This window comes from Apium graveolens, chromosome 11 (assembly GCF_009905375.1).
Source record: "Apium graveolens cultivar Ventura chromosome 11, ASM990537v1, whole genome shotgun sequence".
NCBI classification, from domain to species: Eukaryota; Viridiplantae; Streptophyta; class Magnoliopsida; order Apiales; family Apiaceae; genus Apium; species Apium graveolens.
This window is the reverse complement of record NC_133657.1, coordinates 93490467-93562555: the sequence shown is the minus strand read 5'-3', so window position 1 is coordinate 93562555 and position 72089 is coordinate 93490467. Positions and strand designations below refer to the sequence as shown.

Here is a 72089-nt window from a genome sequence, read left to right as displayed (position 1 = left end):
CGATGTTGTGTACAAGGCCTGATGTTGCTTATTCAATTAGTGTGACGAGCAGATATCAGTCCAATCCAGGTGAAGACCACTGGAAAGCAGTGAAAAACATCCTTAAGTACTTGCGAAGGACTCAGGACATTTTTCTTATTTTTGGCGGTGAATCTGAGTTAAAAATAGAGGGTTATACTGACTCTAGTTTTCAATCAGAGAGTGATAGCAAATTCATGTCAGGGTACGTGTTTACTCTAAACGGTGGTGCGATAAGTTGGAAGAGTTCCAAACAGTCGACAACGGCTGACTCCACAGCGGAAGCAGAATATATAGCTGCAAGTGAGGCTGCAAAAGAAGCTGTTTGGATGAGGAAATTTGTTTCTAAGTTAGGAGTTGTTCCTAGCGTCGAAGAGCCTATTGTGTTGTATTGTGATAACAACGCAGCAATAGCACAAGCCAAGGAACCTAGGTCTCATAAAAATTCCAAACATGTCCTGCGGCGCTTTCATCTGATTAGGGAGATTGTTGAAAGAGGAAATGTCAACGTCGAGAGAGTTGACACACATAACAACGTAGAAGACCCACTCACAAAGCCACTTTCTCAGAGTCACTTTGATCGTCATAAAGACAAGATGGGTATTAGATACCAGAGTGATTGGCTTTAGTACAAGTGGGAGATTGAAAGGAATATGTCCTAAGTCCAATCATGTATTAGGATTTAGGAATAACTTTTATGTAATCTATTTTGATTTCATTGATATTAATAAAGACTTGTTTTATTTTTATTACGGGCTTTATCTATTTAAGTGTTTAAATAAGATATACCATAGTTTAGAGTAAAGCTTTTTATGGATTATGATGAGATCATAATAGTGAGACCTAAAAAGATGATAACTCTAAACTTAAATAGTTCCTGGTCATAGGATTACTAACTGGTAATTAATAATCCGCAAAGATCGGTACATACTATGCTTGCTTCATTATGAAGGATGTCTGTTCTCATAGACATTTGTGTGGTGACACTATAGCTAGTATGTAGGTGCTTATTATAGAATAAGTTCACTGAACATGACTCGCACAGCTGAACAACTGATGGAGTTCACTCACGTGTCAGTAGTTGTTCGCTTAGTGATAGTTGTACAAGTATCCTTAGACTTGAGGTCATCATAGTCATCTTGTGTACACTGAACTATGCTTTGGTTTAGTTCTTAGTCTCCAGGGACAATTATTAGGGCTCTTCTGGGTATAGGAATTTGTACACAAAGATAGTGTATGATCAATAAAGGATCTACCCCTTCCAGTGAAGGAAGCGAATGTTCAAGGCTGATCCACTTATGCTAGTTCAGGAATCTCTGGCCAGAGTAAATGAAATTAGAAAGGAGTTTCTAATTTGCATAGAACTACGCATAGTAAATGGTAAGCAAGTGATTGAATTAGATAGGCTTGACACGAGATCCATGCCTTGTATTTAATCGGGACATTGTAGGGTAGAAGGAGTTAATTGTACGGTAACTATTCACTGACAGGTTCTTGGTATTCTAAGCAGTGAATTCATATTATCCGGATAGTCGCGATATGTTGAGAAGCATCACTCACGATGTGGAATAAATGTGATTAATTAATTAATCATATTTAATAAATTAGAGAATTTATATAAATAATGATAAAATAGTTTTATTATTATTTATTTCTACTACCGGCTTAATATTGAACCTACAGGGTCACACCATAAAAAGAGAATGATTTAATGGTGGAGGAATTAATTAATAATGGCTAAATAATTATTTATTTGTGAAATAAATAATTAATTGGCAAATTTAATAATTGATTAAATGAGATTTAATTGATTATAAATTAATTAAGAAAAATTCTTAATATTATTAATTAAGGATTTAATTTTTGGAAATTAAATCAAGAGAGAGAATTATTTCTAAAGTGTTTAGAAAAAGGATTAATAATTAAAAGGTGTTTTAATTATTAATGAGAATAATAAATGGGATAATAATAATAATATTTATGGGAAAATTTCAGCTGAAAATTTTGCCTATAAATACACTATTATAGACCCTATTTTATTCTAACCCCAGAAACCCAAAAGTTTTAGAAAACCAAATTCTCTCCACCTCCTCCTCCTCCTAAAAGTCGTTTTCTTGGTGGATACCGGTGGAGTGCTTCACACTTGAGGAGCAACTGCTAAGGATCTCTGATCGTTGTCTCCGAATTAATTTTAAAAGGTTAGATTCGATCCCTCGAATTTTTATTCACGATTTATATGCTTTTATTTGGATTTTGTATGTGTAAAAGTGTTTTGCCATGCCCCCGCTGCGTTAAAAATCCAACACAAAGTGGTTCTCACTGGTGTGAGAAAATGAAATATGTACCTAGCTGATTTCAACTCATCTAATGTAGAATCTGTTACTTGTCTTCTCAGTAAAGCAAGTCAGGATGAAAGTTGGCTATGGCACAAGAAGCTATCCCATTTAAACTTCAAGACCATGAATGAGCTAGTAAAGAAAGAATTGGTTAGAGGCATTCCTCTAGTAGAGTTTTCTAAGGAAGGATTGTATGATGCCTGCCAAAAAGGGAAGCAGATTAAAGCATCATTCAGTTTGAAACTTGATTCAACAATTGAAGAACCTTCGCAACTGCTACACATAGATTTGTTTGGACCAGTCAATGTGTTGTCCATTTCAAGGAAAAGATTTTGCCTAGTAATTGTAGATGATTTCTCAAAGTTCTCTTGGACATATTTCCTAAAGTCTAAAGATGAGGCTAGTGAAATCATCATCAATCACATAAGGCAAGTCAATAATCATCCTGATTTCAAGGTTAGAAGAATCAGGAGTGACAATAGAACTGAGTTCAAGAACTCTATCATGAGAGCATTTTGTAAGGAAAATGGGATTCTACATGAGTTTTCAGTAGCAAGAACTCCACAACAGAATGGAGTAGTGGAAAGGAAGAACATATCACTTATTGAAGTTGCAAGGACAATGCTTGAAGAATCTAAACTGCCAACATATTTCTGGGCTGAAGCTGTTAATACTGCATGCTACACTCAGAATATTTCTCTGGTTAATCAAGCAAGATGCATGACTCCATATCAATTGTTCAAGAACAAGAAGCCAACTCTAAATTTTCTTCATATCTTTGGCTGCAAATGCTATATTCTGAGAAATCAAACTGATCAAAATGGGAAGTTTGATGCTAAAGCAGATGAAGGAATTTTTGTTGGATATGCTGTTGGTAAAGTATATAGAGTCTACAATCTAAGAACCAACATTGTTGTGGAATCAATACATGTTGTGTTTGATGATAAAAAGATTGAAGGACTTCAAGATGGAGATTACCATGAGAGCCTCAAATTCGACAATGTGGAGATGGTTAGTGATGACAGTGATGATGAAAGTGATCAAGAAACAGTATCTAAGGATAATACAGAAAAATCTACTACCAATGAAGCACAACCAGCTTCATCCGTCGGTAGGCAATCTGCTTTATCCGTCGGGAGACAACCAGCTTCATCCATCGGTACTCAAAATTCACCATCCGTCGGGTTATCAAGAGAAGCTGAAATCAAGATAGATCACCTATAGAAAGTTCCCCTTTTCCAAATCAAAGATCCATAAACTCAGGGGGAGTTTCTAACAATCAAAACTCAATCACACATCAAGACAACAATGAGACCTCTTCATCTAGAGCTAATCTACCTCAACAAAGAAAATGGACAAAAGATCACCCCTTTAAGCTCATAATTGGTGATGTATCTTCTAGAGTTCAAACAAGGAGAGCAACTCAAGAAGAATGTCTGTACAGCAGCTTTCTTTCCAAGGAAGAACCAAAGAAGGTAGAAGAAGCTTTGTTGGATCCTGATTGGATTTTAGCTATGTAGGAGGAGCTAAACCAATTTGAAAGGAATAATGTATGGAAGCTGGTGCCCAAGCCTAAAGGAAAGAATTCAATAGATACCAAATGGGTATTCAGAAACAAGATGGATGAAAATGGCATAGTAGTCAGGAACAAAGCTAGATTGGTTGCTAAGGGCTATTGTCAACAAGAAGGAATAGATTTTGATGAAATAATTGCTCCCGTTGCAAGACTTGAAGCCATCAGAATCTTCTTAGCCTATGCAGCTCATGCCAATTTCAAGGTCTATCAAACGGATGTCAAAAGTGCCTTTCTGAATGGAGATTTGGAGGAGGAAGTCTATGTCAGTCAACCTCCTGGTTTTAAAGATCCAAATTTTCCAGAACATGTCTATTATCTTTTGAAAGCACTTTATGGACTGAAGCAAGCACCTAGAGCCTGGTATGACACTTTATCAAAGTTCCTTTTGGAAAATCACTTCACAAGAGAACTGTAGATGAAACTTTATTTTTCAGAAATGTTAATGGCTCTAGTATACTTGTTCAAATTTATGTAGATGATATTATTTTTGGCTCTACAGATGAGAAACTTTGCAAAAAGTTTGCCAAATTGATGCAAAGTAAGTATGAAATGAGTATGATGGGAGAACTGACTTACTTTCTTGGTTTACAAGTTAAGCAAGTTAGTGATGGAATATTCATTAGTCAAACTATACATATTTTTGATCTTTTAAAGAAGTTTGATCTAGTGGATTGCACATCTGCAAAAACTCCCATGGCCACTGCAACTAAGCTTGAATTAAACACTACTGAAAAGTCTGTGGATATTTCAAGTTATAGGGGCATGGTTGGCTCACTTCTATACTTAACAGCTAGTAGGCCAGATATAATGTTTGCTACATGTTTATGTGCTAGATTCCAGGCTGATCCTAGAGAATCACAATTAATAGCTATTAAGAGAATTTTCAGATATCTCAAGGGAACACCAAAACTTGGTATTTGGTACCCTAGAGATTCTGGTTTTGATCTAACTGGTTATTCAGATGCAGATTATGCATGTTATAGAATTGATAGAAAAAGTACAACAGGAACCTGTCAATTTCTAGGAAACAAGCTTGTGTCCTGGTTCAGTAAAAAGCAAAATTCAGTTTCTACTTCTACAGCTGAAGCTGAATATATTGCTGCTGGCAGTTGCTGTGCACAGATATTATGGATGAAAAATCAATTGCTAGACTATGGTTTGCAAGTTAAAAGGATTCCTATTTTCTATGATAATACAAGTGCAATTTCCATCACTGAAAATCCAGTACAACATTCAAGGACAAAGCATATAGACATCAAGTACCACTTCATAAGGGAACATGTAATGAATGGTACTGTGAAACTACATTTTGTTCTAAGTGAGAAGCAGCTTGCAGATATCTTTACCAAGCCACTGGATGAATCCACCTTTTCAAGGTTGGTAAGTGAGTTAGGTATGCTTAATTATTCTTAAATCTATAAGAGTTAATTTGCAAGTTGAAATGCAGCCAGAAATTTAATTGATTTTTCAGTCTTGGATGAAATTTTGGCTAAGTCGAAATTTACATCTCGAAGGATGATCTTTATCCATCGAGTTTGATCATCCGTCGGTATATAATTTGCTAATAAAAATCAATTATTTTTCTGGAATATTTTATGACTCGACGGATAACAGTTTATCCTCATCCGTCGAATTGTCTTAATCTTAGCCTTTAATTTCCTGAACATTATCCATCGAGTATACTTACAGTTTGTAAGCATAACACGACGGATAATGGGTGGAATTTTTACAATTTATTTTTAAACGGCTATTTTGGGCAATTTCTATTGGTTACTTTATTTTACTTTATTATTTTTAATAGTTATTTTTTAGATAGTATAAAAGCTTATTTCATTTCAATCGCTTTTCTTTTATCATTCTCAATTCAACTGCTCTAATTTCATTCTCTCTCAAAGCACTTACTCTCTTTCTCTTCAAGCTCTTATTATCTAAAAATGGCACCTGTTGTAAAGATTATATCTCAAACTGGGTTCATTTATGAGAAGAACAATTTCACTGCACTAGTGACAAGGGTATTCAACAATCTGGTGACTATCACAAGATGATGGACTTTGTGAAGAATTGCAAGCTCAACTATGCCATGTTGGAATCACCCACAATCTTCTGTGAAGTTGTTGAAGAGATGTGCACCACTGCTACCTACAACTCAACAAATAAGACAATCACACTCACCATGAAAGTTAAAGAGTTCAGTATCAATAGTGATGTTATAAAAGCATATTTCAAGATTCTTGATAACACTGTGACCTCACCACACACTGACACTGATATAATCAATATGCTTAATTCCATGAACTATGCTCTTTCTACTTCTAAGTTAAGTGACATTAGGAGAATGGGTCTTAGGAAAGAATGGAGTTTTATGTGTGATGTTGTGACAAAGGTCTTTTCAGGTAAAGTCAGTAATTTTGATTCAGTCAATATCTCAATGCTTAACATGCTCTACATGCTAGTTACAGATAAATTCTATAATTTCAGTGACCTTGTCTTCTTTGAGTTAGGTTTTAAATTAGGAGAGTTAAATAAAAGAGGTAAAAATGTGTATTATGCTAGATTCTTTATGATGTTAGCTAACCACCTCTGTGAAGAGATTGTGCTTGAGAACCCAAACAACAAATTATATTGTTGGGTTCAAGAGAGAATGCTCATTGCAGATTTGAACAGGGCCAATCATCACAAGGATGTGTCATTATTCTATTTTCCTGTAATGCAAGCACCTCAGGTAAGTGAGGTAAGTTCATCTATCCCTACCACTATTCCAACCTCACTAACTTCTTTGAGTTCTAGTGTGGCTATGGAAACTGTGTCAATGGCCAAACAGTTGCCTACCCAAGCTATCAAAACTGCAAAAAATTTCAAACCCAAATCAAAGAAAGCCCCCTCTGGTATCTCCCAAAAGATGCCAGTTGAAAAATCCACTAAAACCAAAGAGGGGAGTGTGAAGGAGGGCAAGATAGGTGAGGGAAGGGGTGAACATAAAAGAAACCCCAAGAATAAGGTTAGAGAGTTGAGTGGATCCCAGCCTAGCCATACTGCAGTTTTCCAACAAACTGCAGTGCTTAAAAAGGATAAAAGCTCATTTCTAACTGCATCCTCCCAAAATGATGTAGTTATTGAACAAAGCTCTCAACCAAGAGCACAGGCCAAGAGGGTTAGTGACACAAGCTCACCCTAAACTTATGTCATAAAGAAGAAATCTAAAACCCTTGGGGATGCACAGGGTACACACACTGTGCAAACTGGTGTTAAAGACACAGTCACTGCACCTTCACAAATTCATTTTGATGTGGCTCCAATAAATGTGGAGTCACAACCAAAATCTCTAGTCATAGAAGCACCTCAAACAACAAACTCACCAATAAATTCTCTGGATGTGGATATGATAAACACATCAATTCCTGATTCCCCTTCTTTAACTCTGTTGGGGAAGCCAAAATCTAGTGCAAGTGAGCATCATCTTTTAGATGATTTGTTGGCTCACTTTCCAATTCTTTCAGGAACTGTTGTATCATCTGTGCCCAAAATATCTTCAATCAGCACAGAGTCAACAATAGTTTCTTTTCCCAGTTCATTCATTTCTACTCTCTCGATGGATATTGCTCATCTGTCGAGTAGTGATTATATCCCGACGGATAAGCTTAACAGCAGTTATCCGTCGGATAGCAAAACCACTCACTCGATGGATATCACTCATCCGTTGAGTATCTCTGCACAGCTTCAAACTTCATTTATTTCAAGTGCGGAAGATTTAGTGGTTGTACAGTCACTCTTAGGATTGAGAGAGAAGAGTGTTTTGAGTGAGAGTCTGGGTTGCTCCCAGGAAAAAGGAGAGGAAATGAGTGAAACTATGCAATCCATTTCTTCAGGATTGATAAAAGAGAGTGAGTGGAGTCCCACCTTAGATGGTGAAGGTGAGGGTGTGAGGGTGGGGAGCCAGGGTGAGACCCTGATGCAACAAAAGAGAGAAAATGAGAGAAATGTAGGTAATGGAGCTATAAGGATGGATGTCATTGCTAGTGAGGTAATGAATGTCCAGGATGCAGACAGAGAGGGACTATCTCAGCATCCTAAAGCTGTTATTATTCCACCTCCCTTGATGCTGAGGCATTTACTCACCCTGTTCCAGCCTATCAACTTCTAGCTGAACAGGGCAATGACAATGCAGAAAGGATGCTGAATTTGGTGCATACCACACAGTCTATGATGAGAGCTAAGAATGCAATCACAGCTTTGCCTTTGACAGCTGGTGATGTGGACTATGAGACTGGTGGTTCAGCTGATTTCTTTGGTGATGGGAGTGGGGATAGTGAAGATGAGGCAATGGATATAGGGGAGAAGTAGGCTCAAGTTCAAGATCAGGTATGCCTTCATGGGCATTTTCAAAGCACTGTGATCAGCACTACTTCAAGACAACCCTGATCCAGCTAATCAATCAGACAAACACTGCTCTTCAAACCACTACTAATGCCAGCACCAAGAAGCTCTTTCAGGAACATCTAGCCTCCCTGCAACTTCAACAAATCCAAGGCTTCCAATATGTTAGGGATGTAAACACCATGAAGGGTGATATTGAGGAGATGAAGAAGGTCATTTCAGACAAGATAGATTCTAAACTTCCAGAAGCTACAATGCTAGACATCAAGAGGCAATTAAGGAAAAATTATGATCTTGTAACCAAGATTGATGCCTTGAACACAAAAGTATCACCCATGGAAGCATCTTTAACAGCCATTCATCTTCATCAAGCCCAACAGACAAATCTACTTCAAAAACTGGTGGCTGCTCAAACCCCCTACTCACCTCAACTTGATGATAACAAAAAAGGGGGAGAAAGGACCAAGTGAGGGGGAGAGACCAAGTGAGGGGGAGAGGCTTCAAATTCAGATCAGCAAACTAATTGTGCCTTCAATTACTATCTCAAAGCCATCAGTTACAGACAGTATAGATTTGATCAATGCAGCAGCAGCCAACATAAGAGCAGCTGATAAGGAGAAGTTGAGTTTAGTCAACTGGGAGAAGATTGATGAGGAAATACAAAAGAAGTTTGAACTTGTCAAGGAGCCAGTTAAGTCATCCATCCATCACTCTCAATTCAAGCAAATTAGTGTGAATGAGATGAGCATGAACTATCTGGAAAGGGGACAGTCATCCTGCATTAAATCTCCAAAGGCTGAAACAATTCTGAAACCAAGGGTAAACTACTCAAAATCATCATTGAAGAACCCTTTGGATACTGTGTATGAGACACCTAATCCTGATGAAAAGAAGCTTCTGTCAAGATCAATTGCTTTCTACAAAGATCCAGCTGATTCAGCCTTTAAAAGGAGAATTGCTAAAATTTTCAGGAATGGGAAAGAAATTTGTGTGGTGGCTGGACATCCTCAATTTGCCCAAGCAAAGAGAGAATAAAAGGCTAGATTGAAGCAGGAAAATAAGCAAGCTGCTCTAGATGCTAAAAAGACTAAACAAAAGAAAGAGCAAATTGCTATCTTGGCCAAGCTACATGCTGTAAATTCATCACAACAAATTCCTTCTCAGCCATCTGAAGTTATTGAATCAAAGAAGCAAGTTGAACAACAGAAGAAATCTCCAAGAATCAAGGAATTGGCTAAAAGAACTAAAAAGAAACTGGACATTGTTGATAAGGAATTGGAGAATCAGTTTCCCAAGGAATCCACTCAAACTACAACTCAAGCATCAAAACCCTCTGTGGTATTTGAAGATATCAAAGTGGTGGATCCTTATAGGAACATCCATGGTGAACCTATAGTGCCTAAGGATGAACCAGTAGAATGGGAGAACATTCCAATTCCTGACTTCTATTTGCCAATCCTTAACAAGCCAAAGAGAACAAAGTCAAGAGCAGTCAAGAAAGTGAAGTTGTCTCCTCTCAAATCCAAATCAGTAATCAAAGCTCAATCTAAAGTCAATAGGGGAGATTACATGTACTTGTGTGACATCAAAGAATTTTCTGATCTAAACCTCTATCTAGATGAACTAGATGAAGTGAGAGGAATTGATGCACACAGAAACCTACTTGAAAGGTTAGTGTTCAAGTACAAAGGATGAAAGGAGATTCAGTGGCCACTTCATAGGATCCTTCAAGAAAGCCAAGTTGTACTGATTAAAGTTTATTCATCCATCAAGAAGAACTTTGGGTTCAATATTACTGCAAGAAGATTGGTACTGAAGAAGATTGAAGAGCTAAGGAGTGTTAGAGCTAAAGATGCACTCCCAAAGACTCTAATCATCCCTTACACAGGGAGAAGAGTGCATCTAAGGCCCTACTGGCTGATGGAGTTCATGGATGACAAATGAGTGAGAAGATTTTTCAGATTAGAAGACCAATTGAGCATCTCTAGCAATGAGACTCTTTTGGAAATGCAAGGAAAGCTAAATCTCTCAGAATCTGATGAACTGAAATTCCACAGGTAGCTCCAAAATCAGATTGAGGAAAATAACAGAAAGCTTGGAAAGAGATCCAGACCTTCAAGGAACTAGATAAATCTTCCCAGGATAGAGGAGCAACTTGAAAATGACTGTGAGCAAAACTTTGTACATTTTGTTAATTGAAGCACCTTTCAGTATTATCTACTGTCTTTTAAAAGTTGTATTTTTAGGGTGTTTTATTATCATCAAGTATCTCTTAATTTATGGCTACAATTCCAGTAGACATAAATTGGGGGAGATTGTTGTGTATATGTTGTGTACTTGATGATTTCATGAACAAAATACCTTGGTAGATTTTACTTAGTGAAATTATGTAGCACTCGACGGATAAGGTTTATAGTCCCGACGGATGACTCAATATAGTCCCGACGGATGATGACTTATTATCCATCGAGTGAGTAGCTTATGTAACAATAAGTTTGTAGTACATTTCTGCATACACCTTTATATAGATTCTGTAGTAGCATATAAGTCATGTTGACTTTAACTAGATATACAGAATAGGTTGATTAATTGTACATAGATGATGTCTTGTAATTCTGCATAAATGAAATGAAGTCAAGTGCCAAACAACTATCGACGGATGATTAACAAAGCCATCGATGGATGATCAATATAGCAGTCGACGGATGATCAACAAAGCCATCAACGGATGATCATAAACTTGACGGATGATCATGTACTCAACGGATAAAGAATTCAAATATCTGTTGACAGTGACAACAGAGTCACATGCGTCGAGTGTATGCAAATAGAATGTGGTAGCCTATTCAACTGGGTTTTCGAGAACAAAGGAGCATTTCCATTTCCATGCTATTATGAAGATATTCAAAGATACTGGAATAGAGTAATGAAGTAGTATTGTAATAGATTAGATAGTTTTTATTTTATTATCCTGTCTCATTACTTTGTAATCTTGGTGATATATAAACTAAGAAGTAGCAACTAAGGAATAATCTAAGATACAAGCAGAGAAACATTTATAAGCAGAATTCTCGGCATTTCTCTGTATTCTTAGTTGTTCAATATTTGTAGGCAGCTGTGAGCATTTTGCACACAGAGTTCTCTGGATATATATTATATATCTCTGATGGAATCATTCAAATCCACCAGAAAGTTTTTAAAGACTCTTGTTTTTAATTACTTGTGTTTTGATTCATTTAAGTAACTATTCCGCATTGTTGTAATCAATTAACACTTATATATATATATATATTCGAGTTAGAACATTTTTATTTCAATAAAAAGTTTCAAGAATTCCATTCAACCCCCCTTCTGTAATTCTTGTTATATTGTTAAGGGACTAACAAAAACCATCTCTTTTTTCCAGCTAGGTATTGCATCAAACATCTTGTGTGCGTTAACAGTGCTGGTGAAATCTGCATCCTTGATGTTGATGTTATTCGCCACTCCCCAAACCTCTAATCCTAACCCATTTGCAACACCCGAAACCTCCAATCTAAACCCGTTCGCTATACCCACAACTTCCATGCCAGCTTTCAGAACTTCCTCTTCATCTCCATTTAATACCGAATTTCGGTAATTCCCTATCCAACACTCCCTTTTATCAACAGCAACAACAAAAAACTCAGTCCACTTCATTGTTTCCGCAATAACAACAAACTTCAGCATTTGGATTCTCCAATATATTTAACACCACGCCGCAACAAAAACAGCAGCAGCAGCCTCAGGCGTCTCTCTCAAGCTCTAGGAAGAAGAGCCAAATAGGCTCATTTTTTTATCAAGAAAGAAGAATATACAAAGAGTTCTCCTCTCAAATCAATCTCTCGGAACAAATCTCCAAGAGAAAAATAAAGGAAAATGTTAGGTAATGAATACAACACAGACTGGGGGTGAATATATTTTGGATATTTTTAAGGCTTGTCGAATGTTTGTTACTTGGTTAACAAAGCAGATTAGAAATACAGTAATATTATGTTAACTGAAATAAAATAGTGCACACAATATTACAAAACTCAATTAATTTTATATTAAAATCAAGCTAGTGTTTTACTACAAATCCTGGGTTCTTTGTAAGTAAAGAACTCAGCTTCTTCATTGAGAGAGTTACAAGAAAAACTAGATCTGTTTGATACTTTTTAAAAGCAAAGGAACAGTGTTTACTTTATAGATTAGTAAACATAGGTTTACACAGCATGCAATAACATGTATTAAACCCTACTTTAAGTTATCTCTAAACCTTTTTCATTTCTGGCTTAGTGTATATTTGCAAATCGTGGATGTCTGTGACTTTCCTTTGTCAGGTAATCTTGGCCTTTGATCTTATACTCTTCAAGCTACTTTTGTAGACTTTTCAATCTAAGTGATTAGATCGTTTGATGATTGATAATCTTGAATATTTAACTTTTCTGCATTTTGTACTTGAGAGGTTCATATCGAGATCTCCAATTTGTTGTATTGAGAACTGACATCTCGATAAGTTTAATTGCTTATCAATATCTCTTAGTTCTCTATAAGTGTCTTTGACTTGTCAAGGTCTCTGAGTTCTCTATAAGTGAATTTGGCTTGTCGAGGTCTCCAAATTTCGACATGTAGGAATGACTTGTCGATATCTCAGAGATCTCTATATACATTTTGACTTGTAGATATCTCTGAGATCTCTAATGATAATTTGACTTGTCGATATCTCCAATCTTCATGTCTTCATTTTGACGTGTCGATATCTCTGAGTTCTCTAATGCATAAATGACTTGTCGATATCTCATATATATCTATAAACATTTTGACTTGTAGATATCTTTGAGATCTCTGATGATAATTTGACTTATCGATATCTCCAATCTTCATGTCTTCATTTGGCTTGTCGATATCTCTGAGACTTCTCTATAAGCTATTTTGGACATCTCGATAAGTCATTCTGGAGTTCTCGAATGACTTCTCTATATGACTTGATTTGGGACTTGTAGATATCTTGACTTAGAACATATTTCCTAAAACAGATTTATTCAACTCCAAGCTTCTTCACAATCTCTCTGAGACATGATCTTCTTGATCTTCTTCCAGAGTTTATTCTTAGGCTTCAGACTGTTTACAGAAAAATACTCCAGTCTAATCCTTAACATTTTTACAGACTCAAGTAATACTATACAAAATATAAATTTAGATTATCATATAACTAATTCTTAGGGTTGTCAATATGACTTAGTCTTGTTATAGTACATGCATGTCTTGCACAAAAATCTCCCCCAATTTATGAGAAGATTGTTTATCATAAATTCATGTCTGGTAACAAGACTAACCCCAAGTTACAATGCACAATAAAAGATTACATAAAATTGACAGAACACAAATACATATTTTATACATTGACTGATTCATGAGTTTGATAAGTAAATTCATTACATGAAATTTGCATAGCCTGATTCTTTTCTAATAAGGTCCTTGAGATTTACTAGCACTTGTAGTTCTTCAAAGATTTCAGTCCCTCTTAGAGCTTCCACAAGCTTGAGCCAATCATCCAATGATTAACCATTCAAATAACAAACTCTGAATCTTGAGAATCTTCCAACCTTAATGTTCAGAAAGTGTCCATCCTTAGAAATTCTGCTTATCCCCTTTTCCTTGAGCTTATTTGATCTTTCAAACATGGAAATTTCTGCTGCATACTTCCTATCCTTTTCTTCCTTTTCAGCCTTTGCTTTTTCTCTTCTTTCATCTCTCACTCCTAACCATATACACAACACAACCCTCTATGCCATTGTACTAGTGTCCTTCCCCTTCATCAAGCTAATCAGCCTTTTGATCTCTGTGGTTGAGAATGTGTCCATTAAATCCCTGCCAAGTAGAGTGTAGGTACCATCTTCAAAATAAATTTTGACTCCCCTCAATGATACAACCAAAACTTTGACGATTTCTTCAGCTAATTGTTAAAAGTATTCATCATCTGTTATGTACCAGTTTAGAGGTAGAAAATCATTTTAATTAAAACAGTTCCAGATAGCCCTCTCAGTAACTTGCAGTTTTTTTTGGTTTTCTTCCAAAATTTGTAGTGAATCTTGATTGTGGCTTGAATGAAGGTAGGGTTGAGATTTTCTTTAGAATGGTTTGGTTGGAGGTGATTGGTGTTTTAAGTACAGTGTTTGCAGTTGGCTTGTACAAAAACTTGGGCTTAGTGGTTAAAGATAGTTAAATATTTGAGCTTGTAGATTTAATGGCTTGAGCATGTTGGATTTGAATTGACTGGACATTTTTCTTTGTTCCTGAACCATCCTCTTTATTCTTCCTTCTTCTTTCATCACCCTTATTCTCGTCATTTCCCTTCTTCATAGAATCTATTTTCTTGTCATCTTCTTTTCTACCAGTTGCCTTAGAGGATTGACTTGAATTTGAGCCAGAAGATTTTTGATCATCTTTCTCCTGCTTATCATCATCCAAGTCATCCTTATTGAATTGTGTTTTAGGCAATCTGGCTTCAAGATCTCTCAGATATCTCCCCAATATTTTAATCATCTCTTCATCTTCAAAAGTCTTGTTCTTTTAGTCTTCAACTCAGTTTCAAAGGTCATTATGAGCTTCTTGTGTGCCATGACATAATGTCTAGGAACAAGAAAGTTCTTGAGTTGTTTGGTGGATGGACAGATGTATGTCACTCCCTTACTTGGCTGGAGATATGCTTTTGAAAAAGTAGCTTCTTGTGCTTTCTAAAGTTCTTTAAGCAAGAGAGTGTCTTTATATTTACTCTGTTGACTTTTTCAGTGAATATAACCAATTCAGATGCCCTTCTTGATGTGAGAGAATTAAGGGACACCTGCATACATCTATCCACACCTGAGTCATTGATGTTGATCACAATTCTCTTTTCCTGAAAGTTACCCTTAGTTATCAAAATCACCCTTATGAAATTTATAATCTTGTTCAAAGCCTTTTTGTAGGTGATGAAGTTGTTGTTAAGAGAATCCCTGAAAGCCTTAAGTAAATCATCAAATTCCTTGCTCAAACTAGGTCCCTCAGCTGCTTTTATAAGCCTCTCCATTCCAACATCAACTTCTTTGGCTTTGCCTTTTTGAATAGCTTGAACAGATGTTTGGGCAGATGATGATGATGATCTTAATAACCTAGCCTCTATCTCCTCTTAGGCTTGTTAGCAGGCAAGATGAGAGGTGTAGGGATTTCAGGCCTAACAGTTTCTGGAAGTGAAGGCAAAGGAATGTTGAGTGCACCCATGATGGCTCCCAAAGACATTGAATTTTGCATTTGTGGGTGCTTATGAGAGTCCACCAGGGTTTGAATATCAGCCTATTGACTTTGGACCATAGCTTTGAGTTGTGATACTTGAGTTGTTAATGACTGAGTGGCTGACTGCAAGGTGGAGACTTGAGATTGGAGAACTTGAATTTGTAAGTTGGTTGATGTTGACAGTGGTTATTGAGAGCTTGAAGATAGAGAAGTTCCAAATATGCTTGCACAGCTTTCTTGATTCCTTCCATCAAAAGAGCAGATGGCTCATATCTAGTTTGATGGAGTTGATTCAGTTTGACCCTGATGTCATTAGTATTGGTGATTTGCTGCTGGACAACTTCATGAAGAACTATAAATGACTCCCTGAGATTCTTGATGCTCTTGTCTACAGATGATAAATTAAACTTGACCATTTGATCAGTAAATCTAGAGAATTTTTGCTTAATTTCCACCTGAGAAGGAATAATTTCCACCTGAGAAGGAATGATCTCATCTAGCTTGTCTTTGACCAGTTTCCTTATTCTGTCTTGATGATCAGTCAATTGCAGTTTTAAAGCTTTACCAAAGAGGTGAAAAACTTTAAGTTAAGCTTTGTAGACCTCAGTGACTGCATCATAGATTTCTTGTGGAGTTAGAGATTTAAAATTACTCCCAAGAATGGTCAAGTACTCATCACTGAACCTTGCTAACACTGCATCCATCTTTAAACTATAGTCTTTGTCCAGCTAGGCATCACAATTGCCATCTTGTTCAACATCATTCACAATTTTGGCCTGCTGGTCTGGAACTTCTGTCTGATAAGAAATCATGATAGCTTGGTAATCTTGGTTAGACATGCTTGAGGTGATAAGCTGCTATGAAATTTGAGCAAGTCTAGACAATTGATCAACTAAGAGATCATTGATAGTTTTTGGTTGAGCTTCTGCCTCTTGTAGCCATTGTGAGATCAAATGAGGTTATGGTCGAGAAGAGTTAGAAGTGGATGGTTGGTCATTTGGATTTGAGGTGGAGGGTAGAGACTCAATAGAACTACCTGTGACAGATGTCACAGGTTGAACTGTGGTTATGACAATTTGTTGTTCTCCACTTGTGGTGGGAACCTCCATTGGAATTAGAGGGGAGTTGACTAGGTTACTGTCATATACTCTAGCCTCAAACCATTGTACTTATTTCAAAGCACTGTCATATGATTGTGATGTACTTGCCTCCCCCATACCAGGATCATTGGCATTTGAACTCCTAGCTTCAATTATGAGTGCAATGTCAGCTAGGGTTTTGAGGGGGGTTGTTTCTGCAAGAGGAAGCTCTAATTAAATTAGAGAGGATTTAGATAGCTCCCCCTCAGGAGTACTACTCTCAAACCTTACAACCTGTGAAGGTTGATTTGCACATGAAGGTGCATTTGAAACTACCACGGGGTCTCCAGTAAAAACTGATGGAACCCCTATGTTTGTGTTGGTGTCATCAAGGTCTACCCCAGCATGTAGCCTCTCACAAACAAAATTTAGGTCCTGGGTGGTGATCACAGTTTCATGAACCACACATGTTGGAAACACTTGAGAATTAGATTCAAGTGTTTGATTGAATGAAGAAGAAATTCGAGAGATTAGATTTTGAATTTCAAAATTGAGTGTTGGCAGCTTCTCCTGAATAGATGAGGGAGCTTCAAAAGATGTGCTCTCTTTGTGTGTGCCATCCTTATTTCTTCTTTCATACACTTGAATTTGTTTAAGTGTTGGTACGGACTCCTTACATGGTGCAAGAGGGAGAGTACTCTTTTCAATAGAGACACCCTGTTGAGAGAATGCCTCTAGAGTGTGTTTTAATCCCTCTTTTTCAACCACATCCTTTTGGGAGGATGCATAGGTGGCTTGAGTGATCAACTCAGTTTGTTTTGCCTTCTTTGGTGTAACGCCTGGGAAATTAAGCTTGTATTATATCATATTAATGATAAATTATGTGTTTAATATGCTATTTATGTGTAATTAGCTATAAACCCTAATTGTTACGTGTTATGTGTATTCCGTATTGTTCGGGTATTTTTAGGGTATTTTACAGATATTTTATTTTGTATTTAAAGCTTTCGTATCAAAAGTTAATTGACCCGAACTATGTATTAATAGCTATTATTTCAAATAAAATAAATGGCTTTATTTTTCATAGAACGACTTGTACCATCGCATTATTCTGAACATCTAGATATTTTATAAATTTTCTCGTTTCGCAAAAAATGACTTTTCCAGGCCCCATTGGGTGTCAAAAATCACATTTTTATTTTTATAAAATTATATAACTTTTATTTATACCATTTCTTCGTATTTCTGAATTATTCATAATTTTTGGGAAATTTTGGCATATATATTGTATATATAAAATGTTTAAAAATTAAAAATTAATACCCAAAAATTACAAAAATTGGGGCCAATTAATTTTATTAGATGTATAATTAGGGCCTTAATTTTATTAAGAGGTATTATTTTTACTAGTATAAATAGCTAATTATTTATTAATTAATTATTATTTAATCATAAAAAATTCAGATATAATCACAAAATCCAGAAAAGGGGATTAGGATTCTTTGAAGTTCTTGTGAATCAAAACCAATTTGAACGTGATTCTGTACACCAAATTGATCATGTAAGTAGTCGATTTGAAGCTTTTTGAATGCTCTTTTCAGTTCTGTTATCGATTATAGTTGTGGATTGATTGATTTTAATTTCATAAATTCGGGTTTTAATTTCGAATTCGGGTTTTGTTATTTGTTGATTGATTGATGCTTATGTGATTACGAACGATTAGATCATCGTTTTGGAGTTGTTTTATGTAAGTTTCGTGATTGTTGGGTTAAATTTTGAGCTCGCCGGAGGGGGACGGTGTTCGTTGGTGTTCATCGGAGCCGCCGCGTTTATCGCGGTTTCGGCCACATTTTTGACAAGGGTTGGAGGAGGAATGTCCTGGGAACGATGAGGAGTGAAGCCACGGGGTTAATCGACCTGGAAATCACGTTCTCGCCGGCTTTTTCTCGCCGGAACGATCACCGGCGGCGGAGCAGCGGTGACGTTCTTCGCGACACGGCGTCGACCCGGTTCCAACCCGGAAATCGACCTGGGTTTGATCCATAAAAACCCTAATTCATTTCCTGATTTCTGTTTTTTATTTTTATAAAATTTAGTTTTATTTTTATAAAAATAGAAATTAGTTTTGTTAATTAGAAAATCAAATAAAATAATTTGATTAAAATCTGAAATATTTTGTAAATAATTTTCTAAAATCAATAATTCGAATATTTATTTATTTATTTATTTATCTATTTATTTAAATATTTAATTATTTATTTATTTATTTATTAGTTAAATTTTTTATTTAAATAGATTAGTTATTCGATAATTAATCGGTATAATCCAATAACTCATAATAAATCGAGTTGATTTCTAAATTTAGAATTTCAGAATATAACTATATATTTATTTATTCGATTACTCATTTCCAAACTTACTTATTATTTATTTGAATTGATTAGTTATTTATAATTAATCCATTTACTTGAATAATTTGTAATAATTTGTAATTAATTCCAATAATTAGGGAATAATTATTGTAAAATATGATAACTCCTAAATAATTATTTAAAAATATAATTAAGGTTTAATTATTTATGAATAATTAATTATAATTAATTATGAATAATTAATTATAATTAATTAATAATTGATTTAATCTTGTTTATTGCGTAGTAATTGAACCGTTTATCCGATTTGAGTGAAACGAAAGCCCTTTGACTCAGAAAAATGATCTGTTTTCATTAAAAAATAGTATTAAATCCTAATTTCTTTAGGAAACTAGTTGACTTTTGATATTTATTTAATTATAAGCCTTATTGAATATAGAGATGAGTCCCATAAATCCTGAAAAATAGGAAATGAGTCAGATAATGTTCAGTTAAGCGAATAGCGAGTCGATTTTGATTCTAAAAATTATATTAAACCTAAAATGACTATGTGATTTATGTGCTTATGTGAATTATGTGGTTAATCGAGTCTTATCTGTTAATAATTAATATACGGGTTAATGATAAGCGTATGGGTAGACGATCAGGACTATATGAAGTCGGCTTGAAATGCGATTGAAATGCGAGATGACTAAATAAGCTTATTTCTTTGATAAAAGCAAAGCCAGCAAGACGAGTCGAGCCGGTAATAGAGGACGGTGAAGTACTTGGAGTAGATCGCGTGAAAGGAAAGTTTTTCCCCTATTCCAATTTCAGAATAGTGAAACTACTTAAAATTGTTATCGCACTTGCACACTTTTGATTCCTGTTCACAAACACTAATACACAATTGTTATTTCTTAGTTCATATTTCATTTCGATTCCTGATTTCTCTTAGTGCGTTGAATCCTCTATTCATATTCCAATAACTATACACATATATTGATATATTCTGGTGTTGAAATATATCAAAGCATACCGATTGTTCCGGTTGCTCCTCTATGGACTGGATAGTGACAATTGGGATTAAATATACACTTGATCCTAAGGACCGGGACTTAACCGTATCCTTGAGTTGGGCCATAGAGCCTAGGTACCCGAATGGATCTATATAATGAGATATAGATCTGTATTGTATCATGGCTGATCAGCGGGATATATGTGCGAACTTGTGTCCAGTTTAGTTCATTTGTATTTTCCAATAATGGCCTTCATTCTTTTCTTGCGAGGTTATGTCTTTGCAGATGTAATCAAGTTACCGGTTCTTTTAACTTACTATAGCATTGTTGATATATTTCGAACTTGTTGAGAAACTTATGGCTCACCCCTTTTCTTGTTGGTATTCACCTTATTGTTTTCAGTTAAGAAGGAATATGAAACCTATCAGGACTCGAGTGGTAAAGAAGCGAGTCAAGCCACGGGACCCTCTCATCCCAAAGGTGTTGATCCCAATCCAGGAAGAAAGCTTTGAGTTGCCTGAGCAGGTGTAGTATAGATACTTAATGAGTGTGTTTGAGTAAATGAGAAAAGTAGTTTAAAACTTGTTAGACAATGGTTTGTAATAAAGAGAGTTATGAGACTTTAAATTTGGTTTGTAATAAAGTTAGATAGTGGTTCTTGTTTTTATACTTCAACCTAAAAAGATCATGGTTAGTATTAAAGGGGTTAAGATACATCTCTGCTCAATTATTATACAGGTTGTACATGTGTGGAGATTAGCTAGTAACCCCCAGACTTATACCCGGGGTCTAGAGGGCATTACATTTGGTTTCTTGACCAAGGTTGACTCTGGTTCTGTTTGATCCTCACCACTCTCATTTATTATAGTAATAGGTGCATGCTTTCTCTTCTTTTTACTCAATTCTCCCTTTTGAGAGGATGAAGTGGTTGATTTCCTAGCTTCCACTAGTAAAGAAGAAAGGGTCTCAGTTTGGGAAGGCTCATGTTGGTGTTCCTGTGTTTGTTCTTCCACAAGTACATAAGCCATTACTGAACTACTTATTACTGTAGACCTCATGCCAAGCATTGGGTAAGGGTAAGTACTGAATCTCTCCATCATAAATGGAGTGATTTTAAGACTTACAGGTACCTTGTTCTTTGTAATGAATGAACCAAATAGAACTTTGGACACTTGTTTACAGTTGCCTATTTTAGTTCAATTTATACCATTAAGCATATGAATGTCATGCACTTTATGATTTAAAGCAGACATTATAAATCTAGGAAGAAAAATTTCCTTACCTCTTGAAGTCAAAGACATTGTTAGCCTGGTGCTTAGCTCCTCCATTATCAGATTTCCTACATTGAGCTGTCTGTTGTGAGCCATAGAAAACACCACCTTCTGAATAACACTTGAAATGCCGTCATATCCTGTCTTCCTACAGGTGAATGCCCTCATAATGGAATCAAACAAGAAAGTGTCATCATCATTGGATGCCTGACTGGATGATCATTAACTATTTCTATAATGGTTTGGGTGCTACTTCTAGACCCATGCCTGATGCAGAATTAGGAGGAAAATTGTGGGCTAAAGGCTATGATGAAGCTTATAAATTGATTGAATTGATGGATGTAAATGAATACCAGAATCCTACTCAGAGACTATCTCAAGGCAAGGTAGCAGGAATTCTGGAGTTCGATACATCGACTGTTATAGCTGCTCAACTTAAGGCCTTGATGATGAAGTTGGATTCTTTGGCTAATTATGGAGTTAATCAGATTACTAGTGTCTGTGAGCTTTGTGCTAGTGCCCATGAGACGGAGCAGTGTGCTATTTTTAGTGAATCAACTCAGTTCGTGAGCAACTTTCAAAGGTCGCAGCAACCTATGCCAACCACCTATCATCCTAACAAACGCAATCATCCTAACTTTAGCTGGAACAACACTCAGAATGCGGTTCAGCAGCCTTATCAGCAGTATCCAGTAAAGCAGTACAACCCTCCTGGTTTTCAGCAACCGTAATATGCACCAAGACAACAACTCCAGCTGCAACAGTCTAATGAAAAATCTGAATTTGTGGAGTTGAGGCTCATGTGCAAGAGCCAAGCGGTTTCTATTAAGACCTTGGAAAATCAAATTGGGCAAATTGCCAATGCCTTGCTAAATCATCAATCTGGTACGCTCCCTAGTGACACTGAAGTGCCAAGAAAGAGAGAAGCTAAGGAGCAGGTAAAGGCAATTACATTGAGGTCTGGGAATGTTGTGAATCCCGAACACTCTCAAGTTTCGGATGAAGATGTTGTAGCTGAAGAAGAAGTGCAGAAGGAAGCTGAAGTGAAAACAAGGAAGACTATTGTTGAACACACTCCTCCTGAGGGTTATACAGGGGAGAAGCAGATCTATTCTCCGCCTCTCTTTCCTAAGAGGATGTAGAAGAAAATGATGGATAAACCATTTGAAAAGTTTCTGGAGGTGTTCAAGAAACTTCATATCAACATACCTTTCGCAGAAGCTCTTGAATAGATGCCTAGTTATGTGAAGTTTATGAAAGGTATACTTTTTCGGAAAGTGAAGCTTGATGACTTAGAGACCGTTGCTCTCACGAGGGAATGCATTGATGTGCTGCAACAGAAGTTGCCTCCGAAGCTTAAAGATCCTGAAAGTTTCATTATTCCTTGCACCAATGGAAAAGTGTCATTTGACAAATGCTTATGTGACTTGGGAGCCAACATCAATCTGATGCCTTTGTCAATCTTCAAGAAGTTGGACTTACCTTATCCAAATCCTATATATATGACTTTGCAGTTGGCCGATCGTTCTATTACATATCCATGGGGCATTGTGGATGATGTCTTGGTCAAGGTGGATAAACTCATCTTTCCTGCTGAATTTGTAATTCTTGATTTCGAGGAGGATAAGAAGATTCCCATAATCTTGGGAAGATCTTTCTTGGCTACTGGCCGAACCTTGATAGATGTGCAGAAGGGTGAGCTCACCATGCGAGTGCTGGATCAGGATGTAACTTTTAATGTGTTCAATGCTATGAAATTCCCTACGGAAAATGAGAAGTGCTTAAAGGCGGAGTTGGTCAATTCTGTGGTTACTTCAGAACTTGATCAATTGCTAAGGTCTGATGCCTTAGAAATGGCCTTATTGGGGAATTCAGATAGTGAAGATGACGAAGGTGATGAGTAATTGCAATATCTAAATGCTTCTCCCTGGAAGCGGAAGATGGATATGCCTTTTGAATCTCTTGAAATGGAGAAGCTGAACAAATCTCCAAAGCGCCTCAAGCCATCTATTGAGGAAGCTTCTACACTTGAGCTTAAACCATTACCTGAACACTTAAGGTATGCTTTTTTAGGTGATGCATCTATTTTGCCTGTGATTATTGCATCTGACCTTTCAGGTAGTGATGAGGAAAAACTCTTAAGAATTCTGAGAGAGTTCAAATCAGCAATTGGATGGACGATAACAAATATTAAGGGAATCAGCCATTCTTATTGCATGCATAAAATTCTGCTAGAGGAAGGTAGCAAGCCTACTGTTGAGAAACAAAGAAGGTTTAATCAAATGTGGTGCGTGAGTTCTACGCGAATGCTAAGGCGGGGAAGAACGGTTTCACAGTGGTTAGGGGGATGATGGTGGAGTATAGTGCTGAGGCTATTCGTAGGGCGATTGAGCAGCCTGAGAGGAGGCTTGATTAGGAGAACTGGAACAAGAAGACTCCGGAGGAGTTTAACTTGGATTTGATTATTGCTACCATGTGTGTGCCTGAGACTCATTGGAAGTTCAAGAAGGGCACACACGAGTATGCCACGTTCCCTGCGTCGTGCATGAACAGGTTTGCACGTGCATGGAATTCTTTTATTTGTGCTAACATCATGTCATCTTCTCACGTGCATGAGATTACTGTGGAGCATGCGCGTTTGTTGTGGGGCATTCTGCAGGGAGACTATGTGGATCTTGGGATGGTGATTCATCAGGGTATTCTGACATTCTTGCGAGGGAGTACTACGGGTTCGATACCCTATACGTCTGTTATGACAAAGTTGGGTGTGGAGGTTGGCGTTCATTGGCCCGCACATGAGCAGCTACAGCTCCCTAGTGCCCCGATTGATAGTTCTACGCTGTTGAATATGACGGAGTGGTATGATCGGAAGCCCGATCCTAAGGGGCTTGGATATTCTTATGACCATCTGCCAGGTGGAAGGCCAGCTCCTTAGGCATATGCTGGTGGTACGGTACAGGAGAGTAAGGCAGCATGGAGCGTAGAGTTGGGAGAGACTGGTCCTTTGGGATCGCAGTAACAATAATAAGAGGAAGCACAGGGCAGTGCTGGTTTGAGTACGACACAATATAGGCGTTTAGCTAGGAGGATGGATGCGATACATGACATCCATAGCAGGTTTGCACATGACCTCACCCAGGCGTTGGGGACTACATTCAGAGCCACATGAGTTGACATCCAGTGGCCAGTATTCGGTGAGGACTCTATGTATCCACTTCCAGACACTCCTGACACTCCACCCCTTAAGGATGATGACCCTGATTTTGATTAGGTATGCCTGATTTCTTGCTATTACCTTCACTGAGGACAATGCATATTTTAAGTTTAGGGGTAGTAGTTAAGGATTATGTGTTTTGTGTGAGTCACATATAGTTTGCATATTCATGTTAGTTTAGTTCATATAGTTGCATATTTGCCATGTAGTAGTTTTTTTGTTTTTATTTTTTGTAGTTTCATGATAGTTTGTTCATATAGTTTCATGCATTTGCATAATAACATGATCCCTTAGATGATTTTGACGATTGATTTGTGATACTGATGCTAGTGTAGTGATGTCGTATTTAGTGAAGTTAAGTCTTGTCGAGCTGATTTGCATGGTAGAGACAATTGTATTTCACTAAGTTTTATAGGTTGTTTGAGGGCTAGATCATGGTCATAGTTTATTTGTTTGTCAAAGTTCAATCGCTTGTTTATATTTAGAATTTAAGATATTATCTTAATGATAAAATAACATGGATATTTAAAAATTGGAGAAAATTAGATTTCATTGCTAGTTCGTGTGGCTAGGTGTCAAATGGCTAGTAGCCAGCTCATTTTATATGAGTAGTCTAGGGTTGAACGAGATGGAACAAAACACACTCGTTCAGAAATTTGTGGAAAAGAAAAAAAAAGAAAAAAAAGAAAAAAATATGTGTTTATGCATAATGATCACGAGTGGACTCTTTAATACTCGACTTACTAAGTTCTTAAGGGACTTTGTGCCTAGTGACCTAAGGCTTTTTATAGTCTGGGATCCATTAACCTAACGCTCACTACATAAGTATTATCGTATAAGTCTTTTGTGGACCTCACTCATTGCACGGTCAAATAAGCATATTTGTGTTGTTTTTATGTTGTGAATAAAAGCATGAATCTATGTAAAACTCCGATATAAGAATTGAAGTGTTATAAGTTATTTTGATTTTAGCTTTTATTCTATTTATAACCTTACGATTACTTTGATGAGTAGTGACTCATGATTATTGATCTAGTTGTGATAGTTTACTGTAAGTATTTTCACACACGCGCGTTTCCGGCCTGTAAGTTGATTTGTGGGGCTTGATTGATCTTTATGCGAATAATTGCATTTGTTGAGATGTTGATTGTTGATTGATTTAGTTATTCTATGGGGATCGTTGCATTTATATAGTTGCATTCATGCATTTTTATTTCTTGTTCTTTGAGTCTGTTCATGCTTAAGGACAAACATTGATTCAAGTTTGGGGGTATGTTGAGTGGCATTTATGACACTTTATAACGCTCCGTAAATCTTTGAATTCATGATTTGCACTCAAGTTGTTAGTGTTTTTAACGTGTTTTGTAGTATTTTTGCATTTCAGGCATTTATCAAGAATACATGTGAATTAACATTGTTTTGATGCTAATATGGTGTTAGGATGATGTCCAGATTAAAGGCTCGTGAAAAGACCAACTCAAACCAATAAGAAAAGAAGAAGTCAGAAATTTGTCCAGAGAGACGGTGTGCCCGCGCTGTAGTAGTATGTGGCCGCACCTAAAGAGCAGAATGTCAGTGCGGTCGCGCTGGTGAAGCGCGCGGCCGCGCTAGGTCAGGAAAATTAAATCATGTTTTTTTCTGGAATTTAGATCCGTTGGACTTCTACTCTACATGGGCTGCTATATAAACATAACTTATGTTCGTTTTTCATAACAAGACATACCAGAGCTTAAGGAGAAGGCGTAAGAAGACCGTAGAGCACAATTCAACCAAGGCGAAGAAGATCTAGTTTATTCTTGTGATTCTTTATTTTAAGTTATAACTTTGGAAGCTAGTTTTCTTATTCGTGAACCTATACTCTTGTTTCGTACTTGGTTTATTATTTATTCAGTATAAAGACTACATTTATTATACCATGCTTTCATCCAACCCACGTTGATGATGAGTCCGATTATGGGCTAATCGTTATCGTGGGGTTCTAACAGATTTATTTATGGATTTTTTCAGTTAATTCCTTTCGATGCCTTAGTGTGTGGTGATTGTATGATATCCTAGTATTGGTTTTGCTTATTCGTCTTATGAGCGTCGCGAACTTATAAGATAGTGTGTTAATCTTTAATGAAGCGAAAGTGAATTTAAGGATTTAGAACTTGTCATGCTAGCATAGGTTTATGTATGTGTTATACATGATTCGTAGGTAATTTTAACCATCTTACTTGCCCTATGTAATCACGATAGATAACTTGTGCATTAAACCGTTATGTTGTCAAATTTTATAGACATATAAGGTATCAATATAATTGGTTTATATTCATCTTCTATCTCTTCTGTGGATGTCTGGTAGTAGGGTATTCGTACAACGAAAGTTGGCGTTTATCAATTTCGTATTATCTGATTAGTGTCATCACCAATACATACTAATGTTAAGAACGAAAAAGCTACTGAATGAAGTATTTGATGAAGTTAGAATCCCATGTTTGTATCATATAGTATTCAACTCTTTTTATTCTCTTAGTTAATGTTCTTTAGTATAATCTCTTAGTTAATCTTAGTTTAACAACCTCAATTTGTTATTTGTCTTAACATTGAATAATTACCATACCATTGTTGCATAAATACATTGATTGAAATTAACCTAAAGCAGTCCATGTGGGAACGAACTAGAATTAATTCTATAATACTTTTAGGGCGAAAACAGGAGCTAATATTCATGCAAGTATACGTGTTCGCAAGTAGTATAAGATATAAATCAGATTCGTTCCCACAGAGACTGGTTTAGGTTAAGTTCAATTTATGCACCTATGCAACAATGTATGGTTATCGCTCAATGCTAAGACAAATAACAAATTGGGTTTTTATTAAACTAAGAGATTATACTAAATAATATTATCTAAGAGAATTGAGGTTGAATTACTATATATGACAAACATGGGATTCTAACTTCATTAAATACTTCATTCAATAGCCTTATTATTCTTAACCTTATCATGTAATGGTGATGACACTAATCAGATAACACGAAACTAGTAAACGCTAACTTTCGTTGTACGAATACCCTACTACCAAGCATCCACAAAAGAGATAGAAGTTGAATAGACACCAATTATGCTTAGTCCTTATATGTATATAAGAATTGAAAATATAAAGGTTTAATGCGCAAGTTATCTATCGTGATTACATAGGGCAAGTAAGATGGTTAAAATTACCTACGAATCATGCATAACAAATACATGAACCTATGCTAGCATGGCAAGTTCTAAATCTCTAAATTCACTGTCGCTTCAATAGAGATTAACACATTATCTTATATGTTAGCTACGCATATAAGACGAATAAGTACAACCAATACTAGGATATCAATCAATCACCACATACCAAGATATCGAAACAAATTAATTATTGAAATCCATAAGTAAATCCGCTAGAATCCCATGATAACGATTAGCCCATAAATGAACTCATCGTCATCATGGGTTCCAATGAAAACATGGTATAAAACAAGGTCTTAATAAACTGAATAATAGTCAAAGTACGAATAAAAAAGTCTAGGTTCAACAAGAATGAAAACGAGCATCCAAAGTTACAACTATTTTCAAAGAATCACAAGTAGAAAACAAGATCTTCTTTTTCAGAGTTGTTTTGTGCTTCTAGGTCTTCTCCTTGATCTCCCAATCTTCCCGGATGATGAAAACCCTATTTTTTAAGTATATATAAGGCCCTAGTGGACCTGTACCCTTAAAATTATCAAATTCCACTCAAAAAAGGTTTTTTCAGCGAAATTAATGAAATCAGCCGCACATCAGCATGCGGTCACGTGCGGGTCTAACGCGGCCGCGTGTCGGCATGCGATCGCGTACACTTCTGTCGTGGCCGCGTGGGCGGCTTCTGGAAAATTCTGATGAATCTTATTTTGGCCATAACTTGAGTTCTACTAGTCAGAATTAGGCGATTCAACTGACCACGCGAAGCTAACGAGATTCTCTACAACTTGACAATGGTCTTGGATTCCTAATCTAATCACGTTTCATCATATTTCCTTTAAAAGCTCCTTTCTTCATTTAACTGATACCTGAAATACAATAACACAAAAACATATCAAAATACCAACAACTTGAGTCCAAAGCACCAATTTAAGCTTGTAATAAAGCGTTCCAAGTGAATATAAAATCCACTTATCACACCCCCAAACTTGAATCGATGCTTGTCCTCAGGAATAAACAGACTCAAAACTACAAAACAAACCTAATACATGAATGCAACTACGTGAATGCAACTAAATGATAATGCAATCGATACCCTCAGAATAACCATAACCAAATGAATAAGCCTATGCCTCTAAGAATGTAATGACTTAAATCAAAATTTAAATAAATCCCATAAACCAACTCACAAACCAGAAACGTGCATATGTGAAATGCTTAACAGATATCTCTCGATACTAGATCAATAACCATAACTTATCTATCATCGAAATAATCAAAAGTTTATAAACATAATAGATAATAAACGCATTATGACTCACAACACCTCCTTTCTACTAGAGTTATACAAGGATTCACACTATTATTGAACATATAACAAAGATGCTTATTTGACCGTGCAATGAATGAGGCCCCAAAAGACTTATACAATAATATCCATGTAGCGAGCGTTAGGTTAGCGGATCCCAGACTATAAAAAGCCTTTGGTCACTAGGCACAAAGTCCCCTTAGAACTTAATAACTCGAGTATTAAAGAGCTCACTCTTGATCAGTTATGCATAAACACATACTTTTTTTCTTTTCTTATTTTCTTATTTTTTCCTTTTTTCAACAGTTTTTGAATGAGTGTGTTTCGCTCCATCTCATTCAACCCTAGAATACTCATAAAACTTTGAGCCGGCTACTAGCCATTTGACGCCTAGCCTTACAACAACTAGCAATAAAATCCAAGCTTTTCTCCAGTTTAAAAATCAGTGTTTTTACGTCATTACGAGAATAGCAAAAATTCTAAATATAACCAAGTGATTAAATCTCAACAAATAAACAAGTATGATCATGATCTAGTTCAAAAGCAAACCTATAAGACTTTGTGAATTTATTTTTTGGCATGCAAACTTATTCATTAAGACTTAAACATCCCTCTATTCGTTATCACCACAGTCAAATCAACATCAACTTATCAAATAGCATAGTTCATCTTAAAGGATCATGCTAAATATGCATGCAAATGCAACTATATGAAATCACATAAAAAACAAACAAATATGTCCTATATGAACAATCATGCAACACTACGAATGAAATACAACTATATGCAACATGAATCTGTATGAACCATATGGACACACACAAACTAATCCTTACATTATCACCCCCAAACTTAAAATTTTCAATGTCCTCATTGAAGGTAACAATAAGGATTTCAGGCATACCTAGTCGTCAGAAAGATCACCCTCTTCGGGTGGAGGATCAGGTGGCCAATCAAACTCGACACCAGTGGCTCGGAAAATAGTGCCCAAAGCCTGTGTCAAATCTGCAGCAAAACGACGGTGAATGTCGTGCATGGCCTCCATACGCCTAATTACTCGTCTGTACTGCTCATCACCAACACCGGTCCTATCAACTACCTGCTGCAGATGAGAAGAACCCTCTATAGGCACTATAGGATTCGTTTGGTTACCCTTTACATCATCAAAAATATATCCCAAACCCTTATCATGGGGTGCACCTAAGAATGCATAACTCAAGTGATCTGGTAGTGGGTGAAGCTCAAGTGTGGGAGCTTCTTGAATAAATGGTTCAAAACGCTTCTAAGAAATTTTCAGCTCTGCTAACCCAAGAGAATCGAATGGCATATCCAACTTCCTCATCCATGGAGGTGCATTCAAATCATGCAATTGCCCTGCTCCTTTATCTTCAATAACCGATTCCCCTATTAAGGGTCTCTCTAAGGTATCTGACTTTGGCAATTGCTCAAGGTCTGAATTTACTACAGAGTCGACTCACTCTACTTTAAAGCACTCCTCTTTAGCTGTGGGTAACTTTATTTCCTTGAACACATTAAAAGTGACCTTTTGATCGTAAACCATTTTTGAAAACTCACATTTTTGCACATCGATCATAGTTCGGCCTGTAGCCAAGAATGGTCTTCCCAAGATAATGGGAATCTTCTTATCTTCCTTGAAATCAAGAATTACAAAGTTAGCAGGAAAGATGAGTTTATCCACCTTGACCAAGACATCCTCCACTATACCTCGTGGATAAGCGATGGAACGGTCAGCTAGTTACAATGACATATATATTGGTTTCAGATTAGGAAGACCAAGATTCTTGAAGATAGACAAGGGCGTCAGATTGATGCTAGCTCCCAAATCACATAAATATTTGTCGAACGACAAGTTTCCGATAGTGCAAGGAATAGTGAAGCTTTCAGGATCTTTAAGCTTCGGAGGCAACTTCTGTTGCAGTACAACGCTGTATTTCTCCGTTAGAGCAATGGTCTTTAAGTCATCGAACTTCACTTTCCGAGAGAGAATACCTTTCATAAACCTCACATAGCTAGGCATCTGTTCAAGAGCTTCAGCGAAAGGTATGTTGATATGAAGTTTCTTGAACACCTCCAAAAACTTCTCAAACTGCTTATCCAGCTTTTTCTTCTGCAGCTTCTTAGGAAAAGGAGGTGGAGGATAGATCTGTTTCTCCCCTGTATTACCCTCAGGAGGAGTGTAATCCATAGTAGTCTTCCTTGGTTCCACCTCTGCTTCCTTCTGCACTTCTTCTTCAGCCACAACTGTATTTTCTGAAACTTGAGATTTTTCAGGCTCTTCGTCTTGCTGAATTTGGGGACTTGCGACCTTTCCAGACCTCAAGGTGATGGTGTTCACCTGCTCTTCAACTTCCCTCTTGCCTGGATTTGTTTCTGTATCATTAGAAAGCGTTCCTGGTGGTCGATTCAATAAGGCATTAGCAATTTGCCCTATTTGGTTCTCCAGAGTCTTGATAGAAACAGCCTGGCTTTGGCATATAAGAGCCTGGTTTTTGAACATAAGTCGCAACTCCTCCAATTCAGATTTTTTATTCGAAGATAGACATGCACCATGTGTTTGTTGTTTTGGTGTAATTTGTTGCTGAAAACCAGGAGGGTTGAATAGCTTATTTCCAAACTGCTGGAACGGCTGTTGCATCGCATTCTGATTGTTGCTCCAGCTGAAGTTAGGATGATTCCAGTGGTCAAGATGATAAGTGTCTGGAACTGGTTGCTACGATATCTGAAAGTTGCTCACAAACTGAGCTGATTTACTAGATATAGTGCATTGCTCCATCGCATGCGAACCTGCACATAGTTCACAAACACTGGTTATCTGATTAACACCCAAGTTAGCCAGAGAATCGATCTTCATAGACAACTCCTTTAGTTGAGCAGTGATAGCCATAGCTGTATCCATCTCAAGAACTCCTGCTACCTTGCTCTGTGGCAATCTCTGGGCTGGATACTGATATTCATTAGCAGCCATCAGTTAAATTAGATCATAAGTTTTCTCATAGCTCTTTGCCCATAAGGCTCCACCTGATGCTGCATCGAGCATGGGTCTAGACTGTGCTCCTAAACCATTATAAAAATAGTTGATGATCATCCAATCAGGCATTCCATGATGAGGACACCTCATAAGCATCTCCTTGTAGTGCTCCCAAGCTTCACATAGAGATTCTTCCGATTGCTGCGCAAATTGAGTAATAGCGTTTCTGATTGCAGCTGTCTTTGCCATAGGGAAGAATTTAGTGAGAAATTTTTGAGTGTAACCAGCTCTTAGCCTTGTCTCTCAGAGAGAATTAATATATATGACAAACATGGGATCCTAACTTCATTAAATACTTTATTTAATAGCCTTTTTATTCTTAATTTTAGCATGTAATGGTGATGACACTAATCAAATAACACGAAACTAGTAAACGCCAACTTTCGTTGTACGAATACCCTACTACCAGACATCCATAAAAGAGATAGAAGCTGAATAGACACCAATTATGTTGAGACCCTATATGTCTATAGAATTTGACAACATAAAGGTTTAATGTGCAAGTTATCTATCGTGATTACATAGGGCAAGTAAGATGGTTAAAATTACCTACGAATCATGCATAACAAATACATGAACCTATGCTAGCATGACAAGTTCTAAATCTCTATATTCACTTTCGCTTCAATAGAGATTAACACGCTATCTTATATGTTAGCTACGCACATAAGATGAATAAGTACAACCAATACTAGGATATCAATCAATCACCACATACCAAGATATTGAAACAATTTAACTAAAGAAATCCATAAGTAAATCCGTTAAAACCCAACGATAACGATTAGTTCATTATCGAACTCATCGTCACCATGGGTTCCAATGAAAGCATGATAATAAATAATATAAGAGTACTAGGTTTCAAAGACAAATCGAAAACAAGCATCCAAGTATCAACTATATTAAAGAAAACAAAAGTCTTCTTCTCCGTAGCCTTCTTGTGCTCTTTAGGTCTCCTTATTGCTCTCTCAGGTCTTCTTGTTGTCAAAAATGTCTTTTTATTGATATATATAGGCTTCTGGTTGTTCTGGGCTTCCAGAATCTCAAAATCAGACTGGAATCAGGATTCTGTGAAAATGACCTGGCACGGCCGCGCGCTATCCCAGCGCGGGCGCGCTCTGTTACAGACCTTTTGGCGCGGCTGCCCCGCATTCCAGTGTGTACTAACTCCGTTAAGACGTGCTTTATTCGATCTCCTTTAATATGTCCTTCTTTTAGATACTTAACGTAGTCTAAATTATCTTCAAAAAAAACTATAAGCCTGTATGTGATATTTGATAATTCGCACGATTATCAAATATGTTGGATTATGGATCGTAGGTAGACACAGTTCTCTATTTACTTCATAAATTATTTATAGGATAGATAAGAGTGCCGATTGCACATGTGGAAGTTAATGTCCAAGAGTATATCCATCTCTTTTATGGGACAAAATGAATCATTTTCAACTTCAAGTGACCGAACAATCATTGGTGTGGTTAGTGGATGAGATTATTCATGTAAAATTGATTAAGAACCTTTGTTTGTAGGTTGATTGATAAACAACTATACATGAAGCTAAATGTTCCACATGTAAACCTATTTTTTTATATTTCTTCTTTTATCTCAAACTCATATTTCAGATAATTATTTGTATTAGAGATATCTTTAGGAGTACCTACAATGTTCAGATCATCCACATATACAATAATAATAACAAAACCAATTTTGAGATCTTTTAATAAACATCCATATACATAGTTGATCATTAATATACCCATCATTCAATAGGTATTCACTATGCATGCTGTACCACATACAACCAGATTGTTTTAATCCATATATTGATCGTTGTAATTTAATCAAGTATAAATGTCAATGCTTAGTTTCCTCATATTTTAATACTTAAAAAAATTCCATATTAATATCAGTATCGACTAATCCATAAAAATAGGTTCTCGCAACCTCATTAGACATGTTGCCAATCTTCATACAAGCCACACCCATTAAAAAATGAAAAGTGACTCCAACTATTAAAGGAGAGTAAATTTCATGGTAATCATATTCATATTTTTGAGAGAATTCATGGGCTACCATCTGGGCTTATATCTCACAATTTCATTTCTTTCAATTTGTTTTCGTACAAATACTCATCTATTCCCGATGGGGACCACACCAGCTAGTGCTTTGACTGCAGGCCCAAATACGATTATTTTGTGCAAGGATTGTAATTTTTCCTAGATTATAATTTTCTATTTTGGCCAATCATCCCTTTATCGACATTCTTCCACACTTTGTGTTCAAGATTGAAGATCATAATAATATCACATGTCACAAAAAAAAATGTGCCACTTTAGAGGAAAAATCCTCGTTTGGAGATATTTTCAATTCATGGAATTTTGTCACAACCACTTTAAGGACTCGAACCTCTTCATCAGATAGTATATGTTCTGGAATACTTGTTACTTCTGGGGCAGATTCCATTAATTTTCGTTTTTATGGTACAATATCTTGCATACCAACAAGTCTACCACGCTTTTGGAGTGACACTGAATCCAATTTTTTAAGAATTGATTCATGAGTAGGGATTTTTATCCTTGTCGGAATATGTATTGAATATATAATAGGGAAATTCTAATTGGTACCCCACTACTTTTGTCTTGTCTTGTCTGAATGGTACTCCAAAAGTAATTTCCTTCAAAGCGGTACCCTATAAATATTGGAACATTACCCGTTATATCCCTCCCGTTAACAATTGTTAGTCAATTGCTCAAGTCACATAATTTGACCTTAAAAAAAAAGATGTATTATTTTAAAAATATTAATACTAATAATAAAAATAAAAGTATATAGTTTACAAAGTAAACAAAGGTATCATAATTGGGGAAATGAATAGGGGCTTCTAAAAAATTAGGGTTTGAAGAAAAGAGAAATTCTAAGTTCAACCGGTCAATCGAGTGACTTATCTTATCACTGATTCATCTTCACAACGCTTATAATACATGTATGTATATGTGTATCTCTTATCATCGAGTAATGTATGCGTGTCTATCTGTATATATGTGACTATGTATATGTGTGTCCGTATGTGTAATTCTGTGTCTATGTATACGTGTGTGTGTCTATATATACATAAAGTGATAGCTCATGGTACTCAGTGAAAACCTATAAACAAGCATATAATTTCAGCATCAACCCTATCCATGGCAAAGAACAGTGGTCTGTATATGACAATATTCCAGTCATTAATCCACCAACATTGAAAAAATATGTTGGTAGACCTTGCAAAAACTTAAAAAGAGAAGAAGGTAAAGACCTTTATGAAAAGAGGGCAAAGACTGTCAAATATACTAAATGTCAATGTTATGGGCATGATGCAAGGACTTGCAAGGGAGGGTTAACTGCAAAAGAAATGAAGTCTAATGGTTAAATGGTCATTATTTGAAATTCAAGAGTACGAGATCAATCAAATGAAGATAAAGTATCTAAAGTAGCATCAAAAGAAATACCAAATCAGAGTGTTCCATCTCTACCTACATCTGAAACTAAAAAGGAGGATAATAAGAAGAAAATGTAGGCTGGGCAGAGCAATTCATCACAATCACAAGCTACTATGCAATCTCAAGCTTAGGAATTTAAATCATGTTTTGTTTTTACACTAATTTATGTTTGGTATGAACTGGACTTGAACTTAACTTGGTATTTTTGATCGGTCAAATGCATCACAAGACTTGAATTTTTTGGAAATATGTTTTTTATCATGAATGGATGTCATTTTGAATGATATTATTATTATGCATTTTTTTATGAAACAACTATTATATATCATTTATCTATCGATTAATGTGTTTTCGTGCACCATTTAAAATCAAATTATTTGACTTAAATATTTGTTTAATAGTTATTAACGGGAGGGGTATAACAGTTAATGTACCGGTACTTCGAGGCTACCGTTTGAAAGGTAATTACTTTTGAAATAGCACTCAGAAAAGACAAAAGTACAAGTGTACCAATTAGAATTTCCGTATATAATAATTGATAATAGAAGTAACCCTCTAATTTTTCTCTCAAATTTAATTATATTTAGAATAAATATTAATAAAAAGGTATTTCAGTTTTTGTTCCTTTCAATAAAAATATTAATTTTATACCTCTTAGAAAATTTTAAAATTTAGATTTTTTATCTAAAAAGAATTTGTGCTTTTTTAAAAAATACCCTAAATTAAAAATATTTTTGCAAAAATACTATCATTTTTAAGAAAATGTAATTTTTTTTATTTGTAAAAATATTATTGTTCATTTTTTTTACAAAAATACGGTTTTTTGTAACTTGATTCAAGTAGATATAAATTTCGACGAATTTCAACAATTTCATGCAATCTCATACAACCAAAAAAACTCAATTCAATTAACTGCATGTGTTCTTGATTCCGCTTGATTTTGGTTGTTTTCATATTTTTTCAAAAAACTTCAGAAAATAGTAAAATTATAAAAAAAATAGTATTTTTGGTAATTTCTGGGAATATTTCTCCTTTTTTTTAAATGTTTGAAAAGTTTAGGTTGATACACCTTGTTTATCCGGAATAAAGGCCGAGATTGTCACTATTTGAGTTAATAATACCCAAATTGTCACTTTTGGGGAGAAATGCCCAAAATGTCACCTCATAACGTCATATAATGTTCCGTTTTTAATACATACAAAACGGAACATCGTCTTCCGTTTTGCCTCTTATTTTTTTTAATAATGTAGCAACGTGACTTCAAGTCACGTTTTGTATTTTTTGTTTTGTTTTCTTATTTTAAGCTTGTTTTGGTATATTATTTAGGGGTCCGGAAACATAATTTAATGTTACGCTTTTCAATATTTATATTTATTTAATATTTTTAGAATTTATAAATGATACCATAATTTAACAATTTTTAACATTTAGGGTTCACCAATCCCCTTTTGGGTTTTAAAAATATTTAAAAAGAAATTAATAAATGTTATACCGATTTAGGGTTTAGGATTTAGGGTTTAGGACCTTTAGAGCCTAAACCCTAATTTACCCTAAACCCTATGAACCAGAAATATTAATTTTAAATTAAATTATTATAAAATTTAAGGATGTAACTTAATTTAATAATTTTTAACATTTTAGGGTTTAACAATCCCCTTTTGGGTTTTAGAAAATAATTTAAAATATTTTTTTATTAATTTATGATTTAATAATTTATAAGATATAGTGTTTTGTTTATTTTTTTTTAAAAAATAAAGGTAAAAACGTTATATGACGTTTTTCTATATTTGTACCAAAACGTTGCTTTATCAAATGTTTTGCCCATATGAAAAAAATTAAAGTGCTAAAACGGTAAACGAAGTTCCGTTTGCCCATATATAAAAAAAATCAAAGTGCTAAAACGGTACACGAAATTCCATTTGCCCATATATAAAAAAAAATCAAAGTATTAAAACGGTACACGATGTTCCGTTTTGGGTGTTTTGCATAAACATTACATTATGTACCATTTTGATGTGACATTTAGAGTTATTATTTTTAGAAGTAATATTTGAGACCATTTTTAACTTAAAATTACATTTAGGCCATCATCCGTTTATCCGGGAGGAGTATCAATTAGCAAAAAGAATTTAACAACACATGTCCGCAGCACATAATCGTGTGTTCATAGTTGTTTAAGTAGAGTAGTGTATGTTTTGGAGGAATATTACTTACGAGGTTTTAGATTCACATTTTAAATCCCCATGGCCCCCCATTTTACATTCAGTTACAGTTAGGGTTTACTACATCCTCCTTTTCTAGGGTTTCACAACTCTAACTCAATGTCCGCCTCCGACAACGATTCCGATGATTACGGTCTCCAACAAGACATGGAAGCTCTTCGTAGAGCTTGTAGTTTTGCCGGCGCCGCCACCACCACCGTCGCCGCCTTAGTTTCCGATGATTCGAGTTCTGATTCCGGTGAGGAAGACAAAGAATTGTATCGAAAAATACGAGAGAGATTCTCCGTGACTAATGATGCTGAGGAACCTTTGAATTTGGAGCCTATTTGTGCTTTACCCCCGGTTTCGTTATCAGATAGTGATGGAGATGATTGTGATGGGGATTTTGAAATCCTTCGTGCCATTCAGCTTCGCTTTTCGGGTTATAATAACGGTAATTTTTATGGACTGGATACTGTGATCTGAATTTTTTAGTTTGATTTTGTTTAGTTTTATATCCTTTACGATTTACATCAATATGTGTTTTATTAAATTTAAAAATGTGGTATTGAGAATGAAATGTAGGGGTTTATTTGGTTTCTTATTGAGCCATTGCAGAGATTGGTTTTAACTTGATTTTGAGACCTTACGCGGTAATCAGAGATTGGTTTGGTGAATATTCTTAAAAGCATGAAAATGATGAGTTTTGTTCATTTTGTACTTCTTAAGGAACCCCATATGGCCTACTTAAGTATTAGCTTAAAATTTCATGAGATTAGTTACTTTGGTGTAGGTAGTGGTGTAAGAAATGTATAGGGCCGAATTTATCTGGAGAAAGGTTACTGTTTTAAGTGAATATCATATTTATCTTCGTTACATTTATCGGACTGAACTTTTTAACTTGGGATATTATGTAAACAGTATATTTTTCCAGTTTGAGTTCCTATCTTATCTTTTATGATTGATCTGGCTATGTTTCGATCTTTTCTTCATTACATAAATATATATATTCCACTTAGGTTCATGTCTAGCTTTAAGCTTTAATTTGTATTTGTTCCTTTTTCCTTGATGATCAGAGGACCTTATCTAGATTTTGAGATTAATTACCTGTTTCCTGTGCTAGTCTGAGTCAATTTGTACAAGAAAGGTCACACGGGAATTCGCATTATGATCTTCACCTTATTCTGACCGTGCAAAGATAGCAACAATAACTATAGATGAGTTCATTAGAATTTTTACAATGGCTTTTCTATTTATTTGCCTTTGTAAAGTATGTTATTTTGATTTTATTTAAATTGAAAAATAAGAATCATCAATATCCGCATGTGATTCACTGTTGAAGGCTCATTGGGGAGTGAAATAGAAAATGAGACCTTAAGCTCCCAAGCAGTGGGAGGAGCCCGGGGCTCTGACCGCGTGCCTGTAGAATTAAGGGTGAGCTCTGCCTTTAAGTGATAAGGGGTCGAGGGGTGACCGATATGTATTCTATGCCCCCTTATTATCTAGCTATTGACTGGTAGACAATTGTCATTGTTCACACATCACGTGTGGTGGATTTCTCATAGTTGGTGATGCTACGAATGCAGCCATTTTTTTATGGTAAGAGACTATAATCCTACTACTCTAGAAAATGATGTTTGAGATTGTTTCCTTAGGCATCGTGATGCAATCATGTCATATCTCAACTGGGCATGTATATTTCTAGGCTATCTAAGATACATTTTATGTAGAATCACAGTGTACAAAGCAGGTCCTTTTTTCAAACTTTTGGAAAGTCTCTTTTGGCTATTTAAATGTCTAAAGTCTTACTGGTCCAGTCTTATCCAAAAATTGTAGGCCAGACCAAATTCAGTTCATGTGTTCAATTCCAGTTGTGTGAGAAATCCCATATCTGAAAAGATGATGTGTTATTTCTCTTACTATGCTACGGAGTAATACTTATCAAAGAAACAGAAACAAATGGTACACAATTTTTCTTGAAAGTTGATGTGTTAAATTCCCAAATCCCAATACATTATTAAAATTTTCTGTTAGTCGTATTTTCAAAATTCTCACTTTCTAATGTGGCTAACCTTTTATTATAATTGGTTCAGATGATCTGAATGAAGGCACAAAGGATGGTTTACAGAAACCGCAGGTTGGTGCCTCTAATATAGATTCGGAAAAGGAAACTTCCAATAATTTGTATAGAAGAACTAATATTGCCAAAGAATTTCCAGATTCTGTAGATGCCTATATCACCGGAAATATTTCTGAACCACCTACCGAGATTAATCATGAAAACCAAGTTTCTGATCTCTTTAATGGCCACATGTCATGTGATGATAATATTGCTGCACTACCTGCCGAAGATTCTGCCTTCCCTAAATCTGCTCAGGCATTTCTTGATGCAATCAAGAAGAATAGGACATGTCAGAAATATTTGCGAAGTAAGTTGATGCAGATCGAATCAAGAATTGAAGAAAATACGAAATTGAGGAACAATATTAAAGCTCTGAAGGGATTTCAGTTCTGCTGTAGGAGAAGAACCGGGCTGGAATTATCTCAGAAGAAAGATGCTCGTCTTCAGCTGATTCAAGTGCCAAAACTGAGGGTTGATGCTAAGGTATGCATTTTATTGATGTTCACATTACTTCTTCAAAATGTTACATCATGCTTTCTTTCCATTTGCGTGCACACTCCGGAAGCTTTATTATTCAGTTGTACATCAAAAGTAGAAAAGGTCATTTAGTATCTAAAATTTGTCTGCTTAAAGTTTCCAAAACACATTAGATGTCGTATATGTTATGTAAGTATGGTTAGGATGTTTAGTACATCATGGTTATTATGCAGTACTTCACTTCGTCTTTGATGGGGAACAAAAATAAAAGGAAAGAATTAGCAAAAAAAATAAGAAAAAAGAAAAACGGAAAATTTTATTTTTATTAGTAAAGAGTTTAATTATATTCAGTAGAGAAATTAGTGTATTTAATGTCGGGCTAGTAGCTTACTGATACGTAGTAGGTTATATAACAAATCTAACTCTTTGTCGGGCCTTAGTTAGGTTATATTAGGGTTTTTATTCACTTTATAACCGATGTAATCCCCACATATTATCTAGACTTGATTATTGAAATATTTTGATTATTGAATTAGGTCTATTTTATGGATTGCCATAATCATCCTTTCACAATCCTCTCATAAGCTCTAAATGAGGATGCTTTCCATTCCTTCACTGCATCACTTTGTACGTTTAATATTGTCACAACCTTGCGACACTATAATACATGCGTAAGTATGGCTAATGTACTCTCTGACATTGTCAATGATGAAAAACACAGTAGCTTGATATATATGTGTGTGTGTATGAATGATCAATTGGATACCAACATTAGCGAAGAAGGGTACTATACTCCTTTACTAGCGAGTAATGGCTTATGGCTAGTAATATTGTAATTCTGTGATGTTTTTGAACAATTTTCAGAAATGAAAATCAGTTTTCCACCAAAATCTCTCTCTCTCTCTCACTCTCTCTCCCCCCCCCCTCTCTTTCAATTACAGCACTTTCTCTCTCTAGGGTTTTTATCTCTTTAAAATAATCAATTTCTCTCTGATTTACTTGCATTTCTAGCTCTAATCCTTGATAATGTACTTGTTTTACCGTTCTATTCAATCAAAAGCACACAACATAAAAAAATAGAAATTTTGAAGGTCATATCCTGACAAAATTGTTAATAGAGCATCAGTTTATGATCAATCACTATTTCATTTAGTTTGTGTTGTGCACTCATTCCGAGTAGAACTGGCTTACAATCTCAGTTATCACAGGTAATCTTAGAGATATGCTTCAATAAGTCCATGTATTTTGTTCTAAAGCTCATCTTGTAGATATGTTGATTTTATGTTCTAATTAGTTAGTATTGCTGTTTTAGTTGTATTAAGCTCATTTACATGTAAGTGATTTCCGCTGATGTTATTAAATAAAAGTGCAACAGTAGTAATATTAGTACTATTTTGGTCTTGTTTAGAGTTAGGACTAAGGGTAGTCTGTTTTTATTATATACTGCAAGAATTGTGTTGTTGAAGTGAATTTCTAGAAGTCTTGTTGTTGACTAGTGAAATTTCAGTTTAAATGTGGTTTGGTGAAGTACTTGTGATTGTGTATTGGTGAATTGGAGTAAGTGTTAACTGTTAAGTACTGGTGTGTGATTGGAGTAGTAATTGTTGGCCTGAAGGTGTTTGATATTTGGTTTGAGAGAATGAGTTGTCATTGGAGTATTGATATAGCTGACAGTTCTCAGCAGGATTGGCAAGGTAGGCACTGTCGCACTGATGAGAAGATAAGTTGCAAGAAAAGATTTAGATGCTGGTTGGGGGGTTGAACAAAAGAAATGCTAATGAGCACAAGGGTTCTAGCTATGGTGAAGGAAGTAAAGAGGAGTTCAATGAAAATGTTTCTTCTGGTTTTAATGGAAGAGGACTGTTCAAAGACCCTAAGCATGCTGCCCATGAGAACAGAGACTGTTCCACAATTCAGTTAAGGGGGGAAATTAAGTTAAAATCCCAGGTGTGTAAAGAGAAAATTTCAGTGACTATCAATGTTTGAAGCATCTTAAGTTGTCATGTGTAAGGTGGGAAGTGATTCTATGGAATGGTTGAGAGATTTTAAGGAATATTTCAGCATATATGAAGTAGGTGACAGAAGCAGATCTGCTATACCTGCTATGCATTTGTCTTGATCAACTAGGTCTTGGTAGAAGTCCTTTATGATAGGAAGAGAGGGTGTAAGTTGGCTGCAATTTTCAGAAGCTTTTATAGCTGGTTTGGAGAACTCGATACTGATTTGGTGTTTGAGAAATTTAAGATGTTGCAGCTAACAAATTCAGTTAAACAGTATTATGATGAGTTTGAAAAGGTTTAGGGGACGAAGTACTAGGAACATTCCAAATCCAAGCCTAATTACCTGAGTATTTTTGGAAAACTTTGTTGGGGTTGCTGAATGAAATTAAATGAATGATAAGGCTTTTAGAACCAAATTCTTTATCTCAGGTTCTTAAGTTGTCCGATATTATGAGCAAACTGTCAGTAACCAGCCAAAGAAATATAACAGCTCTGGGAGCAGTTATTAATCTGGTGATAGAACTCAACTGACTTCAAAGTCACATCTGTAAGTTCTAGGGGAGTCGGCTCCGGTCAAGGTCCTTTCTTATTTAGAAATAAGTACCAGAGGTGGTTAACTCTAAACCAAAGCCTCTAACTTACACTATGGTGAGCAGAATACAAGAACTTTCTTAGCTAGACCTCTTTGGTGAGCACCAGTTAATCAGTATGTATTGTTGTTAAAAGATCCAATTTAGAAAAATCAACTATGAAGTTGCATAGTGGTTAGCCAAACACAAAGATTTTACGGTTCTGGGAATTGTGAATTTTAGCTTAATGTAAACAAAGTTCAAGTTTTCTGAGGAAGTACGAAGTTGGTGAAACAAATGTGGTCTTTGAATATATAGTAGATTTTTGCAGTTATATTGATGGAAAATGGCATAATACTTAATCCTGCTGGGGAATCAAATATGCATATTTAGATGTGGCTCACTTGCTAAAAAATCGCTAAAAGCTTTAGGTTTGGAAATAAATCAAGAACTGTTTGAAACATGTATGTGAAGATTGTAACTTAACTGTTATCAGTGTTCTGCTTAAGCTACGGGCATGATAACTGAGTTATATTTTTCTATAAAGGACGAGTAAAAATTTATCTTTGCAATACTTTTCTGGTTCATATTTTGGTATAGTCAATTAGAGGTGCAGAAATAGGTAAAACAGAAGGAAAGGATTTAATGACATCACATATCCTCCTTGTCGATCCCTGGTCTTCAGACCTTCTTATACTCGATGTTACCCAGACACTTTATTTGGTTTTCATATGTTGATGGTAAAATAATTGGTGGTGCAAGAATAGCTAAAACTGAAGTCGAAATAATTTAATTACATATTACATGTAATCCTTGTGTTTCCCTGCTCTCAAAACGTTCTTGACCTACTATGTTACAGAGACTATTTTACTAGAAGTGTCCATGTTAGACACTTGACAACTAGACATGGGTATGGACCCTCGGCCCTTCATTTTGGGCCAAAAGAATGATAATTTTTCAATATTTTGGCGAGTTATGTCATTCAAACACTTCTGGTCTAGCCCATTAACATAATTTGTCTTGTAATGAGTTGAATAAATTATTGGTATGATATTAAACTAGTCTGATCAGAAAATGGATAAAGAGAAATGGTTCGAGTCAATCAGACTTCGAGAGTTTGTGGGATCGTCACGAATTGAGCCGGCTTAGCTATTTTATTTGCTGATCTCAATGAAAATTCTTCTTATAGGGCTTTGTCTGGTCATCTTAATACCATATCTTCTTGAGATAGTATCCCTTGTTTAGTATTCACTGTAAATCACTTTGATAGGAAATTTATGCGTACCTTTAAATGTTAAGCAATCTATCGCATCTTTTTTGTGATGATTATGTGATGTCATGCAGGTGCCCTCAATATACATTCATTTGTTAGGTTCTGTATCGGGCAGCAGGCTATACTATCTTACCTAATATTAACTGTGGAAACATCAGTCTGACAGAACGGACCGGGTTTTTGTATCTTTGCAGTAGTAATGGAAGTAACCTTTAAGTAGTCCTTGATTAGGCTTCTTTCGCTATGTGTAGGCAAACATGAACAAAGAAATTACCTTCTTCTGATTTCAATATAAAGAAATAATTTTAAGTTTTTTTCCTGTCTATTTGAGTCATACAGGTCTTGTAGAATAATATTTATATTTCCCAACTGAAACTACTGTTGGTTGAACAAGGCTGCTTCTATATTAGTTGACTCTCATTTTTAGTTTTCTCAGACTGTATATTTGAATGAACAATGTATAACTTTGAGAGCTCTTTTTTTTTCACAGGCGAAGGAAAAACACACCCATGTGATGTATTATGGGCATCCCGATAACTCTCATGTCCCAAAATACAAGGCGGTGCTTCAGAAATTTTCAGAATCGTGGAATCGGGATAAGTGGACTCGAGAAGAAGATATAAATCTTGTGAAGGGAATAAAACAACAATTTCAAGACATGTTGCTTCAGAAGACCTATCAGAATGAAGAAATCAGGTATCTGATATAATATTTTCATGATATTCTTTATTTAGTCAATAACAGCCATAAGTTATTTAGCTCATATATTCTTTCCGCATGCGTGTTCTCGTACACATTACTTAAAGCCTCTATGTTATGTAGGTGTTTCATTTTGTGTTTTTAATCCAAAAAGTGTCACTTAAACTTACATGGGTGGATATAATTAAATATTATATGTACATAATATTAAAATATACCTATGGTCTTTTATTTAAAAAATTCATTCCAACTCATGTTTCAGTCATTATGTATTGTATGCATATTGGTAAAGGAACGATTTGTAAAATGATAATTTGAATATTGTACTTCTGAGACGTGTCGCTTTTTGACATACTTCAGTGCAGAATAATTACATGTATAGATGACCACTGTTTATTGATTGGCATTTCCCTCTCAAGTATTGAACTTTGAAGCATTAATATATGCTTTACATACAGACTAGTTTGATTAAAAGAGCTGGTGAATTATAGACAGTATGAAATGACCTCAGGGGGTTGTTTACATCGCTTTTGATAGGGTCTGGAACTCTGGGCATACATGTGTTTGGATTTGGGGCACAGGATTGGGATGTAAATAGTTGTCTTATATGGTAGGTACGGGGCCAAGCAGCCAAGGCCAAGGGAGTGTTAATGTTAGGCTAGGGAATTTATTGCAAAGGAAAAAAATGAATCAATAACACAGTCTTACGAACTTGATCAACTTGCATCACTGTTTACAAATATTCTAACAAATTGCAAACACAAATCTCCTAGATATTTCTATGAGCGAAAATAATGAACTTTCTGGAACAAAGGTTCCTTTGAATATTATTGCGTTATAACTACAGTGATATGCAAAGGGATGGAGAACTCACACCTTGATCCTGAGTTCTAATGAGTGAAACTTACACTATTCTACATGTTTTACTTTCTTTTACATTCATTTTCTTACAACCCTTAAAAAACTCAGGAGTGGGGCGTAATTGATGAATGGATTTTTCTTGTTGAAGAACTGATAGCAAATTTTGAAGGAGAGGCATATCATAATGATCATAGTCTTTAAGTGTCTTAGTTCCAGGTACACTATAGTTTTGCTTGGGCGACGGATTAGTCATTCTTCAATCGATAATTTATGAACAGGACTCTAATACTATGCTTTTGAAGCTGTTAATGAATAATCTGAAGTCTGATTTCACTTTTCTTTGCAAAAATTCCTTTTTTATCTCTTCCTAACTTTAAATATCTACAAGTTTCTCTATCCACTGTACACTAGTTTACTCCTAGATCTTATAAAATATATATGCTTTCATGGTGTACTCCCTGTCCGAGCCATATCTTGTTTTAGCTTTTATTCTCCTCTGAATTCTGGCCTTACAGAAGTTGTGAACTCCTTTAAAACTCTTTTGGACAAGTATAAATACCACTAGCGCCTCCCATATTAGATGTTCTTGCATGTAATTTAGGTGCATATGTGAGGTATGTATAAATAATACTTTTGGTTCTTTTCGTTAAGGTTCTATGGGAAAGTTCCATTAGATAGAGAACTTGAAGAACCAATTATTATTTTAGCATGCCGTGTATTGTTAAACATATGTTATGTTATATGTTCTCTACTACCACAAATTTTCGGAGCCTACTTTAATTATTTTGTAATCATCACTAACATGTATTGATCCAGTTTAACAACTAATCAAGATATTTAAATCTTAATAATTGGTCAGATTGGGTTGAATTGAGATAATTAGAAGATTTGAGATCAAGTTCTCCGAGTTCCCCAACTAATAAGTAGTTCCTATTTGAACCCATGCCTATATGTATGTAAAAATTTCTTTTAAATTTCAAAATGAAAAGTAACAAACAATATAATGTTCAGGTACGTATTGTAGGCCTAAAACAATAAGGAATGACTATGAATATCAGGAGGAGGCAGTGTAACTGTCTTTAAATTCTGTAAAATGTTAAAAAGTTGCAATGTTATTATACCTGGTGTTGCTTGTATATTGATTTCGTCATATTGGTTCCTTAATGGGGAGTCGATCCATGAAATGTTGACGTCTTTTGCGTTTACTAAGCAGGCACTCATGTCTAAAATGGTATCCTAAGGCCGTGGATCACATTATGAACATAGTTTTAATCTACCAAATTTCTGTCCTTACGCAATCAATGGAATAGACTGCCTATGAGTTCTATAATTTTGGGGGACAAGCATAGAAAAGTTGAACTAGCCAATTTGGGTCATGATGGTTCACTTATTCAGGTTATCATGTCCATGGTCCCTAACTAGCAGTGGAATATGCACAGATGCTGAAATATAACCATTCAATTGGCTGTATATTCATGAATGACCGTGGTTGCAGTTCTGTTGAAATTTTTCTATATTTCGGAGTGGAGTCATTTCAGCTTTATTTTATCCAAATTGAATTTCGTTCATGCTTTTCTTTAATGATTTTTATTATTGTTTATAACACATACTTTCATGACAGTGATGTAGATAATTTTGATAGCATAATTGCATCGATTTCTGATCATGACATCACTGACGAGAACATGAGAGAATTCTTGCCTAAGGTTAACTGGGAACAATTGGCTTCTATGTACACCAAGGGCCGCTCCGGTGCAGAATGTGAATCAAGGTAACTTCATCTATAACTTTGGTAAATAAATTACGTTGAATCTTAGGTTTTGGTTTGGATCTGTTTTCACTTACATGCTATCTATACGTGACTATGCTGATTCACTCCTTTTTAGTGCGTGTACATATTTTTTCAGCTTAGTAACTATGAAATTTGCAGGTGGTTGAATTTTACAGATCCGTTGATTAACAAAAGTTCATGGACAAAAACGGAAGAAAAAAAACTTCTGTACATAATCCAACAAAAGGGAATTAGCAACTGGATCAATATTGCTTTATCATTAGGAACAAACAGGACCCCTTTTCAATGTTTGGCACATTACCAAAGGAGCCTTAATCCTTCAATACTGAAAAGGGAATGGACTGAGGATGAAGATGATAAACTTCGTGCTGCTGTAGCAACTTATGGTGAAAGTGACTGGCAGTCTGTTGCTTCTGTCCTGGAAGGACGGACTGGTACCCAATGCTCCAATAGGTCAGTTGGCAATTTATATGACGTTTTATGTTTAATTTGAGTACAATGGAATACCGAACTTGGTAATATTTACAATTTTTTGGGCCAAACAGCTTAAAGATTGGGTTGAATTCCAATTTTAATTGTGATATCATCATCCTCATCCACTTATAAAACTTAAACATGAAATTTGGGTATCTCCATATAGCTTTTTGTGTTGCACTAATTTTTCCGGACATCTATCGGTATCCCATTATGTACTTTGAATATAACATTTTTCTAATTCTTTGTAAATTTAGTTACTTCTTTGATTTAAAAGCCATTGACCGGCTATTTGCACAAGAAACTATCACTATTGTTAACTGTGTCCACATTGGATTAAATAGCATAGGTTTGATGTTGTCTTTTGATTTATTAAGTTGCTTGTTTACAGTTAAAGCACTTCATGATGTTCTATTGTGTGCTCACTTTACAGATGGACAAAAGCACTTCATCCAATGAGGAAAAGAAAAGGGAAGTGGATTCCAAATGAAGATAAACGCTTGAAAGTTGCTGCCATGTTTTTTGGGGCAAAAAACTGGAGAAGTGTAGCTCAATATGTGCCTGGGCGTGATCATGTTCAGTGTAGAGAAAGGTTTGTAATGTTTTTATTTGTATTAAGCTTTTACAGTTGGATCTAGTTACTCAACTACATGTTTTGGGGCAGATGGAAAAACTGCTTGGATCCTTCAGTCAAGCTGGATGAGTGGTCCGAAGAAGAAGATCTAAGGTTAAAAGAAGCATTTGAAGAACATGGGCCATCCTGGGGTAAGATTGCCTCGTGTGTATCTCAACGTACTGATAACCAGTGCCTGAGGTAAGATGCAATTAAAGTCTTTTTTAAATTTTTTTTTTTACTTACTTACCAATCCTATCAGCTATTTGCAACTTAAGCTAGAAATATGACTTGTCTGAAATCATTTCTTCTGCTTGTAAACAGGAGATGGAAGACTCTGTTTCCACATGAAGTCCCCAGGCTTAAAGCGGCTAGAAGAATAAGAAAGGTGGCTTTAATATCAAATTTTGTTGATCGGGAAGCAAGAAGACCTGCTCTTGGCCCCAGTGACTTTGTCCAGCTACAACTATTGGATTCTGTTCCTGACACCGAAAAGATAGACTCTTGTGAAAAGGGAAAGAGGAAATCAAGGTATTCTTATTTATACGCTTTTTTTAAAGCTTTCATGCTGTAGCCTGTAGTAACCTCTGGTTTTGATTTTGGTTGATTTGTTTTTCCAGAAGACAGCCCGTGTCATCTGGAAATAGGTGCTTTGACCTTCTTACCGTGTCTATTATATTGTCAGAAGATGACCCCCTCCCCCAACCGCACACCATTTATATTAGTGAGAATCAAATAGAACATGCAAATATTTGCATCTTTTATTAACTTGTAATTTCTGGGTTGATGGTTCAAGTTGATATTCTCATTTGGAGGAGATTTGCAGTCCTTTCTATGATGGTTGATTCTTAACTTGTGAATATTTGAGATCATTTATATAAATAATTGAAGATTGAACAAGAATTGAGTTTCAGAAATTGTATGTAAAATCTCCACTGCTGATGCTTAAGATAAAGGGGTAGAATGCATATATGTATGCTTATATAGCTGCTGATAGGTGTCGCTTTATTATAAGAGGAAGACTAAGCCTCCTCTCTATATAGGAAACCATAACCTTGAATCCTACATTATTCTTACTACTGCAGTTATTCACTTATTATTCCTGCAGATAAGTCATGATTACTTGTTGATATTTACATATTTATTTATCATCATATCAATATATCTGCTTGACTTCGAGTGCTTTTGAACTTTCAGTTATGTTGCTAAGCTAAGATCTGCAAAGCGCAAATCTGATGTTGAAAGAAGCTGCGAGGATGTCTTGATATTAACAAATGGAAAGAAGCAACGCTGTAATGCTAAGAAGCCCGGAAGACAAGATCCTATAACAGCTTCTGCTCAGAAAATTCTGTCGGAGGTAACCAACGTTGACAAGCCATCAGCTCATGATGTACGTACAGCTAGGAAGAAAGCACCAGGACGTAAAAGAAAGACGTCAAGGTAAACACTATATGGCAAGGGTTTGTTTATATATAGTTAACTATTTTTGAGGTGTCCCAAGGACGTCATCCAATTTTACAAATTTTGATTTTAACTTTCAGACATTGCAATTACTCCTTTCTTAGTTTTTACAGGAGATACAGAATGTTGGTAGGGGGAGAAGTTTATGGACAAAAGGAATCTGAAGGGAGAAACTACAATATTCTAATATATCAGCTCTAGATAGATAACAAGATTAGAATAATTTAAGTTGACAACCTCAAAGTTTGTTTTTGAAGTAAAATCCTGGTATGGACCTCATTTTGATGAGCTCATCTAGGCTCTAAGGAGACCTTTATGACTTGCTCCACCCTTGCTGTGTATGAAATTTTACAGTAAATTACTAAATTTGCTTCAGATGGAAGTTTGGAAAGTGGAGAAAAAGAGCAAATTTATTGATATTTGTTGTTAGTCCCCTACTAATTGTGATAGGAAAATAATTACTTGATAGAATTGTTGTACAAGTGGTGCTACTGCACTAGTTTAATTTTCTGAAGCTTGTGTTTAATTGTTTTCTTATTATCCAACGCTGATTTTAGTTGTTTACTTTGATATACAATAGGATCCCAGACGCATCTCGGCAAGCTGCAACCAAAGTTAAAGATCATGCATGCAAACCATCTTCACGTGAAAATGAATGTGTTAATGCTATGAATAAGGAAGTAGGGAGCCAGAGGGAAGTTGATGCTACAAAGAACAAAAAGGCTCGGAAACATTTCCACAAAAAGAACAAATTAATGGAACAAGTAAATGAAGCCCAAGTAAACATGGAAACTGGTGGAATTGATGTTAACAAGAAGAATGATGCTCTTGAACCGTGTTTGAGTGAACATTCAGATGTACCTATTTCTGGAAATTGTCTCCCATCACCCAGTAGTCCAGGAAGAATGTTAAATGATGTTGCTGAACCCTTTATTAGGGATAACAGTGAAGAAAGACCTCCTAGGTGCTCAACACCGGATATCTTGGATAATTTGAATTCAAGGGCATTCACAGTTTCCAAAAAAGTTGCGGTTAATCGGTCATGGCGTAAATGCAGAACTTCCAAGCGTATGCAAAGTGCTGAGTATGAGGATGACATGACCCTTGCATCCTTCATCAACCAGTCTCGAAGAGCACAAAGAGTATAATTTTCTTCGACAGAAGCTTTAAAGCTTCTACCGAGTGGTGGCAAGTGAGCATATATGAACCAGAAACTGGAGTATATATATTTAACAGACTCTTGCTACTTATTGATTCAGATTGAAGAAGTGAGAGATTAAGTTTTATTATATTTCGAGAAAATTTCTTATGTTCGGAGGGAATTGTCAGTTTTGTGAGGGTACCAATATATACCGGAAATAGATATATATGGCACAGCATATCTGGAATCTTGCAAGCCGGCCCTGAGAAGTGCTTTATAATTGGGACAGGTACATGAATGTTCTTAAATGCAATTTTTTTTTTTGTTTTTTTGTAAGAAGGCTTCATTCCCACCTGCCTGGCGTGTAATTTGCCCATCTCTGTGCCATTTTAGTTTAGAATCTTGTATTTTGTTAAAAAAGAAAGCCCACTGTTGAGAGTGGGTTATATAAAAAATATTTAAGGTTTTTTTTCCTAGCTTAATTTGCAAAAGAAACCAACAAATGTTCTTCAAACCAATTCTGCAAATTTCTGTATCTAAAGAAAGTCCTCTCTTGTACTTTTTGCATGTTTAAGCTGGAACGAGGCACAATTCCACGTGAATATTCAAATTCGACCAAAAATAAGACGTATTCGATATTGATTAAAATAAAATATAGTATGTTATTTCAATTTTTTTTCCAGAGTCAATTTTGTTTGAAAAGAGAATTGTGTATGATTTAACAAATTCTTTTCCTGAGGTGATTCCTGATCATTTTCCTTATCAACTTACAAACATGCAAATCTTCAAATTATTTTCGATTTTTTTTTAATCTTGAAAATAGCTTATCTCTTTAAAATTATCATTACTTTGAATTTGTGTGAACAAAAACATGGAAAACAGATATTTTATGATAACCTTATCTCTTAAACTTGACATTTAAGAAGTATAATTTCTTGTTGATTAGGTCTGATCTGTCTTAATAGAAAGATCATCATCCTACCTTGTCCAAACAAGAAGATAAATATCATATTATCTTATTGTTGAAGTCAAATGATGTTTAAGTCACAGGATTCTTTCCATCTGATTAGTATTTTCCTGTGCCCTTATCTCTTTGTCTCGGTGTGTCATTTTCTTGAATATGTTTATCCAAACTCAGGCTAGCTATCACCACACAGATTTCTTGTGAACAAAGCTAGAAATTCATAATTTGACATAACCCATGTATATAATCAACAGATTCACATCCACTGTATGACAAAATGAACTTTTTTACTTGTCAGGAAACATTAATTCTCAAGTCTATCTCAAACAAGCAACCTGCCAAAAACGCTTCTTAATCATTAACTCATCTTCAAGGAATTTAATACATCTACACATGTAACCAGACAAATTTATTATCTTCCTGCCCGGGGTGCCAAAATACTAATATATATTTGTAACTTCAACTCGGAAATTCTGACAGTAATCAAAGAGTTCAAGTGTTTTTTTATTTAGCTGATGACTTTCTGCTCCATAGTGCTTGCACTTGTTGGTACCTGCATGATATGATATAGTGAAATCTTACAGTGTTAGTTTATGAAAATCTTAATGTCAGATATAAAACTTGTTCCTTGTCAAATTTATTGACTAAAATACGAACACTAGAAAAAGTCGTGTATGTCAACCAAATTTTTAATATTTTATCTATTATAATATAGTATAGATTTGTATTCTATTTTCTATCTTTTTCTTTGACATATAGTATAAATATTTTCTTAATAATAAATTAGGTCGTATTACCTTGTGTCCATAGCTGTTTTGTGTTGCCTATTTAAAAATTATGTGCATCGGATTGTTGACACTAACTTGCCAATATGTACAGTCAAGGTGAAAGAAGAACTTAATAAACTCACCCCAACGGAAGTTACAAAATGGCAAACTGCACATTTGACAGACCTTGCTCCATACTGATACATCAACAACATTTGACAATTTCCGCAGTTAACATGTGCTACCTGATTAGCTGAAGGAGCCACCAGATATCGTACAAGTTCATAAGAGTGCTCGAGTAAATTTTTCACATCATGGCTTTCGATGAAATTAGGACGTTCTTACCTTCCATAGCTAAGTTGACAGTGTGACAGCATGAGCATTTCACATTGGTTGCGCCACGAATGTACATCAGTAGTGTGTGGCAACCTCCACAGACCAACTGAGCCATTTCTGTGCCTGTCGAGTTGCCAATACTTGATCATTGAAACAAAAATAACAATTCACTATGGTACTAAATTTAATACTTATTTATATAATCTTGCTAGAAGGCCAACAGACGTGACAAATGATATGTACTTACCTGGAGGTGGCACAGTGGTGACTGCTTTGCAAACAGCACAGCATACTGAGGTGGCCCCAACGGGATAGAGTAGTAGGTTCACACATCCTGAACAGACAAGCTGATTCTGTAAACCTGATTCCAAACACTAAAACTGTTACAATACTTGGTCATGAACAGAACAGCCTCACTTTTGGCATAAATTCTCATACATTCAAAGTGCAAGAATGGGGATTTGGTATCTGAATCTAAATTTGAAAGCTTTATGTAGAACAACGTTAAACTCACACAAATTAGCGTAGACAATCAGTAATGAAATATGAGGAAATGAGTGAAGTACCATTTGCAGGGGTTGTAAACGGCGCTGGAGGATAAGGGTATGGAGCAAGAGGGACTGGCATTATGCTTCTGACTCAAATGTTACTACCTAACTAGATTTTCTCCTACATCAAACTCAAGAAAACTGTGGGAGGAAAGCACATTGCCTTGCAGGTTGTGTGGAGAGAAGGGGTGCAATGTGGAAAGATTGTAAGTTTTGAGGGGATACATCAACATATAAATACATAAAGGGCTGTTGAAGTATTTAGGGAGCTAGGTGATATTTACATGTCAAATTAGGCCATCATTTTCTTGTTTGGACAAAGATAAAAGATGTTGCAGAAAATCACTGAAGGTAAAAACTGGCAATGTCAAAATCAGAAGACTATTCAGCAACATATGTAACTCCTTTTTCTCCACCTCTCATGTTTGACACGCTGCATGCAGGGTGACTGCTCCTTTTTTATTCTCTATCCAAGGTTTATGCAACATTATCCGAGTCCAACTTCAGTACTCTGCAGGCACAAATCAAATAACGATTTCAATTTAAAATTATCGAAACCAGGTTATCAGAAAAATTGAAATTAACCCAAGCTGAGAATTATTAAGATATTTATAAATTGTCGGTAGAAACTGCTAAAATCGATTAATGAATATCCATCATGTTAGCTTGTTTTATTTTTCAATATGCCAAGTACTCCAACTCTGTGCAAGTATAAAGCAAGGTCCAAGCGTCATCTCCCGGAAGCATACCACAAGGGGTAGTATACTAGTATATCAGTCAGCTACAAAGTTTGTTAAGAAGAAAATACGAAAATGTTAAGAAAAACAGGGAACATGAAAAGAGAAAGGCTATTCCTCCTTTTTCATGGCTGTTTTCATTTTTACTCTAAAAAAAAAGAGATGTTAATTAATCAAAGGTCCAACTGATCGCCGCGTCTGTATTGTAAATATGCAGTTGTTTGCCATCAGCCGATGAGCTTTGAGGGTTTTGAATACGGGAGTCAATTTTTTATTTAAACGAGTTAAATCAAAGATAAAGATCAAAGTTCGGGTCGTTGCAGTACTCTCGCAGGAAGTCAAGACTTAAACTTGTGGTATGCGCCAACATAAAAAGATCAAGCTTTAGCATAAACTTAAAATCATGGGATATGAATATAGGAATGTCATGGGAGGATAGGTCAAGTCATTGTAATTTCGAATTTCCCTTTATATCTATCTTTGCCAAGTAGTTACTTGTTGGGTGTACGCGGTTCGGATCGGATCAGATCGGTTTTGGGATAAAAGTCGAACCAAACCGCGAAGAGCGGTTTTAAAAAATTGTCATCCGCAATCGCATTTTGCAAATGCGGTTGCGGTTATCCGCGTCAATTGCGGTTGCGAATTGGCGGTTATTGCGGATCGGTTTGCGGTTCAACCACTTATTTTGAAATAATTAATAATTTGCAAAATAAATAAATTCGAAATATTAATAAATTCAAGTTTAAATAACGTGATAAATTTACATTCAAAAATAAAATACAAACTAATGCTTCGTGTGGAGCAAAAATATTAAAAACATACAAAAATATGGAGCCGAGAGAAAAGAAAAAAGAAAAGGATAAAAAAAATTACATGTTGATTACATTTTCCATTTGTTTGGTTATATATCTTATAATGATTGTGAATCATATGAACGAAGTCTTAACATTAATCTAATGTAGCGTTTGGAAACATTAATTTCATTTCAAATCCGAGATTTCAATTCTAGAATTTGAAATCCAGAATTTCAATTCCAAATCTTTTGTTTGGATATTCAAGAAATTGAAATTCAACAAATTGAATTTCAAAATTTTGTTTTAAAATTTTTCTTAAAACTTGAATTTTTTTTTATTTTCTCGGAAAATTGAAATATTTATTTTATTTTATTTATTTCAAGATAAATTTCCGAGATAAAATTCCCAAAAGAAAATTTCGAAAAAATTTCTTGATGAAAAGGATTCCTTTAAACATTTCCTAGAAAGTTTTTCGTTCTAGAAAATTTTCCGAATAAACATTTTTATTCGGGAAAATTTCTCGGAAAAAAATTCCGAAGTTTTCGGGAAAAAAATTACTAAAAAAAATTCCGAGAAAAAATCCCGAGAATTGATTTTCGGGGAAAATATTTCCGAGATATGTTTCTCGGGAAAAAGTTCTCGAGAAAATTTCGCGAAACAAGTTGCTCGGGAAAAAATTGCCGAGAAATTTTCTCGGTAAAATTTTCCGAGAAAAGTTTCTTGAAAAAAAATTCCGGGAAAATTATTCGGCAAAAGCTTCTCGAAAAAATTTCCGCAAAAAAATTCAAGGGAAAAAGTTCCTGAGAAAAAATTATAGGGAAACAATTCCCGAAAAAACAATACCGAGAAATATTCTCGGGAAAATTTTCCGAGAAAAGTCTCTCAAAAAAAATTCTCGAGAGAAAGATTCCCGAGAAAATGTTCTCCAAAAAAACTTCTTGAGAAAAAGTTCTCGGGAATATTTTCCGAGAAATGTTTCTCGAAAAAAAATCCCGGGAAAAATATTCCCGAGAAAATGTTCTTCGGAAAAAATTTCTGAGAAAATTCTCGGGAAAAAATTTCCGAGAAAAAGTTTTCAGAAAAAAATTCCCGAGGAAAAGTTCTCGGTAAAAAATTCCCGAGAAATAATTCTCGGGAAAAAAATTTCCGAGAAAAAGTTCTCGGAAAACAATTACCGAAAAAACAATACCGAGAAATATTCTCGGGAAAATTTTTCGAGAAAAGTCTCTCGAAAAAAATTCTCGAGAAAAAGTTCTCGGGAAACAATTCCCGAAAAAACAATACCGAGAAATATTCTTGGAAAAATTTTCCGAGAAAAGTCTGTCGAAAAAAATTCCCGGGAGAGATTCCCGAGAAAATGTTCTCCGGAAAAACTTCCCGAGAAAAAGTTCTAGAAAAAAAATCCCGGAAAAAATATTCGCTAGAAAATGTTCTCCGGATTCCCGAGAAAATTCTCGGGAACAAATTTCCGAGAAAATTTTCGGGAAAAAATTTCCGAGAAAAAGTTCTCGGTAAAAAAATCCCGAGAAAAGGTTCTCGGGAAAAAATTTCCAAGAAAAAATTCTCTGAAAAAAATTCTCGGATAAAAGTTTATAAAAAAATTCTCGAGAAATAATTTTCGGAGAAAATTTCTCAGAGAAAAGTTTTCTGAAAAAAATTCTCGGAAATTTATCTACAAAAAAAAATTTTAAAAGTAATTTCAGTGAAAAAATTTCATTTAAAATGACATATATTTTACAAGTATTTCAAATTCAAAATTTTAAACTTATTGTGTAATTGGGTTGTATTTGAACAAAATCGAATTCCAAATTCTTGGTATTTGCCAAACAGCAGATTTGATCAAATCTAGGATTTGAAATGAAATCCATGTATCCAAACGGGGCATAAGATTAGTTAATAAATATGTATACTTATTAATTTATATGATATTAACTACATTTGTAAAAATATATTTTATTATAAATATATGTTACGAGTTGCGATTGCAGTTGCGATTTTCAAGAATTTAAAACCACATCCAAACCGCGAACGAGCGATTTTTAAAATTTAAACCCACAACCAACCCGAGTTTTGAGATTATCCGCAAAATGCAGTTCAGTTGCGAGTAGTTGAGCGGTTCGTGTGTACACCCCTAGTTACTTGTAGTTGAGGTTCTATAAATATGTCCCCACCAGTTATAAAAAATGTACATCCAATTAATTAATAACGTTGATAACAATGGTTCATATTTTTTTTATCGTAGGTAACCCGCAGCCGTTACCCTTCGGGTGCGCACTAGGTAAAATTTACGAGCTCACTTAATAGCCTGTAAACCAAGTGAACCAAGGTAAACCGCATTTAAGTGACAAACTCTGGCTCATGAGGGTTCACGTAATAGTCTGCAAACCACGTGAACCAAGGTAAACCGCATCTAAGCGACAAGTTCTGGCTCATGAGGACTCACGTAATAGCCTGCAAACCACGTGAACCAACGTAAACCGCATTTAAACGACCGATGACTCATGAGGCATAATCATAAATTCCCCTCCCGTGGTATTCGAACCTGTTATTCCCAAACAATCTAAACAAGAATTACAGAAGGGGGTTGAATGTAATTCTGGCTTCTTTTGAATTTTAAGAATAATTCTTCAACAAATAAATAACTGTGTTTGATTTGCAATGGTGCGGAATAAGAGTATAACATAAATCAAATCACAAAGCAATTAAATACAAGTATTTAAAAACTTTTTGGTGGATTGAACTTTTCCACCAAAGATATATATTGAGTAGAGAACTCCGTGATATGAATAGTACACAGCTGCTTATAAATTGAACAACAAGAACTACAGAGAAATTCTTTATAGATTTTGCTTTATCTATTTCTCTAGTTTTTCTTGCTAACTTGCATACCTTTCAACTTGCTACACTTGATTTATATATTATCAAGTTACATGACAGTAAGACAAGACAATAAGACAAACTATATCTAGTCTAACTTTATGCTGCTACACTTCTCTTTCCAGCATCTTTGAATATCATCTGTTTAGCATAGAAATAGAAATGCTTATTTGTTCTCTAAAATCTTCAAACAAGCTACCACATTCCATTTGCATACAACCAACGCATGTGACTGTTAAGTCACTATCAACTGCTCTTTTGAATTTGAACATCCGTTGGAACTTAGATTGATCATCCGTTGGAACTTTGTCTGATCATCTGTTGAAGCTTTGTAAATCATCCGTTGAGACTGTCTTCTTGATAGTTAACTCTAATTCATTTACACAAGATTACAAGGCATCTAATATTTACAATTAACCATCCTATCTTGCATATCAATCTAGTAGTTAACATAACTTGGACAATCTATAATATCTAGTTCACTAAACTATCCAAGTATGCAGAAATGTGCTACTAGTCTTATTGTTAAATAAGCTACCCTTTCAACGGATGTTAAAAATGATCATCCATTGAAAGCTACAAAATCACTTAACTAAAATCTACTAAGTGTTTTGTTCAAGTTATCATCAAGTACACAACATATTCCTAACAATCTCCCCCAATTTATGTCTACTAGAATTGTAATCATAAATTAAGAGAAACTTGATGATAACAAAATATTTTATGAATACAGAATAAAATATAGTAGATTAAAATTCCAAGTGCTGCAGTTTATTGAAAATTATCACAAAAAAAGATTTGTAGAATGTCTTACAAATCATTTTCAAGGTGCTCCTCTAGACTGAGCAGATTAAGATCATTTCCTTGATTGCCTTGGCTTCTTTCCCAGCTTCATATCATTCTCTTCAATTTGGTTTTGGAGTTGTCTGTAAAATTCTGATTCTTCATTATTTGTTAGATCCAGTTTTTCTTGTATTTCTTTTAGAGTTTCATTGCTTGCAATATTTAGCTGATCTTCCAGTCTGAAGAATCTTCTAATATTCTTTTCATCCTTGAACTGCATGATCCAGTATGGCCTCAAATGCACCCTATCTCCAGTGAAGGGAATAGTCATTACTCTTGGGAGTGTATTTGGTCCTCTCCAACTATTTCTTATCTCCTCAATCTTGTTTAGTACCATTTTCTTGGCTACTATGTTGAATCCAAAATTTTTCTTGATTGAGGAGAAGACAGTCACTAGAGTTCAATAGCCTCCATTGAGAATTCTGTGAAGTGGCCATGTAATTCTTTTCCACCCTTGTACCTGAAGACTAGTCTCTCTGGAAGGTGTTTGTAGGCATTAATAGGTCTGACTTCTTCAAGCTCATCTAAATAGAGATTTATGTCTGAAAATTCTTTGATGTTATACATGAAGAGTTGATCTCCTTTGTTGATAGTAGGTTTGGGTTTGGCCACTTGCTTGGATTTGAGCTTGGTAGGCTTGACTGTTTTGACCACTCTTTCTTTTGTCTTCCTTTGTTTAGAAAAGATGGGGAGGTTTAGATCAGGAGGAGGCAAGCTGTCCCAATCTATAGGCTCATCCTTTGGAACAACAGGATCATCATGAAAGGTGATGTTAGGATCAACCTTGAATTCAGCTTCCTTCACAGTAGGTATGGCTGATTGGCTTGAGGTTGTAGATGGGGTTGGCATGTAGTCTTCCTTGTCTTCATCAAAATTTATCTTCCTCTTTGCATGCATCTTGTATCTAAACTTTCTTTTGATCTTCTTTGGTTCTTCTTTCTTTCCTTCACCCATATTCTCAGTTGGCAAAGCAGTTTCTGTGACTGCAGACTTCTTAGCTAAGTTCTTGGCCTCTAAAGCAGCTTGCTTTAGTTGTTGTTTGAGCCTCACCTTTTCCCTTTTCTTAGCCTCTACAAATTATGGATGTCCAGCCATTACATAGATCAGTTTACCATTTTTGTAGATTTTAGCAATCCTTTTCTTTAGCACCGAGTCTCTAGAATCCTTGAAGAAAGCTATGGACCTTCTAAGAAGCTTCTTTTCATCTGGCCTAGGGGTTTCATATGATAGGTCCAGTTGATTTTTGTCTGAATTCTTTGGATAATTCCTTTTTGGCTTGAAAATCACATTGGCCTTTGAAGACTTGATTGTTGAGGGTTGACCCCTTTCTAAGTTCTCTAGGCTCATTTCATTGATTGAAATTTTTCTCAACCGAGAGAAGTGAGAAAAGACCTTGTCTTTCTTCTCAATTGGACCAAATTTCTTTTTAATTTCTTCATCAATTTTCTTCCACTATCATCTAGCTCTTTCTCAACTGCTACAACATTAATCCTTTTTAGTTTGTCATTTGATTCCAGCTTTAACACTGCTAAATTGATTAGATCAATGCTATCCATAGCCGGTGGCTTAGTGAAGACAATTGCCAGCACACTCACTATACTGACTTGAATTTTAGGCATTTTCTCCCCCTAACTTGTTGACTCCCCCTGGCTAACTGGGATGATAGGGTCTTTCTCCCCCTTTTTGTCAGCATCAAGTTGAGTAGAGGTAGGGAGTTGTGCAGCCACCAACTGTTGAAGCAGACTAGTTTGAGCTTCCTGATTTTCAAGTATCTTGGCCATTGACTTCTCCACATTTGTCAGTCAAGAGTCCATGGCCTCAACCTTTCTGTTCAAATCAGCTTCCTTTCTGAGCTTTTGAGCAATTTCAGTCATGGTGGTGCCTGGAAGTCTAGTATCCCACCTTGCTACAAAGTCTTGTTTGACTTCAAAAATTTCATGCTTGATGGCATCGGTATTCTGATTTTGTTGGAGAGCTTGAATCTTATGAAATTGTAGAGATTTCAGGTAAGCTGAAAGTAGTCTTTTAGTTCTAGCATTTGTGGATGCTTAAATTCCTGTTTGGGTGTCATGAATAAGCTTGAATAGTGTGGATTAGAGATGTTGATATGAGCATTCCTTGTGTAGCATCCATGATGGAGTTTCTGTATCTCCCTCTATGCTCATGCTTTCATCCTCATCATCCTCACCATCATCCCGAAATAAGTCTTCAGTCAATTCAAAGTCATTACTAGCTGTGGAGGGCATGACAGTTATAACATTTTTTGCTCTTTGCATAGAAGCAGTAGTGTGTACCAGATTTAAAGTCTTCTCAGCATCCTCATTGCCCTGTCCAGCTAGAATTTGATATGCTGGAACAGGATGAGTAAATGTCTCAGCATCCAAATAGATAGAATCTATTACATCTTGATATTCTTGCTGAAATAGTCTCTCTTTTTCTGCATCACTGATATTCATTAACATACTAGCAATGGTTTCCATCCTTATCTCTCCTGTACCTGCTTTTCTCTCATAATCTCTTTGTTTTTGCATCAAGGGCTCCCATTGGCTTCCCACCCTCACACCCTCACCTTCACCTACTAAGGTGGAACTCCCCTCACCCATTTTTTCCAAGCTGGAAGAAATAGCTTGCATGATTTCACTCTTTTCCTCTCCTTTTGCCTGAGAGCAACTCAGCCTCTCACTCAATTCACTCCATTCCCTCAGTCCTAAGAGTGATTGTACAACTACTAGATCATCCGCACTTGTAACATTTGTTGAAGTTTGAAGTGGTACAGTAATATTCAACGGATGAGAAACATCTGTCGAAATAGTAGTTGAGAGTTTCAACAGATGACTCCTTTTAAGCACATCCGTCGAGATACAATCACTAGTCGACGGATGAATAATATCCGTCGAGATAGAAGAAATGATAGAGTGTGGAGTAGAAACTACTGTAGAATCTGTGATGATTGATTTGAGATTGGGCACATTATTCTCAGTAGAATCTGAAAGAAATGGCAAGTGAGCCAACAAATCATCTAAAAGATGATGCTCACTTGATTGGATTTTTAGCTCCTCCATGAGGGTTAAAGATGGAGAATTAGGAATTGATGTATGAATCATATCTACATCCAGTGAATGTGTGGGTGAGTTTGGTGTGTTTGGTGCTTCTATAGTTAAAGATTTTGGCTGTGACTCAACATTTATTGGAGCAACATCAAACTGTCTTTGAGAAGGTGCATGTACTGAGTCTTTGACTGCAGTAGGCACTGTGTGTGCACCCTGTGTATCCCCAATATATTTATATTTCTTCTTTCTAGCATAGGTTTGGGGTGAGCTTGTGTCCCTTACCCTTTTGGCATGTGCTCTTGGCTGAGAGCTTTGTTCAATTGTTACATCCTTTGGGGAGGATGCAACTAAAAATGAGCTAATGTCCTTATTAATCACTACAGTTTGTTGGAAAACTGCAGTGTGGCTAGGATGGGATTCACTCACCTCTCCAACCTTATTCTTAGGGCTTATTTGATGTTCACCCTGTCCCTCACCAGCCTCACTTCCCTTCACACTCCCCTCTTGGTTTTTAGTGGATTTTACAACTAGCTTCTGTTGAGAGAAACTAGAGGGGCTTTCTTTGACTTGGGTTTTGAAACTTTTGGTTTTGTGGCTTGGGTAGGCACCCATTTGGTCAGTGTCACATGTGCCATGGCCACAATTGATGGCAAATAAGCAGGTGGTTGAGAAGTAGTAGTAGAGACAGAGACACTTACCTCACTTACCTGAGGTAATTCCATGATTGACATGTAAACTAGGGGGACCTCACTGTGATGGTCTGCCCTGTTCAAATTAGCAATAACCTTCTTTCTTGAACCCAACAATTAAGCTTGTTGGTTGGGTTCTCAATAATAAGATCTTCAGAAACAAAGTTAGCCAATAACATAAAGAATCTAGCATAATATATATTTTTAGACCTTTTCTTAATGTCTTCTAGCTTATAACCTAATTCAAACAAAACATACTCCCTAAAATTATGATACTTATCACTAGGCAGCATATATAACATGTTTACAAGTGAATAAGTCACTGCATCAAAATTACTAATTTTCCCATAAAATATTTTAATAAAAGAATCACAGAGAAAGCTCCACTCCTTTCTGAGGCCTTTTCTCCTGACATCACCTAGCTTGGTGGGGTCAAAAGCATAGCCCATAAAACTGAGCATGGAACTCAAATCTGTGTCTTTGTATGGGCTTAGTGTATTATTCTTAGGCAACTGAAAATATGCACAAATTATATCACTGTTTATGCAATAGTTTGTACCTTTGAGAGAAAAGGTAATGGTTTTGTCACTTGAGTTGTAAACAGCAGTGGTCCATATCTCTTCAACCACTTCACAGTAGATAACAGGAGACTCCATCATAGCATACTTCAGTTTGCAACTTCTTATGAAGTCCATCACTTTGTTAGAAACAACAATCTCCTTGTTTACTAGTGCAACGAAGTTGTTCTTTTCGTACACAAACCCAGACTGGGACATGATCTTGACTACTGGTGCCATTTCTGAGAATGAGAATAGTTTGAAGAGAAAAAGATTTTGCTTTGGAGAAGAAATAGTTAGGGAAATTGCTTGAGAAGGATAAAAGTAAAGAATAGAAATGAAAATAGCTTTTATACTTACTCAGAAATAAAATTGTCAAAAATTATAAAGTGAAATAAAGTAACCAATCAAATTAGCCCAAAATAGCCGTTTAAGAATAAAGAAAACTGTCAAAATTCTAAGATTATCTGTTGAAATATACATACAGGCTGTAAGTAAATTCATGTTCAACCTTTATCTCTTTCTCCTTTTTCTTGCTCAGCAACTAATGCAATGGACCCTCCCTTCTTTCTTCCTTTCTCCATCTTCTCATCTTGCTCTATTTCAAGCTCATAGGTTTTTAGGATACCATACAGTCTATCCAAGGTGAACTCCTTGTAATCTTGAGAATTTCTTAATGAGACTGTCATTGGTTTACATTCCCTTGGCAGGGATCTAAGGAATTTGAGGTTTGAGTCTTTTGTTTGATAGACCCTTCCATGCAGTTTTAGAGCATTCAGTAGTTTTTGGAATCTACTAAAAATGTCAGTGAGTGACTCACCTTCTTCACTATGGAAATGCTCATATTGCTGAATCAAGAGTTGTATTTTGTTTTCCCTTACCTGCTTAGTTCCATCACATATAACTTGAATTGTGTCCCAGACATCCTAAGCAGTTTTGCAATTTATGATGTTGTCAAACATGTCACTATCAACACCATTAAAGAGAATGTTCATCGCCTTTTTATCCTTTTGAACTTGTTCTTTATCTGGATCTGACCATTCTGCTTGTGGCTTTGGGACTGATGCTTCATTTCCTGTAGCAGCTCTCATAGGGATATATTGACCTTTCTCAATGTAGTCCACATATGCTTCATCTTGAGATATGAGATGCAGGTGCATCTTTACCTTCAAATGATGATAGTTGTCTTTGTCCACAAATGGAATCTTTACTCCAACATCTTTTCTGTTCATCTTGTTAGTTGTTGTGATCTTAAAACTCTTTATTTTTAAGAGCTTGCTATGATACCAATTGTTATTCCCAGACAATCTAAACAAGAATTACAGAAGGGGGGTTTGAATGTAATTATGGCTTCTTTTGAATTTTAAGAATAATTCTTCTACAAATATATAACTGTGTTTAATTTGCAATCATGCGGAATAAGAGTATAACAGAAATCAAATCACAAAGCAATTAAATACAAGTATTTAAAAACTTTCTGGTGGATTAAACTTTTCCACCAGAGATATATATTGAGTAGAGAACTCTGTGATACAAATAGTACACAGCTGCTTACAAGTTGAACAACAAGAACTATAGAGAAATTCTTTATAGATTTTGCTTTATCTATTTCTCTAGTTTTTCTTGCTAACTTGCATACCTTTCAACTTGATACACTTGGATTATATATTACCAAGTTACATGACAGTAAGACAAGACAATAAGACAAACTGTATCTAGTCTAACTTCATGCTGCTACACTTCTCTTTCTAGCATCTTTGAATATCATCAGTTTAGCATAGAAATGGAAATGCTTCTTTGTTCTCTAAAACCTTCAAACAAGCTACCACATTCCATTTGCATACAACCAACGCATGTGACTATCAAGTCACTATCAACTGCTCTTTTAAATTTGAACATCTGTTGGAACTTAGATTGATCATCCGTTGGAACTTAAATTGATCATCCGTTGAAACTTAGATTGATCATCCATTGGAACTTTGTCTGATCATCCGTTAAAGGTTTGTAAATCATCCGTTGAGACTGTCTTCTTGATAGTTAACTCTACTTCATTTACACAAGATTACTAGGCATCCAATATTTACAATTAACCATCCTATCTTGCATATCAATCTAGTAGTTAACATAACTTGGACAATCTATAACATCTAGTTCACTAAGCTATCAAAGTATGCAGAAATGTGCTACTAGTCTTATTGTTACTGATAGGGAATAAATAAATCCTGATTACGTAACTAAATATTGCATTAATTACATATGATTTGGGTTACAAGGCCCAATAAGAAGATGTATGACATTCAGACCAAAAAGGTCAACACATTGATCAGGCCCGATGGACCAGATCAGGCCTGATGGAACAAAGAAGGCCCTAAACCCTGAATATTAATTAATTTTGTAATTAATTAATAAGGGAAAAATCAGCTATTAATAAGAGTCCCAATAAGGACATAAATCCTTGTAGATTAGCCTCCAAGGGACCTAGAAGGATAATGAATCAGTTTCCTACCATTTAGGACTCCAAAGTCCATTCTAATTCTGAGACTTGACTACCAAGTCTCCTATGCCAAGTCCAATTCAAGGACTCCCAATATCTATATAAGGGGCCTCACCCCACAAATCAGAAGTACATTTTTTGACTTGATCCTTGACAATCAGCAAGGTACGTAGGCATCTTGTTAAGGCAGATCGAGTCACGAAACACAAGAGCAGTCAAACCGAGCCACGAAGCTCATGTTCCTTAGTAATAAATATGGCAATTATATACCTTAGTTTTTAATCCATAACATTTGGCGCCGTCTGTGGAAAAGCACAACAACAACCATGGCGAGAACACGGAGAACAATTGGAGCCCTTGAAGGAGGAACAACAACAGGGACAACCCAAGTGATTTCGTCAACCGTGGAGGTACCTGCTCATTCAACTTATGCAGCCACCCAAGGAGAAGCCCGGATAGGGGCAACTGAACCTCAGCCACAAGGGACGATTCCCTCAGCTACTCAAGGTACGAATCCCCAAATTTAACAACTACATACACCTGTGAATTCTCGACCCATTGGGTATGAGTATTCAACTGTTGTGACTACTAACCCCCCATATGGGATGCCCCTTTACCCTGAGGTTGGAGGAAGCGGACATGCTGGGCGGAGTGAAGCACGAGGGAAATCGCCCCCTATATACAAGGTTTGGCTCCTATCCCTGAGGATCAGGAATTTTCTGGTCCTTACACTGAGAGAGACTCCGAATCTTCAGATAATTAAGTGGCCCCAAGAAGGAGGCGTGCTGGCAAAGAGCCGATGGCTGATGGTCGCCAACGTCTTGGGAGCACCCAAGGGACGAATTCCCAAGAAGTACAGGAAAGGATCAGGGATCATGAGGCTGAGATTCAAAGGCTGAAGCGCGACTTGGAGGCGCACCAGAACACCAGACCCCCACTACCTCCAAGGAGGAGGAATCCTCCCCTATCATAGACCTGGATGGTCCAATACAGAGAAGGGTTATTATCCCAAGGGCTGATCCAAGCAATCTTCTTCCCCTTGGAGATCCTGATGATCCTACCCCACCATTCACTGAAGAAATAATGAATGCCCATATCTCTAGGAAGTTCAAGATGCCCACTATCAAAGATTATGATGGTACTGGTAACCCGCCAATCATGTCAGGACATTCTCTAATGCACTGTTGCTACAGCCCGTGAATGACGCTATTATGTGTCGGGCCTTTCCTCAAACTCTGTCGGGTATGGCTCAAAGATGGTATAGTCGTTTGCCCCCAAACTCTATTGGGTCCTTCAGAGAATTAAGTCAGGCTTTTATTAAGCAGTTCATCAGTGGGAGAGTGCATGAGAAAAGTTCAGCATCCCCCATGAGCATTGTGCAGGGAGCGAATGAATCCTTAAGAGACTACCTGAATCGTTTCACGAAGGAAGCTTTAAAAGTCCCGGACCTTGATGATAAGGTAGCCATGATAACACTACAACATGGAACTAGGGATGAGTTTTTCAAGATGTCCTTGGCCAAACGCCCCCTTGAAAGCATGTTGCAGCTCCAAGATAGGGCAGGGAAGTACATCAAGGTGGAAGAAAGTATGAGGAAGACAGTCGTGAGCAACGAGCCCGCTGGAGGTAAGAAGCGGAAGACCGATCTGGAATACATCGCTAAGGACAAGTATCCCAGAACTGAGCAAAACCCTGACTCAACTCCGAAGAGAGGAGGACCTAGACAAAAATTCACTGAGTATGCTAAGCTGAATGCTCCAATGAGCCAAATTTTAATGAAAATCGAGAAAGATCGAGATATTCGTTGGCCTAAGCCCTTGAAGGCCGATCTTGCCAAGCTAGATAAGAGCAAGTATTGTAGATTTCACAAGCATGTTGGTCATGACACCGATGAGTGTAGACAACTGAAAGATGAAATCAAGTTCCTTCTTAGAAAATGGAGATTGAACAAGTACACTGGAGATGGAGGAGATAGGAGCAACAACGTGAGAAAAAACTTTGATGATCGAAGAAGAGATCAAGAAGATCAGGGGCGAAATCCCTAACCTAGGGGACCAGTGATAAATACAATCTTCGGAGGATCGCGACCCCGAGGGCCTGTGATAAACACAATTTTTGGAGGACCAACTGTTGTTGGATTATCCAAGAACTCCAGGAAAGCGTATGCCCGAGAAGTTATGCATATTGTTGGGGAAGCCCCGAAGAGGGCCAAGACAGGAGTAACAATGTCTTTTGATGATTCTGATCTGGAGGGTGTGAAATTTCCCCTTGACGACCCACTAGTCATAACCCCGATAATAGGTAACAGCCCGGTGAGGAGGGTCCTTGTGGATAATGGTGCTTCAGTGGATATCTTGCTCCATAATACCTTTTTAAGGATGGGATATAATGACTCCCAATTGACCCCAACCGACATGCCGATATATGGATTTGCGGGAGTGGAGTGCCCCGTGGAATGGGATAATCAAGTTGCCAACAACCATAGGACATGAACCAAGGCAAACAACTCAAATGTTGGACTTTGTGGTGGTGAAGGCTAGTTCGACTTACAACGCTATCATGGGAAGAACAGGGATACACGCCTTCAAGGCAGTCCCTTCTTCCTACCATTCAGTTATGAAGTTTCCCACCCGGGATGGGATCGGAGAAGAGAGAGGAGATCAAAAAATGGCTAGAATTTGTTATGTGGCTTCTTTAAGGGCAGATGGAGTTGGGGGGCAGGTTCTTCCTATTGAAGATCTGGATATCCGAGAGAATGATGAGAAAAGAGGAAAGTCAGCAGAAGACTTGGTTTCGATTCCTTTAGCCCCCGAGGATCCTGAGAGGGTGACTTTCATCGGAGCCACACTCGAAGAGCCCCTTAGAGGGAAGTTGGTGAAATTTTTGCAAGAAAATAGTGATGTGTTTGCATGGTCAGCAGCTAATATTCCAGGCATAGACCCGGAACTGATTACTCACAAGCTGAATATGGACCCAAATCGGAAGACGGTGAAGCAAAAGAAAAGAAGTTTTGCTCCAGAAAGGCAAGAAGCTATAAAACAGGAAGTAGAGAAGCTCTTAGAGGCTGGATTCATTGAGGAGATACAATTTCCAGAATGGTTAGCAAACCCTGTAATGGTGAAGAAGGCCAATGGGAAATGGAGGATGTGTGTGGACTTCACTGATCTGAATGACGCATGCCCTAAGGACTGTTTCCCGTTGCCAAGGATAGATACTTTGATAAATGCCACTGCTGGACATGAGATACTGAGCTTCATGGATGGATTTAGTGGATACAATCAGATCAAGATGCATAAGGATGACATCCCAAAGGTATCATTCATCACTGACTTTAGTGTTTATTGTTATCTTGTTATTGAAAGAGATATGTCCTAAGTCCAATCATGTATAAGGATTTAGGAATAACTTTTATATAATTTGTTTTGATTTCATTGATATTAATAAAAGACTTGTTTTGTTTTTATTACGGGCTCTATCTATTTAAATATTTAAATAAGATATACCACAGTTTAGAGTAAAGCTTTTTATGGATTGTGATGAGATCATAATAATGAGACCTAAAAGATGATAACTCTAAACTTAAATAGTTCCTGGTCGTAGGATTACTAACTGGTAATTAATAATCTGCAAAGATCGGTACATACTATGCTTGCTTCATTACGAAGGATGTCTGTTCTCATAGACATTTATGTGGTGACACTATAGCTAGTATGTAGGTGCTTATTATAGAATAAGTTCACTGAACATGACTCACACAGCTGAACAACTGATGGAGTTCACTCACGTGTCAGCAGTTATTCACATAGTGATAGTTGTACAAGTATCCTTAGACTTGAGGTCATCATAGTCATCTTGTGTACACTGAACTATGCTTTGGTTTAGTTCTTAGTCTCAAGGGACAATTATAAGGGCTCTACTGGGTATAGGAATTTGTACACGAAGATAGTGTATGATCAATAAAGGATCTACCTCTTCCAGTGAAGGAAGAGAATGTTCAATGCCGATCCACTTATGTTAGTTCAAGAATCTCTGGCCAGAGTGAATGAAATTAGAAAGGAGTTTCTAATTTACATTAAATAGAACTAAGCATAGTGAATGGGAAAGCAAGTGATTAAATAAGATAAGCTTGACACAAGTTCCATGCCTTGTATTTAATCGTGACATTGCAGGGTAGAAGGAATAATTTTAAGGTAACTACTCACTGAATAGGTTCTTGGTATTCTAAGCAGTGAATTCGTATTATCCGGATAGTCGTGATATGCTGAGAAATATCCCTCACGATGTAGAATAAATATGATTAATTAATTAATCATATTTAATGAATTAGAGAATTTATATAAATAATGATAAATTAGTTTTATTATTATTTATTTCTACTACAGGCTTAATATTGAACCTACAGGGTCACACCATAAAAGAAAATGATTTAATGGTGGAGGAATTAATTAATAATGGCTGATAATTATTTATTTATGAAATAAATAATTAATTGGAAAATTTAATAATTGATTAAATGAGATTTAATTGATTATAAATTAATTAAGAAAAGTTCTTAATATTATTAATTAAGAATTTAATTTTTGGAAATTAAATCATGAGAGAGAATTATTTCTAAAGTGTTTAGAAAAAGAATTAATAATTAAAAGGTGTTTTAATTATTAGTGAGAATAATAAAGGGTTAATAATAATAATATTTTATGGGAAATTTTCAGCTGAAAATTTTGCCTATAAATATACCATTATAAACCCTATTTTTGCCTCAACCCAAAAATTTTACAAAACCCTAATTCTCTCCACCTCCTCCTCCTCCTCCTCCTCCATTACACCGTTTTCTTTGTGGATATCGGTGGAGTGCTTCACACTTGAGGAGCAGCTGCTAAGGATCTCCGCTCGTTGTTTTGGATCGCTTTTAAAGGTTAGAAATCGATCCCTCGATTTAATTCATGATCTGTATGCGTATTATATGGATTTTATATCGTAAAAATTGTTTAACCATGCTTCCGTGATAGATAAAATCCTACAATGGTATCAGAGCACAGGTTGTATGCATATAGATATGTGATAAAAATTTCAGAATTTTATGTACTTGTATGAATTAATTATGATTTTTACAAGTTATATCATGGATTAATTATAACTGATTAGAAATCGTTTCTCAGAATTATTTTGACTGTAGATCTGGGTTCTACAAGTGTTGTAGATCGTCTGGGAATTTTTTTCATAATTTTATGATGTAAGGATTAATTGTAATGAATTTTTGAAGTTGTTTCAATTAAATTTCATAATTAAATATATGTATATATAGTATATATATATATATTTCTGTTTGCTGCTTTTAAAGATTATTCTTCTGCACTGATGTTGATGGTGTGAGGCACGACCTCCAATGAAAGAGTAAAGACGACAGGCGGCGGCGGCTAGCAAAAAAAAACGGCGACAGTCAGAACAAAGGGGGAGGAGCGCGCGTCTGACGTGCGCGCGTGGGGAACGCGCGCTCGTGTGTCACGCGCGGCACGTGTCGGACACGCGCGGTCAACGGTCAGCCATGTGCTGACGTCATGCTGACGTCATCTGATGACGACATGCTGAGGTCATCTGATGACGTCATGCTGACATCAGATTAGGGTTTAGGGCGCGTGAAGCGCGTGGGGCGCGTGGGCGAATGTCAGACACGCGCCTGACAGCGCGTGTACGTGTGTCGACACGTGGATTTACTTATCGGGGCGCGTGAGGGCGCGTGGCTGCTCAGAATGGGGCGTGCTTGGTGCTGTTGGATTCGTCTTTTCGAGACGCATCTAATGGTATATTATATGATATTTTCTGAAATTGTTTCGAACTGTTTATAGCTAACAGAAGTGTTTTAAAGCTGTTTTTAACTGTTTTAATTGCTTTTAAATGCCTCATGTGATACATAGAGATGTATAATGCTTAGACCAATATGCTACATGATTTAACATGCCTACCTTTACGTTTATTCATGCTTATATATGTGATATGTGCTTAGTTTATCATGCGATGATAGATTTAGATGAACTTAATTAACATAAGGCGTTTGTTAGACAATCTAGTATAGTGAAATTATTTCATGACCTTAATATAAATATTATGAATACGGTCATGAGATTCTTGTGTTTATGAAACACGTAATTGAATATGAATTTTCAATATTGAGAGAAATGATGATTCTGTCAACAACAGATTTC

At 36.0% G+C, this 72089-nt stretch overlaps 2 protein-coding genes and 1 non-coding gene across 6 annotated transcripts; 2 read left to right on the top strand and 1 right to left on the bottom strand.

Annotated features, from left to right (window-relative positions):
- The first annotated feature begins 32135 nt into the window (after window positions 1–32135).
- On the top strand, window positions 32136–32242 carry LOC141699316 (small nucleolar RNA R71). Its single transcript, XR_012565788.1, has one exon. It is a non-coding gene; the product is annotated as a small nucleolar RNA R71 (small nucleolar RNA).
- Window positions 32243–37667: 5425 nt separating this feature from the next.
- LOC141696975 (uncharacterized) lies at window positions 37668–53500 on the top strand. 3 transcript variants are annotated; one of them, XR_012564561.1, is made up of 11 exons: window positions 37668–38202; window positions 39842–40353; window positions 44680–44885; window positions 47371–47520; window positions 47680–47994; window positions 48449–48607; window positions 48680–48829; window positions 48953–49159; window positions 49826–50068; window positions 50670–51519; window positions 53074–53500. XR_012564561.1 is itself a non-coding variant. In XM_074501142.1 (10 exons), the coding sequence occupies exons 1-10, from the start codon at window positions 37869–37871 to the stop codon at window positions 51235–51237; spliced, it is 2844 nt and encodes a 947-aa protein (XP_074357243.1). In that variant the 5' UTR covers window positions 37668–37868; the 3' UTR covers window positions 51238–51712. The 3 variants fall into 3 exon arrangements, 2 of the variants coding, with proteins under 2 accessions (XP_074357243.1, XP_074357244.1); XM_074501142.1 differs by lacking the exon at window positions 53074–53500 and having other exon boundaries at window positions 50670–51712; XM_074501143.1 differs by lacking the exons at window positions 37668–38202; window positions 53074–53500 and having other exon boundaries at window positions 39841–39885; window positions 39968–40353; window positions 50670–51712.
- On the bottom strand, window positions 52389–54271 carry LOC141696976 (protein LOL1-like). 2 transcript variants are annotated; one of them, XM_074501144.1, is made up of 5 exons: window positions 53864–54271; window positions 53545–53658; window positions 53307–53420; window positions 53105–53158; window positions 52389–52747 (listed from the first exon to the last, which is right to left on the bottom strand). In XM_074501144.1, exons 1-5 carry the CDS (start codon window positions 53922–53924, stop codon window positions 52635–52637), a joined length of 456 nt encoding a protein of 151 aa, XP_074357245.1. In that variant the 5' UTR covers window positions 53925–54271; the 3' UTR covers window positions 52389–52634. The 2 variants fall into 2 exon arrangements, with proteins under 2 accessions (XP_074357245.1, XP_074357246.1); XM_074501145.1 differs by having other exon boundaries at window positions 53105–53214; window positions 53864–54226.
- Between the last annotated feature and the right edge of the window lie 17818 nt (window positions 54272–72089).

Excerpts from the sequence above, each read along its gene's own strand:
- LOC141696975 (XM_074501142.1), top strand. The coding sequence starts at position 37,869 with ATGTCCGCCTCCGACAACGATTCCGATGATTACGGTCTCCAACAAGAC. Across the intron at positions 38,203-39,841 it reads CTTTTCGGGTTATAATAACG|ATGATCTGAATGAAGGCACA; the intron begins GTAATTTTTATG and ends TAATTGGTTCAG. Across the intron at positions 47,995-48,448 it reads GGTACCCAATGCTCCAATAG|ATGGACAAAAGCACTTCATC; the intron begins GTCAGTTGGCAA and ends CTCACTTTACAG.
- LOC141696976 (XM_074501144.1), bottom strand. The coding sequence starts at position 53,924 with ATGCCAGTCCCTCTTGCTCCATACCCTTATCCTCCAGCGCCGTTTACA. Across the intron at positions 53,421-53,544 it reads CACCACTGTGCCACCTCCAG|GCACAGAAATGGCTCAGTTG; the intron begins GTAAGTACATAT and ends GCAACTCGACAG. Across the intron at positions 53,159-53,306 it reads TGTCAACTTAGCTATGGAAG|TATGGAGCAAGGTCTGTCAA; the intron begins GTAAGAACGTCC and ends TTGATGTATCAG.